The sequence below is a fragment of the Leptodactylus fuscus genome, chromosome 8, assembly GCF_031893055.1.
Source record: "Leptodactylus fuscus isolate aLepFus1 chromosome 8, aLepFus1.hap2, whole genome shotgun sequence".
NCBI classification, from domain to species: Eukaryota; Metazoa; Chordata; class Amphibia; order Anura; family Leptodactylidae; genus Leptodactylus; species Leptodactylus fuscus.
Window position 1 is genome coordinate 49,421,328 of NC_134272.1, and position 72,089 is coordinate 49,493,416.

Below are 72,089 nucleotides of genomic sequence, written 5' to 3' on the forward strand. Positions count from 1 at the left end.
TATGATCACTCACCTAGCCAAACCACTACTCTATTTTGACCTCAAAACAGCTGTGTGCAGTAGTATCTTTCTTCCTTTTGGAAGAAATGTTCTGGTTTAGCATTTATCTAATTCAATGTCACTAGGTTTCTTAGAAAACCAGGCATTGATCTATAGGGAGCTACCTTTTAAAACATGGCACTAGAGCAAATTTTCCTTTTTCCATAAAGGAAAACTTTTTTGCATATTCCTTTCCGAGTTCATCCCAAAGGTTTGCCAGAATCATATCTACCTTAAAAAAAAAAAAAAAAAAAAAATAGATAAAATGATTAGGATGATTGGGGACACCATAGTTTCATCCAATAGTCATCAATAAACATGATGACTTAACTCAACAAATTGTTAGACACACTACAAACTACAAAGTCCACAAACTAAAGTATTTAATTCTTCTCTATGGCTCAGGCTGAACAATGGGCAGTTGTTCTTGGATAGGTGAATGTTATATAAACATCCCATTGTAATACCTGATTCTTTTCGCTTTTAGAATCTTCCTTCTGGCAGAGCTGCTGATACAACTGAAATCCATGGAAAAGTAAGCATTGGACCTGTGAGAATATTAGGTATGTTTTATGCCTCATACTATCTATGTTAAATAATATAATACATTTGTGGAATATCTACTGTATATCCATTTTTAAAGTATATGGAAAGTTTAGATCATCTTATCCATCCTCCAGTTCTCTTTTTAGTGCTGGAGTTCAGAGTTGGATATGCGGGGCTATAGCACCCAGCTCATGTACAATTGATAAATATTGGCAATTTTTGTTCAGCTAAAATCCAAGTCTTTACTTAATTAACCAACACAAACAAATTAAGGAATCCAGATGTTGGGCGATATCCATTTTTAACATTTACTATTGTTGAATCATTTACAAAGAGCTGAGAACATAAAGATGTTGTCAAGCATAAGAGACAAGTCCTCACTTAGTACACAGTACGAAATTTAGTTGCTCGCAACAGCGACCATTTACAAGCACATAGTAGTCTACTATCATTTAGGACAGCGTTTTCCAACCAAAGTTCTTTGAGCCCTGACAGGGGTTTCCAGAAAACGACATTACAAAACATGTTAGTTTTACAATAGGAAAGGCAAACTGTTTGAAGATGCATTGGAAAGCATTAAACATATCTGATGCAAAGTATAACACAGGATAAGAATTATACAAGCTTTACCTGTCCCTACTAAGCTTCTTATAAGCAGTAGGGAATTCTCAGGAGTGGAGCAATGTTCAGGGGCTCAACAAGGACCCTGCGGTAATAAAGCTGAGACTGATTAAGAGGGTTGTCAGGTTTGGATAACACCTCAAAACAAAACAAGGACCCAAAAATGAGCTGATTGACAGATATTTCTGCTGATCGGACACCTGAGGATTATTGATGGTGGTAACTACTGGCGAGTTCACATTTACAGGAGAAATTCAACATAACACTGAAATAAATGTGACATCTGTGTAATGTGCGGACAAGTCAGATTATTCAAAGTATGATCGGAAAAAATAATAATGAAGTTATAAAGTGGCTTTTAATCTAAGCTTAGCACACAATAATGGTAACATATAAATACCCTAGGGTGGCAGTCATCTATACTCACACTTACTTACCTCCCCTTAGTAGTCACCTATGTATCTCTAAACAAAATATTCTATTATACATTCTCTGTGTGAGAACATGTCTTTCCATTACACTAATATACCCTGTTCTGTATTTTATATGGCTTTCCTTCTACAATACATCATACAATATCATCTACAGATTGTAAAACTGAATATACTCCTGATGTATACCAATAACAGAGATTGTTGGGGCATTTAATGTTCGTTATGCCTTGAATATGGTGTAAGTTATACCAAAATTTGGTGCATTTCTGGCACAAAATGTAGATTCTGGTTTTGAGCAGTTTTTTCACACTAGTCCAACAAGGAAACAGACTTAGGCCAGGTTCACATCTGCGTCCCGGCCTCCGTTATGCAGGTTTCTGTTTTCTGCCCAAAATTGCCCAAAAACCTGCAGTCATTCTTCAAACCCATTCATTTGAATGGGTTTGGAAAGTGTCCGGCCATGAGTGCCGGTGAGCGTTTTGTGCTCTCTGCAACAAAACCGTTATTTTTTTAACCGGACACAAAATCAGACTTGCAGGACTTTGTGTTCAAAGTCAGAACACAAAACGCTCCCCGGACGGACATTGTTTGTTGGGTTTCCATCTTCAGTCTGCAGAAGACGGAAACTCGACAGATGGAGATCGGGCGCAGATGTGAATGAGCCCTTACCTGAAAGGGGGGGGCTTAGAAGAAAGTGATGTGACTGGACATCCAACATCTTGTGCTAAAATTGTGCCACAATTTAATTTTCAACCAAAATTATCGGCACAAAGTAGATGCGCTTTCAGATTGTTTGTTTAACATTTACAATGTCCAAAGTGTTAGGATATCAATTAAAACCATCTTATGCTATATCTGACTTTTTTTTTCTGCAGATGCTGAACCAGACAGTGTCGGTAAGTTTCTTCTTTTACTTCAAAGGAAAACATAGAAATGAAGAATAAAAGGGGGTGAATTTGCCAACAATATTTGCCAGTCTTTAAGGCTTTAAGTGACAAGCCTAAAAGAAATCGGGCAGAGAACACAGGGGTTAATTTCCTCCTCTTTTCTTCCATTTTAAGATGCCTGATGGGGTGGTGGGGTAACCAAGAGAGGTATTCTAACAGACTTTGTCAGATATAGTGGAAAGAGGAATCGAGGAAGGTTGTGGCAGTGGTTGTGGGGGGTTCCTACTGTACCAATTGTCTTACCACAGCCACAGCGAAGTGGGAAATGGTGTATCTCCTAGACCACACATACAAGAATTTTTTAGGTTTTTATTCAATATTTTTGGAAATGTGAGCCAGAGGAAAGAAAGAGATTAAAGTGGTCCTCCATAGCAAAATATGGTTTTTGTACCATCACCCTGACTACAAAGAAAGTATCCTAAATAGAAGATCCTATCAAAGGTGTTATCCAGCGCTATGAGTCTGAGCTCCATTCCCTCTTCTCAGGAAGTGATATCATGTCTGTTGTTAACATATTAGTCATTTGACTAACGGATATGATGTCCCTTTCTGAGAAGTGGATGTAAAGCTCAGTATCCAACTCCCGGGAAATCCCTTTCACAAATAAACAGGACTTAAAAAAAAAAAAAATATATATATTATTTTTTACTTTTTAACTGGAGAAGGATTTTATTTTTATGACATTTTTATGTTTAGTGATCTTTTAATTCTTAATATTTCTTAGTTTTCTTGAGTATAGAAATATTGTCTGCTTGTGTACCATATTACTTAGAATTAATTCTGATATTTTATTTTCAGGTAAACCTACTGGTTTTGGCATCCTCACAATGATAGGACTCCTGTTAATAAACAAGATATTTCTGTAAAAAAGTCAAAACTTTTATTTCCATAACTTTTTGTCAATGAAACCGTGAAGCTACAAATAATACAACATAATTACAAAGTGGAATTTAAAATCACAATGTAGATGTAATAAATTTGGATGTTTTCGCACCTCTTTGAGTTGTTTCCTTACCTCTGTGTGGAATGATGTTATATATACAGTAGTAATACCTGGCAAACTGTATCTCACATTAAAATATACTGATAGCATTAGAGGATATATACACTTTTGCTAAAATTTTGTATTGCTTCACTGTACAATAAAAATGCGAAAAATTTGCAAATAGTATTGATTAAAGGGGTCGTCTGGTTTCATCAAATATATGTTATTGTTTGTATAATGAAAAGTTACATACAATTTTCTAGATTTCTTCTTGCGGTCATTCATTGTTTACTTTACTTCATTGCCACTCAGTCCATGGTCATGTGATCTATAGACCTGGTCATGTGATGGACACACAGGTGCACAGCTAGTTATAGTCACATCACAGTCATCAGATCAGACATCTGTTTTGTAACAAGCTGTGCACTTGTGTGTTCATCACTTGACCATATGGTGAACAGTCTGTGTTTTACATTACCTGCAAAGTGAATGAGATTATGACTAATCCCATCCACACATTGCAGAAAAAAATCTGCAGTGCGGAGGTGTAGCTAAGGGTTTGGCACGGGGAGGACAAACATATCCAATACTGATTTTATCATTTTACAGTGACCTTATAGTGGTATACACCGGCTCTACCCAGAGCTCTGCAGTAAAGTAAATAAATTACAGGAAAAATCTTCTGACTTACGGGTGGTATCTCTGACTGTAATCTTCCAGTGGTGTAAGTATTGCTGTAGCTGCGACACAGGGCCCATGTCCTTAGAGGGCAATTGCGCTTCTGCTATTTTTTTTTTTTTTTCCAATAGGCCAGGTAATGGGCCCTATTTACTTAACAATCCCTGTTCCTGCTCATGGCCACCTCAGCTTCCCTCTTGCCCACCAGGTCGCTCCATGCTTCTCATATCATGTCACTGGGGTACCCCAGAGGGAAGAAGGGGAAGTGGAGGCAGCCCTAAGCAGGAGCAGGTATTGGTAAGTAAGGCCGTGGGCCTGCAGAAAGAGTATTTGTTGAACGAACCCCAACATATACTGCTGTTATTAATCTCTGCGGTCTTTTCAGACCCCAGAATATAATGATGAGAGCTGGTGACCAAACATAAAAACCAGTGTTACTCACATCTCCTAGGCTCCAGTGCTGATCTCCATGCTGTTTTTGGGCCTATGTAGTGACGTCACAAAGGTCTCATGGGTCAGTCCGGTGTGGCATTAATGACACCGGTGTAAGCCACATTTGTGACGTCATTGAAGAGGACTGAAATCAGCAGGGTGTCGCGGCGTAGAACACTGTTGGGGTCACGATGGGACATAATGGTGTGTGTAAGGACCAGTATGATAAATGATACTGCGTAGAACAGCCATTCTGGACATTATACTGTCTGGAGGGTGCTATGGAACGTTATACTGTGTGCAAGGGCCACTATGGGGCATAATACTGTGTATAGGGGCTGCTATAGAACATTATACTATGTGGAGGATCCACTATATGAGATTATACTGTGTGGAGGGGACACTATGTGATATTATACTGTGTGCAGGGGCTTCTATGGGACATAATTATGTTTAGAGGGGCCACTATGGGACATAATACCGTATGGAGGGGTTGCTATGGGACATAATACTGTGTGCAGGGGCCACTATGGGGCATAATACTGTGTATAGGGGCTGCTATAGAACATTATACTATGTGGAGGATCCACTATATGAGATTATACTGTGTGGAGGGGACACTATGTGATATTATACTGTGTGCAGGGGCCGCTATGGGACATTATATTTTGTGCAGGGGCTGCTATAGGATGTTATACTGTTAGAAGGGGCTGCTATGGGACATTATGTTGTGTGGAGGCCACTTTGTGACATTATATTGTATGTAAATGGGGTGTTATGCTTTCTGGGGGCCAGGAAAGGGTGCGCTATGCAATGAAGGTGGGGGCACTTTATCCAGCTGCAACCTGTCTCTGTAAAATTTGCAACACAGAAATATTTGGCTCCTCATTTTAACAGACACCTGATTCACATTTTCCTTGCCTATACAATGTTCCCATCCAGCTGTTACCCCAATTATAAAATACATGATACAAAAATTCACTGTAAACGAATGATACCCATATATATATATATATATATATATATATATATATATATATATATATATATATATATATATATAAAGTTAACAATGCCCAGGCGAGTTGGGGTATTCCCAACTCGCCTGTTCACCACCTTGCAGGCTGTCTGCTCTGTTCACTTCCTGTTTTTCTCCATAAATTAGTGGGTGGGGTTTCACTTGCTATCTTACAAACAAAGCCAGCTCTGCTATCTCTCTTCATAGCAGTACATGTTTGCATTCAGTAATGAGGGATGGTTTTAAATAAATTGGCACAGTATCACTGTAAATATGCACAATATGAAGCTGATGTAGCAGAGCTGGATTTGTTAGGTGAAGAGAATCCCAAACTTACATGCTTCCGGACCAATATACTCACTTTTAGGTCTGTGTTTAATGGACTCCCTGTCTCAGCCCTTATCAGCAAAATTAAATTAGCAGACTGATAACTGGAAGGGTCAGAGATAAAAAGCTCAGAAATACAAGCACTGAGCACTCAGCTTCCCCTCCCTCCTGAGAGCAGGGAGCTATGTCACTTGTCCTGGGCATAGAGGTAAGACCATCTCCAGGTCCGTGGTTATGGAAATGCAGTGTAAACAATGAAGTGAAGAATCTCAGATGGCGGCCAAACAAAGCAGTTTTGCTTAAGCAATGTATTTAGGAAAAGTCTTAAATCCACATAAGCTAGCAGTATAGATAGGATCATTGAGATGGAACAACCCCTTTAAGTAATACCTCCTGTGTGCCCCTTTAAAGGGATTGTTTGGGATCAGAAATAGTAATGCAGGTTTATAAATAAAAGATGAACTGACACTTACCTACAAACTCACCTCTGTTCTTGCACAGGACCTATTATTACCTTCACTGCACTATTTGTATATGGAGTGCCTGCAGTAGTGATGTCAAATTGATGAAACTGCTGTAGCCAATCACTGATCTCAACAGCAGAAGTATACAGTGTGTTAATTAATAAATCTCCAGTATACCCCCTGTGAGAAGGTGACAGGCAGAGTGCTGGAATCACACTATATCTCCCTCAGGTTTTTAACTTATGTGTGGTCCAGGGTGTGTCTTGAGTAGGCCTCAGCTCCAGGTGTGAATCCTTGGCTCATTACTGGGCCAGAAAAGGCTGCAGATTCTGCATTCCAGGGCAGATCCCGGGAGTGAAAAGAGGTGTGTGGGCAGTGGCGTAACTAGGAATGGCGGGGCCCCGTGGCGAACTTTTGACATGGGGCCCCCCCTCCCCAAACCGATGCCGAAGACCTCGACTGACCCCCTCCTCTGCACTCTATTATGTCCCTTAGTAAGCCCTGCACACAGTATTATCCCCAATAGTGTCCCCTGCACACACAGTATTAACCCCTATAGTGTCCCCTGCACACACAGTATTAACCCCTATAGTGTCCCCTGCACACACAGTATTAACCCCTATAGTGTCCCCTGCACACACAGTATTAACCCCTATAGTGTCCCCTGCACACACAGTATTAACCCCTATAGTGTCCCCTGCACACACAGTATTATTAACCCCTATAGTGTCCAATGCACACACAGTATTAACCCCTATAGTGTCCCCTGCACACACAGTATTATTAACCCCTATAGTGTCCAATGCACACACAGTATTAACCCCTATAGTATCCAATGAACACAGTATTATTAACCCCTATAGTGTCCAATGTACACACAGTATTAACCCCTATAGTGTCCAATGTACACACAGTATTATCCCCCATAGTGTCCCCATATGTCCCACTGTGGACACCTATAAACATTTATTATACTCTGGGGTCTGAAAAGACCCCAGAGTATAATAATCGGAGACCCGGGGGATTAAAAGAACAGAGACAGTTGCTTACCTGTTCCTGTCGGCTGTCCTGTCCGCTCTTGTCCAGCTTTAATGACGTCAGACGTCACATGACCCGGGAAGCTGGCCTGGGTCATGTGACGTCAGAGACGTCAGACACAAATGACGGAGGCCTGGCAGGATCGCGGAGAGGTAAGTAACACTGTTTTTTATGTTACCTTACCCCTCCCGGTGCGCCGATCATTATACTCGGGGGTCTGCAAAGACCCCCGAGTATAATGATAGCCTCTGTGGGCCCCGCGGTGTCACTTGCCGATCCCGGCCCAGCCAGGATCGGCAAGTGAATGGGGCCCGTAACGGACTTTAAAAAAAAAAAAAAAAAACGCAGCGGTAGCGGCTGTCACCGGGCCCCCTAATGGACCGGGCCCTGTGGCAGCTGCTACTGCTGCTACCATGGTAGTTACGCCCCTGTGTGTGGGTCTGTCCAGTAACCATGAATCCGGTGAGACAAAGTTGTGCTTGTTTTGTTGATGTGGTTGGTAGAAAGCCACACGTATAGTTATGTTAACATTTCTGTTTAATTAGTTGCTCAGACAAGCAGGATTTTGTTTTAGTTTTGCCTGAAGTTAAGGCTGTATTTTGTTTTACTCATTTGAGCCTGAAGTGAAAGTTTATTTATTTTCCTATTTTTCTAAATAGACCTATTTTCTGCATATTTTGTGTCCCTGTCTTGACTGTTTGGCTCCGCATCACTGCTTCTAACAGGCTACCTTCCCCACACCCCTTAAAGGGGTTACCAAGGAAATACAGAACTGGTGTAGGTGAAAAATAGTAAAAAAAAAACCATACATTTCCCCAGCACTTCAGTGTTCCCTGTTGCTGTCCGGTCTAGCCCAGGGGCTTGTTCTGGTGGAAATCCTTGCTGCACTTTACTGTTGAGGCCAGAAGACAGAGCGCTGGACACTGCGAGGAGGCTCAAAATAGATATGAGTATGAATTTTTTTCCTCCACCTGTTATACTCTGGGGTTGAAGAGAATACAGAGTATAATAATGTTACTTTCATTTTTACATAGCTTCAACTGTGCCTTAGAGAGCTGGAAATTGGAAAATAGGATTCTAGGAGCCCTAAGGCCTCAGGTTCTGGACCAAAAACTGGGTAGCCGCGACTGAATGCCGATGCATCCAGTCGGGTACGCTGCTCTGAAATGGGCCTGAAGAATGAGCATGTCGCTTCTTTTTTTCTGGGAAAAGCACTGTTCTCTTAATGACATCCTGGAGAACAGATTTGCATATTTTTCCCATAATCCCCCAGTGGATCAGAAATGGCTTGTAAGTCTCCATTCTTCTGTGAAGGTGCACACTCTCCCTAAGAAGTGTTATTATCCCCTGATCCTATACTATATGTGAACAATCTAAATTAAAATATAACTTTGTCACACTTAGCGCTTCAGTTTTTTGGTTTTTTTTGCATAACTTTATTAAAACCAGAAAAGAAAAAAGAGAAGGCGGCACAGCTTTGTGACAGAAATCCTGTATAGATCGTGGTAGTACAATTCCCTTTTGTGTTTCACTCTATGTACAGCAAAAATGCCGAATTTATGGATGGTTGTAGGCGGTGCACCCAAAAAATCCCAGAGAAACAAGTATATAAACGTATATCAAAAAGAAGAAAAATGGGGATGGGCACTCACCAATCAGTAGACGAACGATCTTCTGTAAAATAAGTCCTTTATTGGGTACATAAATAAAATTCAGAGAGGGAGTGACAGCATATTGGCAGAAAAAATGGCAACAGCCGTTTCGCGTCTAAACTGACGCTTTTTCAAGCCTAGAATGCAAACCTGCATACCTGCAAACCTTGCATTCTAGGCTTGAAAAAGTGTCAGTTTAGACGCGAAACGGCTGTTGCCATTTTTTCTGCCAATATGCTGTCACTCCCTCTCTGAATTTTATTTATGTACCCAATAAAGGACTTATTTTACAAAAGATCGTTCGTCTACTGATTGGTGAGTGCCCATCCCCATTTTTCTTCTTTTTGATATACGTTTATTAAAACCAGTACAGACATTTTCATACCACGTTTTAAAGCCTTAGACTTGTGTTTTTCAAACATCCACATCAATCAATAAGTAAAACTGTAAATATTTTATTGACAGAATAATTTAAAAATACCCCTGATGAACCCTGCTTTGACGGGTGAAACGCGCGCCGGGTGTGGTAGAGACACTTATAGGTATTCTCTGACTTTTTTGGACTTTGTAGTTACATTATGTTATGGTTTTTAGTATTTGTATGCCTTTATAATTGTTAATTCTGATTTACTGCCTTTTGCTCTTATATTATTATGGACTTACTATTCATGAACTAACTACAGGACTTTATTTCCCTTATATACATTATGTCTTATCATTTGGAATTTGCATTCACTATAGCGCCACTTACTGTTTGGTGTTGAATTGGTGTATTACGGACATAATTGCTCTTTCCCCCTATGTATTTTATTATGTGTGTGTATTTTTAAATTATTATGTCAATAAAATATTTGCACTTTAAGGGTGCATTCACACTGAGTAAACGCTAGCTTATTCTGAACGTAAAACACGTTCAGAATAAGCGGCGTCTAAAGCAGCTCCATTCATTTCTATGGGAGCGGGGATACGAGCGCTCCCCATAGAAATGAATGGGCTGCTTCTTTCACTCCGTGCAGTCCCATTGAAGTGAATGGGGAGTGCCGGCGTATACGGCAAGCTCTGCTCATGCCGGAGCGTACACGCCGGCACTCCCCATTCACTTCAATGGGACTGCACGGAGTGAAAGAAGCAGCCCATTCATTTCTATGGGGAGCGCTCGTATCCCCGCTCCCATAGAAATGAATGGAGCTGCTTTAGACGCCGCTTATTCTGAACGTGTTTTACGTTCAGAATAAGCTAGCGTTTACTCAGTGTGAATGCACCCTAAGGGTGCATGCAGACTACGTAACGCCGGGCGTGTATGAGAGCCGTACACGCCGGCATTACGGCAGACTGCCGAACACTTCCCATTCACTTCAATGGGAGCGCTCGTAACAGCGGCGTTTACGAGCGCTCCCATTGAAGTGAATGGGAAGTGTTCGGCAGCCCTGCTGTAACGCCGGCGTGTACGGCTCTCATACACGCCCGGCGTTACGTAGTCTGCATGCACCCTTACTTATTGATTGATGTGGATGTTTGTTTTTTGAGCTCTTGATCCTCCATGTCTGCCATTTGCCTAGCTTTATTGCGATTAATCGTTTTTTTCAAAGTGACATACAATTTTATGTGAATAACACCAACAAAAACAGTTTTCAACACCGGTATTCATGGTTGTGCTACCATGCCTCTACATAAATCAGGCACACCTTCCACTTGGCCATATCTGGGCCATGCGCTGAAATCGGTTTTTGCAACTTTTTATGTCTGAAAGCTGGTGTAGAAATTATCTATCATTTAGAATTGTTTCCATTGGTAATCAGAACATAGAGTTTATAGATTATTATAGATTGCAATATAGTTTGATGTATATGTATTCCAGTTGAATTATCTTGAGTACTAAATATACAGGTATGCAAGCAATTGATGTTACAGTAAGAAAGATTTCCTGTTGAAAGGTAAGTAACCAACTTAAAATGTAAAAATCAAGGTTCCAGTTAGGGAAAAAAGAACAGTTGCCAAGTTCATCACCATAGAGTATGCACCTAAAATAAAATAATAAAAAACGTTATAAGATACTATAAAGATTATATACAGCTAGAACCTCCCTCCATCTGTCTGTATACTACTGTAAGTATTATTTAAACCCAGGAACTTTAGGTACGGCAGTTTATCTTATGTACTGTATATAACTATACATACATTAGTACAGTCATCAAACACTAGTCAGATACCAGATTTCCCTCATCTACTCAGTCTACCCCAGACCACTATGATGACTTCTCCAGCCATGAACACAAGCTTCTTATACTGCTACTATTCCTGAGAAGGCTCAGACCCTTCTACATAATGATGTAAAATAGCTCTACCCCTTTGTGCACCACATGTAATAGTGTCCCCAAAATTAATTATTCCTCCACTGTGCTCACCACAAAATAATATCCTATTTTTTTCCTACATAGTAAAAAAAACCCCCTTCTTTGCACATAATAGTCATAGTGCTTTTTTGAGCCATAGTACAATAATTATCCTTTTTACACCTTAGTGTCCCTCATAGATAATAGTGCCTCCATTTTGTCCCCCAGAAGCAATATTTTCCTTTTAGTGTCCCCGCACAACAGATCCCTCTACACTGTGCCCACCCTCTGATATTTTCTAGTTATAACGGTTAGTATTTTGATCAAGTGCTTGTTTAGACAATGCCACAGTATGTGAATCATGAGTCCATGCTCTCTGGCTCCTCCACTTTGGTGAATCAGAGAACCAGAAGCAGGATTTGAGACGCGCAGTGGTTACTCCAGCCGGTAATGGGCCCTACTTACTTACCGATCCTGGCAGGGACCGGGATCGGTAAGTGACGCCGCGGGCCCCACAAGCACTATTATACTTGGGGGTCTTTTTGGAACCTCAAGTATAACGATCGGAGGCCCGGGAGAGGTAATGGAACATAAAAACATTGTTACATACCTCTCCGCGATCTGGGCATGCTTTGGGCCTACTTGCGTGACGTCACATGACCTGGGACCTGTGTCCATATGCGTCGCGACGCAGGCCCCCTGGTCACATGACGTCCCGGAAGATGGATGACAGCGGCGGAGAATGCAGCGGATCTGGGAGATAGGTAAGTTACAGTAGTTTTTTATGTTTGTATCCCCCCTCGGTCTCCGATTATTATACTCTGGGGTCTGAAAAGACCCCAGAGCATAATAACTGTTCATCAGTGTCCACTATGTGGAATACTACTGTGTGTAGGGGCCAATATGATGCATAATACTGTGTGCAGGGACCACTATAGGGCATAATACTGTTTGCAGGGGCCACTATGGGGTATAATACTGTGTGCAGGGGCCACTATGGGGTATAATACTGTGTGCAGGGGCCACTATGGGGCATAATACTGTGTGCAGGGGCCACTATGGGGCATGATACTGTGTGCAGGGGCCACTATGGGGCATTATAGTGTGCACAGAAATGCGGGGGCAGTTGGTCGAGGTCTTTGGCATCGGAGGGGGGGGGGCGGTTTGGTGTCCATGTAAAAAGTTCACCACGGGGCCCCGCCATTCCTAGTTACGCCACTGGAGCCGCACTCGCTGCTGTATACTACGGCCATTCTTTGTAAAAAATCACTTGGTTAAAGAATAGAACCTCACTAAATTGATATGCACAGACCTATACATTCTGGACGCCATGGGGTGCTATTAAAAAGCAGACTATTGTGATGATATTTCCACATGGAAGCATTGTTATAATAACAATACTTGACAAAGTTACTCTAAAATGTATATTCAGATAGCCCTTTGTATAGATGCCTTTTATGTTTTATGCCTTTTCTATGGCAACTATTTCTCCAATGTTATCAATAACATTTTTATATATAAGGCTCAAGGACTTACCTTCTGCATTGCTGGAATAGCTTATAGAGGCATCACCTGTAATACATAGAAACAATATTAGTGATCCTTAATCCAGAACCTAGTGATCCTTAATCCTTAATCACTGATTTTGAGAACAATTGGGTCCCAGTAATGAATTTAACTTCCAAGGTTACAATTGATAATGAGGCCAAAAACTAACCCAGAGGCAACTAGATATGACTAAGGGTTGAGGAAGAGGAGCATTAAAAATTTCATTTCAGTAGAGGGGTGACTTCATATATGTTGTCATCTAAATTATGTTGATATGACCATTCATGTAGAAAGCCTTAAAAGAGATTTCTAGATTTTGTTGGCCTATCCTAAGGAAAGATTATCAATATGAAATTGGTGCGGGCCCAATACACAGCACCTCCACTGATCAGCTGATTGGGCCTCAGGCATCACATGGGCCACGCTGAAGTCATAATACTTGCATTAAAGCGTCACAATGTTGTCTTGCCCCATGTGACAGCCAGGGCCCAATCACAGGTCTCAGAAATGCCACAGATCACCCAGGAGGCTGGAAGTGGCCCCTGAAGTAGTGCTGGATGCTGAGAGATTGCCTAGAAGAGGTGATGGAAGGTAATTGCATTTCCAGTTTGTGAAAAATAAGTTTTATCTGAAAGGAATATTTGGACCGAACCACAAAATGAAGCAAATCTTCAGAGGTTTGCCCATCTCTAACAACTTGTGACTAGCCTATACTATATAGCATACTATGTTTTTAAGGCATGAAAATGCACAATGCACCATGCTCATCATGCGTCACACATATTTTGCATTGTGGCAGACAAACAGGGTCTGAATTCTGGCATTTCAGGTGCACAAAGACCCTGCCCAGCACACTCCGCCAAGGATGTAAAGCTGCTCCCCTCTGTATTCCTTTGTACTGTATACCCTTATAGTTCTATATGATCATGTAAAGCATGTCCAAAGTGAGTCCAGTAAAATCACTATTTATGTCACATGGATATGTCTCAGCTCCTGCTCTACTGTATATACACAAAGCTACATTCCCGATTTTATACTCCTGTCCCACAGTAGTCCCAGACGGCTTATCGCATGTCCAGCTCTGCCCCTGAATTGTTTTGCTTATTAACAAACTTTCCCCAGATCACTGCCTGCTCTTATGACAGATAAAAGGCTGTAACTGTGAACTGTGATAGGAGCGGTGTTGATCGGGGGAAAGCATGACTACTGTAATCAGAAAGACCTGTGTGACGTCAGACGTCACGTGACTAGGTAGGCGTGTCTTAGTATCCCATGCAGTGCAAGAAGAGATGGAGAGATGTGTGGTCTAAGGTACAACCTTGGGGGGATGAGAGATGCAGGGTGGATCGTGTATATGATGGGGAGATGTGGAGTTCAGGGTGTACTATAGGGTGCAGGGTGTTCTGTGTATGGGGGAGATGTGAGATGCAGGTTGTACTATGTGTGTGGGGGAGAAATGTGGCATGCAGGCTGTGCTGTGTGTGATGGGGAGATGTGAGATGCAGGGTGTACTGTGTGTGTGGGGGAGAAATGTTAGATGCAGGGTTTACTGTGTGTGAGGGGGATATGTGGGGTTCATGGTGTACTGTGGGAGGATGTGGGTTGCAAGGTGTACTGTGGGGGGAGAGATGTGGGTTACAGGGTGTACTGTGGGGAGGATGTAGGGTGCAAGGTTGACCGTGGGGGGAGAGGTGTGGAGTCCAGAGTGTACTGTGGGGGGAGATGTGTTGGGTGCATGGGTGTACTGTGTGTGTGTGGGGGGGTGAAATGTGGGGTGCATGGGTGTACTGTGGGGGAGAGATGTGGGGTGCATGTGTGTACTGTGGGGTGCTTGGTTGTACTGTGAGGGGAGAGATGTTGCATGCAGGGTGTACCCAACAAGAAATTGGTGGGGTCAATTTAGAAGTGGGTGGAACTAAATTTACCACAGCCCACCCACATTTCCCTCTTTCTGTCCTTTAAAAGTTGGGAGGTATGATAGCAACAGTTCATCATCAATGACAAACATTTGCAAGGAACTTTTCTAACCCAAGGGACTCAAAGTGCATTGTAACTAGGAGAGTTAGTGGCTGCCATAGCGCTCATCTCCAACAACCATAAAAGTTACTTGTTTTTATGGGAAGCCAATTTACCTATCAGTATAGGAGAACATACAAAGTTTAGGCAGATTGGAATCCATGACCCCCAACACTGCAAGGCAAAAGTACTAAGCACTGGGCCACCATGCAGTTTATTACATTGATGTCTCTGCTCCTGCTCTCCTCTACTTCTCTATATACATATATAATGACACTAAACGGCACTGTTCCTGCTCTACTCCTATACATACACATATCCGCACACTAACCATCACTATTTATCAGGTTAGTGTTCTCCCAAGGACAGGTCTGATGCCTGCGGTGACATGCCTCCATGCCCTGTATTCCCTCTTGGTTTAGCAGTTACTAGAGACAGATCAGTCTTCACAATACGATGTGGGAGGCCAATAAATAACCATTCTTATAGTCACTGAATGGTATAAGTTTGTTGATGTGACGATTTAAATCAAAAAAGTTAAATAATATAAAAAATATATATACAAACCCTCTATATATATAGGACCAATATACAAACTGGCATCAGTTGTCGCACTGTCACTGGCGCTCAGAGCCCTCACTCCAGTGCAAGTCTGAAAGAGAAAAGATTTGAGACAAGTGTAAAGGGTTTAACAATTACAAATTTTACCTATGAAGGCATAGACTTAGAATCCCTTCAGTAAAACACTAGGCACTGTAGTAATGTACTTGTAGTTTTGCATATCACACATTCAATGTAATTGGTGTAATAAACAACCAGACTGTGGCTGTCAGAGAAGGAGCTGCTCTAAAGCTGGCCATACACATTAGACTTTAGACTGCCATCGCTTGTTTGAAGTGAACTGTGGTTGGTTGGTGGTACAGCCAAAAGTTTGAAACGTATGAACAGCCACGAACCTTTCAATGAGCGTTCGACTATCCCAGACATTTAGTAAAATGAATAGATGAAAGTCATTCAATGCTTATGGCGTGCTGGAAACAGCAAATGACGGTCACTTTGTGGATGTGATAGTAGTACAAACACTTGTGCATAATACAAAAATCTCCCACAGGTCTGTCAGTCTAGCAAATACACATCAGATCACAGCAGAACACAATCCAACACAACAGGTTTTCGTTCTGACCAATTTTAGTTGGTCATACACATGGTCATACACAAGCTGGTCATACACATTAGATTTCAGACTTCAGAAGTGACAGATTTTAGACTGTCTGCTGTTGGTTGGTTGTGCCATGTCAACCATCAACCAAAGTTGGTCAGAACTAGAGATGGGCGAACCTATGAAGATATGTTTCGTCCCTGGTTTGGGTTTGTTTTCGGTTACCTTCTAACGGCATCTGGTGATGTCTGGTGCTCTCCTGTGACGTCATATGCCCGGGGTCACCACTGATTGGGCTGCCATGATGCACAGCATGCCCAAGTCACTGTTGAAGCCTGTTATTGGGCCCCGTGCACATAACGTCACAGAAGAGTGCCAGGCATCACTGAGAAGGCAGAGAAAGAGCGCTGGACGCCACAAGGAGGCCCAAGAGAGATAACGGAAGGCGAGTTAAAAATATTTTGATTTATGTCATCTCCTTTGGACCTCCACCTATTATACTCTGGGGTCTGAAGAGGTCTGAAACTATAATAATTTAAATATTTTTTTTTTCATCCAACCAAGATCTGTCATGCTGGATCTTTTCTGCTATTTGTCTGTTGTGATCTGTTTTGTATGGGCTAGACTGATTGACCTATGAAACTTGGTCTGTGTGTTTGCCGGTTTTACCAGCCTGAACATCGTGTTGGGAGATAGACTCCTAACATAATAGTTATCTATACTGTTATGAGTCAGAATATCCAGCGACGTACTTATCCGTACAATTATAATTACAGGACAGTATGTCGCTGGAAGGCAGGAAGTGTGCCATTGAATATTGCCTTTATTGGGCAGGGCCAAATTCCAAATTCCAAGAGTAGATTTTAACAAATTCTGCATCAAATTCTGCTTCCAAGTCTGCATCAAATTCCACACCAATGGAAATAGTGTATTTTCTACCTTCATTTCAATAGGAATGTTCAGGCAGAATCCACCTGAAGAACAAATCAGTCACTGCCTTCCATTGAAATGAACTGGAGGCAGATTTCGGCTAAGGCCCCATGTGGCATCCCGCAGTAAAAAAGCACTGCGGAAAAACCACAGCGGCAACTCATCGCGGTTCTTCGCAGCGCTTTTGACAGAAAGTTTGCAGAGGTTTCTTCATGAACTTCAGAGTACTTCATGATCTACTTTCGTCTCCGCATGACTTCTGCGGATACTGCTCGGAAAACACACGGACCCCAATATAGTCTATGGGGTTCATGTGCTTTCATTGCTCACCACTTGTCAATGCGTTCAGTATTCCTTTCAGGGGGTCCCCAAGCAGACAGCCTGAATGGAATAATGAACACAGATGTGAACCAGGCCTTACAGAAACAAAGAGCATTTCTGGCTGCTGTGGAAACCCGTCACAAAAAACACAGGATTTTTCAGTCCCAGAAAAGTGAATGAGATTTCATCTAAGCACCCCCCAAAAAAGGAGACTGTGGATGCAGGATATCAAATATGCACGTGCTTTTAAAAAACACAGCTTTTAAATTTTACATCCGAAAATGCTGAGATAACCCTATAGATTTATATGGGGATAGACAAAAATGAAAAACACAGTAAAAAGCAGTGAAAAACAAAAGTGGTTTTCCTTTTTTTTTTTTCTGTAGCATTTTCTTTTGCTGTGTTTTATTAAGTGTGGACTTAGGTACTTGGGCAGCAAGAGAAGAGCTCTAAAGGCTGAACTCCGCCCCCAGTGCACCAACTGCCTCATTTGAATAAAATTTCACAGTTTTTTTTCTCAAAGGTATGTTGTTTATCACTATAGTGTGAACCGTAATGTGCGCTAGTGGTTGTTGAATATGCTTGGGGGAGGGGATACACTTCCTTTAAAGAAGAACTTTCATGTTCTCGGGCACATGCGATTTTATATACTGGTAGAAAGCCGACAGTGCGTTGAATGCAGCACACTGTTGGCTTTCCCATTATGTCCCCCAGCCTGTAGATATCGGTGCTGTTACTGATGTCTCTTCACTGTCAGAACGATGTTCCTGACAGTCTAGCTGGGCTGTGAGGATCATTCCCCCCTAACAGTACTGTCCATAGCTCTGTACTGTCAGAGGGGGCGTTTCTTACCACCCAGCCATGACTCTATGCTGTGATTTATAAAAAGCAAGTGTTTTTCAAAATGCAGCTTTTCTGCTCAATTTTTTTTTCTGAAAGAATCTCATTTACTTTATAGGTAGTGTAAAAAGCTGTTTTTTTCACAACATGGGCATTTTTTACAGCATTCTGTTTGCTATTTATTAAGACTAAACTTACAGGAGTGCAAGTGGTACTACAAATATGGATGCCACAGTACAGATACACAACTTTCAAATTCTTTACATATCCAAAAAGCCGAACAGAAAATTGCGCTTGCGATGACACTCCATTTTGTATCACGTTAATGCTGGAGTCTTGCATACTTGGGCAGCTGAAAAAAAAAATCAAAGTGAAGCTGGAGTCATTCAGCTATCAGTAATCAGATATGAAAAGTCAAAGATATATATGCAGGGTTGGACTGGTCCCTCAGAATACCAGGGAATGTTTTATAATATGCAGGATGTATATGTAAAGGAAAGGAATAGAGTAAGACAAGTGGAGGAGAGGGTTAGGCCGAAGCCCCAGGTTGAGAAAATGCAGATTTTGCTGCAGTTTTTTGCGCCAAAGTCAAGGGTGGATGTAACAGAACGGAATTCTCTAAGAGCTTCCTTTTATATTTTCCATTCCTCTTCAAGTCACTCCTGACTTTGGCTCAAAAAAACAAAGTAAAATCTGCAACAAAAAACGCTGTGTGTCTGCAAGGTAGGGCCTGAAGCCTTCATGGCATAAAAGCAGCAGTTTGGCCACAGCGTTTTACAGTCCTTGTGAAATGGATGGGATTCTAGAGAATCCCATCCCCACATTGCAGAAAAATACTCCCCATGGAAATGCTTTTCCGATACGATTTTTTTTCCACAGCGCTTTTTCTCTGCAGCCCGCTACGTGAGCTCTTAGCCTTAAAGGGTTTTTTCAACCTTGGCCAATCATGACCGAGATTGAAATAGCTGGCTGCATATCCTGACCAGGACTCATGGAAATAGTAGAGCGGCACTACTAGAGATGAGCGATCCTCTCAGGATTCATTTTGGTTTTTGGTGGCTCAGGTCCAAGATTAGTTTCAAGTCAAACATGCTTGATCCAAACCACCAAACCTTAAAATTAAATTGGCTTAAAACATAGTATAGAATATTCTCAGGGCTCCTATCTATCCAATTTCTAACCCTCTAAAGCAAACACAGCCGAAGTTATGTCAATGTGAAAGGGAAAATCTAAGGAGACCCTAGAGTGTAATAGGTGGAAGCCCAGGGAAAGTGAAATAAAAAAAAAAAAATTATACTATATTATCAAGGGTCTGACGTGCCCATGTGACTAGTGGAGACCCAATCACATGCTTCAGAAGAAGGCATCAAATATGGAAGAATAGGTTTTTTTTCACTTCCCCTGGGCCTACACCTATTATATTTTGGGTATGAAGAGACCCCAGACTATAATGTGGTGACCATTTTAGTTCCCCCAAGACAAATCTCCATTTGTTCAATTTTTGTAGAAAATCAATTCAGAATATTCGGGTAGCACTAGAGGCACTACTCTGTGCTGGTTCTATAACCCAAGGAGAAGTATATGACTAGATAAAAGAATGGCCCAATACATTTCTATCAGCCTATACATGTGGCTGTAATATTTGCAACCATATGTCTGTGCCATACACAAGTACTGTACATATACTGTGCCATATACTATTCTTGGCTGAATTTGTGGAGTCCATGTTTGAAATGTTTTTACAGATTGCGGATCAGTATTTATGGACAGTAAAAACTACTTTGTGTGCATAAGGCCTTAAGCTGCAGGTACACAACTGGAATTTTATACATAATTATGGATCTGCAATAGCGGATAAAAATTATGAAGCGTATCCTATATTTGGCCATATCTGTGGCACAGACAATTTTAGTGGATGTATACAAGTCATATCGCAGATCTATGATTGGAGATGACATACTGACATGTTTTTATGTGACTGCTGATCAGTATTTTTCGAACAAGAAAACCGCTATGGTCATGTGCATGTAGCCTTAATCCAGGGGTGAACCTGCCTTCTTCGCCACCCGAGGCGGACGACAGAAAGCCGCCCCCCCCCCCGGAGGGGGCGGAGTGGAGGGGGCAGAGCGGAGCGAAGGGGGTGGGGCGGAGCGGCGTTAACAGGCAGAGAGCAGGCATGGAGAGCACCTGCTCTCTGCCTGAGCGTGAGGGGAGGCCGCTGGAGCAGCGCTGCTCCAGCAGCCTCCCCAATCCACCGCGTGGTGACGCTAAGCCAGTCCAGGACAGCTTGTCCTGGACTGGCTTAGGTAAGCAAAAATGCCGCCCTCCCTGGGGCCCTGGCATAGCGCCGCCTGAAGAGGTCGCTTCAGGTCGCCTCATGGGAGGTGCAGCGCTGCCTTAACCTGAACTTCTGTAACTGGGTAAACTATGCAGCCTGATATCTTATCACAGAAGAAAAAAATAAATCAATAAAAGTCAGAGGGAAAAACATTGTTTAATGACATTTCATTGTTTTTTGTTGTTTTCTGTGATAAGATATGCTTCTGTCATCTGTGATAAGACTGCAGAAGTTCAGGTTAATTCTGCTACCTCTATATACTGTATACCTGTCCTAGATACATACCTGTTCTTAATGATGTCATATCTTGTTGAGGAGTTTATAGAGGGTGCAGCATAGCAGTTTGTCATCTGCACTGCATACTTAGAAATTTCTGGTGTTTTCAGAAGAATTCCAATATACAAGTTGGTTTTGGATGTCAGTGTAACTTCCGATCCCGTATAAGGTGTTGTGTAGCTCGAGTCTTGATAGAGAGCCATAGATACTTGTAGTTGTCCTGTGTTTTCTATAACCACAGTTGTTGTGCTGTAATGGTATATAAAGCATGTGTTATACAATATTTTATTGATAATAAAATAGCTTAAAGTCCTTGGGCTCCACAATCCCCACCTAGTGTGCCATGTGTCATTTATAAACGGATGTTTTTTGCTTCTTTTTTTTATTAGCGGAGGGGTTATTGAGTCCCTACACATGGGTGTTACCTCCGTATTGTTATTTTTTATATGGCTGAGGTTTAGAGATGAGCGAACACTAAAATGTTCGAGGTTCGAAATTCGATTCGAACAGCCGCTCACTGTTCGAGTGTTCGAATGGGTTTCGAACCCCATTATAGTCTATGGGGAACATAAACTCGTTAAGGGGGAAACCCAAATTCGTGTCTGGAGGGTCACCAAGTCCACTATGACACCCCAGGAAATGATACCAACACCCTGGAATGACACTGGGACAGCAGGGGAAGCATGTCTGGGGGCATAAAAGTCACTTTATTTCATGGAAATCCCTGTCAGTTTGCGATTTTCGCAAGCTAACTTTTCCCCATAGAAATGCATTGGCCAGTGCTGATTGGCCAGAGTACGGAACTCGACCAATCAGCGCTGGCTCTGCTGGAGGAGGCGGAGTCTAAGATCGCTCCACACCAGTCTCCATTCAGGTCCAACCTTAGACTCCGCCTCCTCCGGCAGAGCCAGCGCTGATTGGCCGAAGGCTGGCCAATGCATTCCTATGCTAATGCAGAGACTTAGCAGTGCTGAGTCAGTTTTGCTCAACTACACATCTGATGCACACTCGGCACTGCTACATCAGATGTAGCAATCTGATGTAGCAGAGCCGAGGGTGCACTAGAACCCCTGTGCAAACTCAGTTCACGCTAATAGAATGCATTGGCCAGCGCTGATTGGCCAGAGTACGGAATTCGGCCAATCAGCGCTGGCCAATGCATTCTATTAGCCCGATGAAGTAGAGCTGAATGTGTGTGCTAAGCATACACATTCAGCACTGCTTCATCACGCCAATACAATGCATTAGCCAGTGCTGATTGGCCAGAGTACGGAATTCGGCCAATCAGCGCTGGCTCTGCTGGAGGAGGCGGAGTCTAAGGTCGGACCTGAATGGAGACTGGTGTGGAGCGATCTTAGACTCCGCCTCCTCCAGCAGAGCCAGCGCTGATTGGCCGAATTCCGTACTCTGGCCAATCAGCGCTGGCCAATGCATTCTATTAGCCCGATGAAGTAGAGCTGAATGTGTGTGCTTAGCACACACATTCAGCTCTACTTCATCGGGCTAATAGAATGCATTGGCCAATCAGCGCTGGCCAATGCATTCTATTAGCTTGATGAAGCAGAGTGTGCACAAGGGTTCAAGCGCACCCTCGGCTCTGATGTAGCAGAGCTGAGGGTGCACAAGGGTTCAAGTGCACCCTCGGCTCTCCTACATCAGAGCCGAGGGTGCGCTTGAACCCTTGTGCAGCCTCGGCTCTGCTACATCAGAGCCGAGGGTGCGCTTGAACCCTTGTGCACACTCTGCTTCATCAAGCTAATAGAATGCATTGGCCAGCACTGATTGGCCAGAGTACGGAATTCGGCCAATCAGCGCTGGCCAATGCATCCCTATGGGAAAAAGTTTATCTCACAAAAATCACAATTACACACCCGATAGAGCCCCAAAAAGTTATTTTTAATAACATTCCCCCCTAAATAAAGGTTATCCCTAGCTATCCCTGCCTGTACAGCTATCCCTGTCTCATAGTCACAAAGTTCACATTCTCATATGACCCGGATTTGAAATCCACTATTCGTCTAAAATGGAGGTCACCTGATTTCGGCAGCCAATGACTTTTTCCAATTTTTTTCAATGCCCCCGGTGTCGTAGTTCCTGTCCCACCTCCCCTGCGCTGTTATTGGTGCAAAAAAGGCGCCAGGGAAGGTGGGAGGGGAATCGAATTTTGGCGCACTTTAACACGCGGTGTTCGATTCGATTCGAACATGGCGAACACCCTGATATCCGATCGAACATGTGTTCGATAGAACACTGTTCGCTCATCTCTACTGAGGTTTATATGTTGTGACATCCTATATAAGGGATTAAACTTTAACATTACACAGTGAAAAAAACCTTTAGAAGGTTCAAGAAATATTAGATATTAGTGTAGACTGAAAAACAGATTCATGGATGGATGGATGGATGGATGGATAGATAGATAGATAGATAGATAGATAGATAGATAGATAGATAGATAGATAGAGTCCACCAGCATGTAGAACAAAGATGGAGATTATTTTATTAGCCCAAATGACACCAGAAATGCACCCCCTCCATTCATTTCAATGGGATCTCTGCAGATACCTCCAGTACAGCAGTCAGCTATCTCCAGCAGTCCCTTTGTAATGAATGGAGCAGGGGCTCATCTGTCCAACACCCGTTCAACTCAGTTGGGGGAACAAAACACCCCTGTTCTAGTGATTGCTATGGGCCCCAGTGGTCACACGTAAACTGATCCCTTATCCAGTGAAAAAAGGATAAGTTGCTAGGATGTGTATTAAGAGTCATCTATTATCATAGAATTGTATTCTACCATCCCAAGCCGGTAGTCTTACAAGGTAAGAAGTAAGATGTTATAATAAATATTCAGATTATATGAATTTTGTGTCTTACTTACTTTGTAAATGGATTCAGTGCTGTATCAAGGGAGAGCTGCATGTCTAGCGGATATACACAAGAAATATTAATAGCAAGTACATCCTCTCCACCAACTGAACCCAAGGATAGGAAAACTGTGTTTTTAAAGATAATATTTGTGCCATTGTTCTGTACAAAGAAAGCAATATTGCTGTTAGGTTTTTTTTTTTTTTTTTTATTAAAAGGAGGCTTAGCCGAACACATTATTTTGGATATGCTTGTGAGTTCAGCAAACCCCAGCATTCACCAAAACCTAAATTACAGATCTGTATTCATGGGGGCTCACAAGAGAAAAGGGGTTCATTTGGTCTCATCCCTGTAATGTTAACAAAAAAGAAGGGAAGTGTACTTGAGTTTTGACATGCAGAATCCAAAACCTCGGGTTGTGGGTGTTAGAGATGAGCGAACAGTGAAATATTCAATATTCGTTTCGAATAGCCCCTCAATATTCGACTATTCAAACGAATATCAAATTCCATTACAGTCTATGGGGAAAAAAGCTTTGTTTAAGGGGAAACCACTATTCGACTCAGGAGGGTCACCAAGTCCACTATGACATCCCAGGAAATGATGACAACACCTCTGGAATGTAATTGGGACAGCAGGGGAAGCATGTCTGGGGGCATCTAACATGCCCAAGTCACTGTATTTCACCACTAATAATGCGGGAGCTGACTTTTTCCCATAGGAATGCATTGACCAGCATTGATTGGAAGAATGCCATACAGAGTACAGCATTCGGCCAATCAATGCTGGTTCTGCCGGAGGAGGCGGAATCTAAGATCGGTCCACAGCAGTCTCCATCCTGGTCCGATCTCAGGTGTAGCCGAGTTGAGCGCACAGTTCTACTACATCTCAGGTATAGCAAAGTTGAGCGCACAGCGGGAGCAGATTTTTTCTCATAGGAATGCATTGACCGGCGTTGATTGGCTGAATGCCATACAGTGTACAACATTCGGCCAATCAACGCTGGTTCTGCTGGAGAAGGCGGAATCTACGATTGGTCCACAGCAGTCTCCATTATGGTCCCATCTCAGGTGTAGCTGAGATGAGTGCACAGCTCTACTACATCTCAGATGTAGCAGAGTTGAGCGCACAGCTCTGCTACATCTCAGGTATAGCAGAGTTGAGCGCACAACTCTACTACATCTACACCTGAGATCGGACCACAATGGAGACTGCTGTGGACCGATCTTAGACTCCGCCTCCTCATAGACGAGCCTCCGGAAGAACCAGCATTGATTGGCCAATGCTGTACACGCTGTACAATGCTGTAAATGCTCTATGGCATTCGGCCAATCAACGCTGGTCAATGCATTCCTATGAGAAAAAGGCAGCTCCCTCATAACGCAAGCTGACAGTGATCCCGACTAGCATATAATGGGCTGCCATGAGATGTGCTTGCTGGTGAAGTTTGAAAGTGATGAGACCTTGCCAGCCAGAGCTAAATGCGAGAGTAAGTTCAATGCAAACACATCTTGGCAGTGCACCATATGCTAGTCGGGATCGCTGGCAACTTGCATGTATTTCGGGCTGGCAAGGAAGGTATATAGAGCCCCAAAGATCTCTTTGAGTAAGATTCCTACCGGTTAATTTATCATATCAGGTATCAGGTATCCAGAACAGGTATCCAGAACAGAAATATACTAATACCAAATTTTAATATGATGAATTAAAAACTAAATTTTAAAAGGACTTCCAAAGGAGTGCGGACGTATTTTTCATCAACTTTTGGATCTTTTACTCCAGCGTCCAGTGGAGATTGGCCGTGCACCCTAGGAGTCGTTAGGATTACATATATGGTGAGCTACAGTCTTTCTTTTCTTTTTTGACTTTTGTAAGATTCCTACCTAAATAAAGCTAATCCCTAGCTAACCCTGCCAGTACATCTATCCCTGTCTAGTTCACAGTCTCATATAAACCGAATCTGAAATCCACTATTCGTATAAAGTGGAGGTCACCTGATTTAGCCAGCCAATTACTTTTTCCGATGCCTATGTTTTCCTACATCCTATCCCACCTCCCCTGCACAGTTATTGGTGTAAAAAAAAGCGCCAGGGAATGTGGGAGGGGAAACGAATTTTTACTACGTTTGCAGCATGGTATTCGATTGGAATATTGGAATATCTCGAACAGCCTGATATTCGATCAAATAGCTATTCAATTGAACGCTGTTCACTCATCTCTAGTAGGTGTCACCATAGGGAGAAATATAACACTTTTGACACAAGACAAACACAATGGCAAAACTAACATTATTTCATGTAACTTTACATACCACCAGCTCATTGCCACAGACATCCCTCTTCAGTATAGATATTACAGATACGGTATTTGTTGCGTTAAAATCAGAAAATCCTGTACAATGGCTATCTATTAGGTGTATTTTTTTAGCATCCATATTAAATTTTTCCAAATCACATTTCTGAAAGGAAGCTTTTATTTCCTGAGAACCACAAGTAAGCACTGGGCGGATGTCTTCTAAGGCTGCAAAAGAGAATGCTACATTGTTAGTAATGATGATGGCAATAACTGGACTTCTAAGGATTCATTTCTATACGATACCTGGGATTAGTTATGACATCCAGTATAACAGGAGTATTGGGGTTAATCTACAGTAGTTACAGGACATGTGACAAAGAATCGTATTATACTTAATAAATTATTGACCTTGACCATGCCAAGAGACGCCATGCCATGTGCTATATTCAAGACACACAAGCACAGTGGCATGTAGTGGCTTCTTTAGCCCTAGCACCTCTGACCTGTACACACTGCATTACTAAGGTATTACTGTATCTTTCTAAAGCATTTATAGTCCATAAAAGACAAAAATACTAGTTTGATAATAAATGATATAGCTCTATACAATTGCCACCCCTTACGATAAAATAACACTATTACTAGAGATGAGCGAACACTAAAATGTTCATTATAGTCTATGGGTGGAAAATGCTCGTTTCAGGGGTACGCAACATTCGATCAAATTCTACTTACCAAGTCCATGAGTGAGGGTCGAGCTGGATTCTTCTCCCTGCGCAGCGTCCCCGCGTCCTCTTCCGGCCTTGAATTCACTCTGCTAGGCATCGGGCCTGGGCAGAGCTGACTGCGCATGCCCACACTACAAGCGGACATACGCAGTCGGCTCTGCCCAGGCCCGATGCCTGGCAGAGTGAATTCAGAGCTGGAAGAGAACGCGGGACGCTGCAAGGAGAAGACTTCTAAAGGTAGGGGAAGAACCAGCGTTGATTGGCCGTCTGTATAGCATTCTGCCAATCAACACTGGTTCTGCATCGAATCTTAACTTCGAACAGCGAGTGGTACTCGATCGAGTACAAGTATTTCGAATACCGTAGTATTCGATCAAATACCTACTCGATCGAGTACTACTCGCTCATCTCTAACTATTACCAAGAACGAAGTGTACAGTGCCACGTATCCTATGATTCTCCAAGTGTCCCTGAACAATTTGTCATTTATTTATTTATTTTAATTCCGACCACCCATTGAAAAAAACATATGGCCCCTGAAATCCTATATGTAAACAAGCTCTGATTCTCCAAGTGGGCGGTGACCTTTTGTATTCCTCTGAGACCCATAAAGTTCACCTCCCATTTGGAGAATCAGAGCTACTTTACACACAAGTTCCCAAGAGACTTATCGTTTGAACGGTTGGACAGATTTTACAGAAATGACTTATTGTTTAGAAACAAAGCAAGAATTAAATATTATATGTCATTTAGCATTTTGTACATGGTGACAGGTCTTCTTTTATGTTCAGATTACAGAGGCCAATGAACTATCAAGGGCTTAATTCTGTGAACTGCCCAAAACCATGGACTGTATTTTTTCTGAAAAATAGCAACTGATGTGTCTGTCATACTTCTAACATTTTCTATTGCCATGCAATCATACTGTTGGTTAGCACATCACAAATAAATTTCATCCTTGCAACTTAAAAAATATTTGCCATATCATCTTTCTGACTATACAGTACCTGAAGGGCCAGCACCATCTATACAGTAACAGCCATAATGTCCATTAACTTCTTTACATTCTTCATTAGCATCGCATACACAAGAATCCAGGTTGGTGGTTGGATCTGAAAAATAAAGTAACAAAAAACTAACTTTTCCTACCCGGGAACTGTCAGCAAGGATATCACCTGCTGCTGCTATAGCCTATAATGTTATTATTTTATGCTAATGATCAGGCAGCACATGGCACTGACCACACCATCCTTCTTTAGCAGAAGTGCTTCCCCCCACAGATGCAGAACCAAACCAAGTTGTTTATTCTACTTCATGTTTTCACTTAGTGGCACCTTCCGAGGCAAGATGCTCAACTTGCCTCATGCCAGATCCCTCTCCTCATAATTTAAAAAAATACTATATACATATATATATATATATATATATATATATATATATATATATATACCACAACTCATTCAAAACAACATTATTTACAACCCTTTTAAGGAAATTTACATAATACTAGAATCTACCTTAATATATATTTAAGTAGTTTTTAAATTCTTACCTGTGCAATATCCAGAATAGTAGAAAGGGGGTTGACTGAATTTATATACATAAAATCCTCCAGGACAAGACTTAATCTTCACATTTGATGTCCAACGACAACAAATCCCAATATCAGCAGTACAAATTGTGCCGTCTGAAATTCCATCTGAAGGGTCTGGATGTTTTCCGTCCAACCACATGGGGCTTCTAGTGTAACAACTACCTACAGTGGGACAATAATCTGCCAGCTGGGTGCCACCACTGCCCATAAAACGATACCATCCATTTAGGTAATAGTCAGAACGTCCTTCATAGTAGTAATAGTAGTTGTAATAATATGATGTGCTTCTGGTGGGCTCATTTAGGATGGTGTAGTTGAAGCATGGATCAGAGCAGATATGGGACCCAGGGATCTTTATGCATTCTCTACCAAACCCACAAATATCATTTTTACACTCATCTATCTCACATGTATATCCATCTCCATAATATCCTTCTGGACAATAGCATGAATAGGATCCATAGTAATTGACACATACTGCTTGAGGGTCACAATTGTTTAGCCCGGGTTCTAAGCATTCATCTACATCAACACACATTGTACCGCTTACTGTGAAGCCACTGTTACAGGTACAATTGTATGAGCCAACAGTGTTAACACAGTAACCATAGGAGCTGCATGGATATGGCCATTGGTTACATTCGTCAACATCAGAACAGGAAAATCCATTGCCATTGAAGCCTTCTTTACAGACACAGGTGTAGTCAACCAAATCTTTTCTACAGTCAGCGTTTGGGTCACATTTTAAGCAAAATTCTGTAAAAAAGCAAACAAAACAAAAACATAAATATATAAACTATCTAGGAATTAGCAGTTACATTACACTTATATTTTATAACTTATAACTGAATAGAGAGTGAGGAGGTAAGACGACTGGTTTATTTCGGGATAATGAGAAGATAAAAGAGGAGTTGTTTTTTCTATAAACATCGCAACATGACACATATTTCTATACAATGTACATTTGGTAAAAATAAGTCTATCAAATTCTGTGTAGTTCTAAGTAAGCCATGTCCAAATAGCTAATGAATATGACATATAAGCTGTTAGCAATTATATATACTGTATATGTTATATATTGAAAGTACTGTACTGTGTTCAGAATCTCTCTTCTAGGGAAACTCATTGTTTCCTTAGGTGCTCCGTAGTAAATAAGTTATACAATCTTCTAACTTGCTAGGCAGCACTTGGAAGACTTTGGTCAGTTGCCTAATATCAGGCCTTACTGATGGACATGATCATGCAGGGCTTTCACCAGCATGGTCACCTTTGTCTGGTAATGAATAGAGATGAGCGAACAGCGTTCGATTGAGTAGATATTCGATTGAACATCAGGCTATTCGAGATTTTCGATTCGAATTGAATACCATGCGGAAAATGCATTAAAAATTCGTATCCCCTCCCGCCTTCACTGGCACTTTTTTTGCACCAATAACTGTGTAGGGGAGGTGGGACAGGAACTACGACAACATAGGCATTGAAAAAAAATAGGAAAAAGCCATTGGCTGCCGAAATTAGGTGACCTCGGATTTATAAGAATAGTGTCAGCCATGTTCATGTTATTTGTGGCTTGGAGAGATAGGGAAAGACATCTACTGAGGGCTAGAGAGGGATTAGCTTCTGCTAGGCAGGAAATCTGAAGAACAACAACAGCTCTTTTCAGAGCTATAATGCAGGGAGAGGAAATATACAGCTTGGTGTATCTCCCAAAGAAACCGAAGTTGTATACAGCAAATCTGTGTATAGTATATAAATAGAGATGAGCGAACACTAAAATGTTCGAGGTTCGAAATTCGATTCGAACAGCCGCTCAATGTTCGTGTGTTCGAACGGGTTTCGAACCCCATTATAGTCTATGGGGAACAGATACTTGTTAAGGGGGAAACCCAAATCCGTGTCTGGAGGGTCACCAAGTCCACTATGACAACCCAGGAAATGATGCCAACACCTCTGGAATGACACTGGGACAGCAGGGGAAGCATGTCTGGGGGCATCTAACACACCAAAGACCCTCTATTACCCCAACATCACTGCCTAACAACTACACACTTTCCACATTCAAAAAAACCTCTATCAAAGTGGGAAAATACCTGGAAACCTTCTTTACTCCCCAAATGGATGGACACAAACCCCAATTTAAGCTCAACAAACAGTAACAACCACCCCTTTAAATCACGTTCCCCATGACAACCACAAATGGAATAGGCAATGGGAATTCCAAAAGCCCTCACCCTTAACTGTCATTTTGAGTGTGTGTGTGTGTGTGTGTGTGTGATGTGGTAAGACCTTCCAAAATTCACTTTTCTAGCCCTTAACATGAGCCCTTCCAAACAAAGTTACAGGACCTTAAGCTGAGCTACCAGCAGAGATTGAGGCCCTTGGCATGAGTAGAGCCTTGCACCAGCAGTGTTTTTGGCACTTAGGGTGAGTTGAGCCTTGTACCAGCGTGTGTCCCTTAACATCAGGCGGGCCCTAAGTTCTGCGCTTTGCACAAAAGTTCCACATTAACTAGGCTGAATGGTACAAAGATTAGTAGGCCCGAGAACCAGGAACAGGTCTTGCAATGGCTGTCGGATAACGCTTAAAGCACATTGTCCACCAGCCAGGCAGCCTCTACCTCCTCTTACCCAACAGTCTTGTCCTCCTTCCACCCAAAATTCCCAATCTTCCCAGAACAATAACCCCAACTGTCCCTGCTCCCCAGAGCTGTTCTCCCTTCCTTTGACTGTACCGCAACCTGCCCCTCCATTTCGCGATTCCACGGACCTAACAGACGAGTATCTGTGTCCAGATGCTCAAACACTAGAGTCTCCTCCATTCCATCTCCGGTCGATTTGGTGGCGGATGACCAGCAACCCACCCTCATCGACGACGATGAGACACAGTTGCTGTCAGGGCAGCCAGTTGACATGCGCATTGTGCAGGAGGAGGAGGCGAGACAGGAGTTGGAAGAGGAGGTGGTGGACGACGAGGACACCGACCCCACCTGGACAAGGCAGATGTCAAGCTGGGAAAGTAGTGTGGATGTTGAGGCAGGTGCAGCACCAAAAAGGGTAGCTAGAGGCAGAGACATGTCCAGAGGCAGAGGTCAGCTGCTTTGCCGAAGCCAGGCCAGACCCGGAATGTCCGAAGATGTTCCCTTTTGTACCCAGCCCAGAAAAACTCCCCCATCGAGGGCACGTTTCTTGAAGGTGTAGAGTTTTTTCAAGGAATGCGCCGAGGACAGATATAGTGTCGTCTACACAATTTGCCTCTCGAAATCGAGTAGGGGCCCTGAGAAGAGCAACCTGTCCACCACTTCAATGCACCGTCATTTGGAATCCAAGCAATGGAATCAGTGGCAGGCAGCAACGGCAGGACAAACGTCGCCCGCCGTTCATGCCACTGCCTCTGCTCACAGTGCTGGCGATGCACTCCAGAGGACGAGCCAGGACATCACTTCATCTGCCTCCGCCACTTTGTTGACTTCTCCCTCATCCTCCCCTGTTTCTGTCTTATCTCCTTCTCCTGCACCATCAAAGGCACCATCAGGCGCTTCTTTACAACAACCCACCATCTCTCAGACATTGGAGCGCCGGCAGAAATACACCGCTAACCACCCACCCACGCAAGCCTAGAACGCCAACATCGCTAAACTGCTGGCCCAGGAGAAGTTGGCGTTCCGGCTTGTTGAAACTCCCGCCTTCCCGGACCTGATGGCAACTGTGGCACCTCACTATGCCGTCCCTAGCCGTCTCAACTTCTCCCGGTGTGGCGTCCCCGCCTTGCACCAGCACGTGTCACTCAACATCAGGTGGGCCCTTAGTTCCGTGCTTTGCTGCAAGGTCCACTTGACCACCGACACATGGACAAGCGCCTGTGGTCAGGGATGCTGCAGTGCTTATCTTTAATGACAGGCAGGGTGAATGTGGTGGAGTCTGTTCCCCGGGTGCAAACTGGGGTGGCCTATCTCCTCTCCCTGGCCAAAATTCATGGCAGGAGTAGACTGAAACCCTACGAAGCTGCAACCTCCACCCCAGCTACTAGCGGAAAACACTGTAACACTGGCATGGGGAGATGTCAGCAGGCCGTGCTGAAACTGATCAGCTTGGGGGACAGACAGCACAGTGCCTCCGAGGTCAGGGATGCCATCCTGGCTGAGATGGCATTTTTTTTTCCCTGCTACACCTGGGGCCTGGCATTTTTACGCCTGTGATAATGGCTGGAACCTGGTAGCGGCTCTGGAGCTTGCCAGCCTCCAACACGTTCCATGTTTGGCCCACGTCTAACCTAGTGGTGCAAAGTTTTTTAAAAACATACCCAAATGTACCGAAGCTACTGTTGAAAATGCGGCACTTGTGCGCCCACTTTTGCAAGTGCACAGGAGTCGCTGCTAGCCTAAAAACACTCTAGCAAGGCCTACATCTGTCCAAACACAGGCTGTTGTCCGTCATTCACACACGCTGAAACCCTACAATACCATATCTTGAGCAGGGTGTGTGAGCTGCACAGACCTTTGATGGAGTTCCATCTACAAAACCCAAGGGTTCCTCAAAGTCAGCAACCAAAGTTTCTGCACCATGAGTTTCCAGGGGTGGCAGAGTTATGGCTAGGGGCAGAGGCATGGATAGGGATGATGTCTAGGGGCAAAAGCAGTGTGGATGTGGAGGCAAGCTAAGCAGGAAAAACTGGGGGTACAAGCTAAGGCATGGACTGGGGTGATGTCTAGGGACAAAAGCAGTGTGGATGTGGAGGCAAGCTAAGCAGGAAAAACTGGGGGTACAAGCTAAGGCATGGACTGGGGTGATGTCTAGGGGCAAAAGCAGTGTGGATGTGGAGGCAAGCAAAGCAGGGAAAATGGTGGCTAGAGGCAAAGGGATGTCCATAGGCAGCAAGGGCAAAGATGCAAAACTCTCCCGTTTCAAGAATTTTCCTGACTTGTCTCCCCACAAAACATTCCTGGGAGGAGGGCTGAAACACCACCCTCCTCCGCTGTTAAATTGACCCCAGCTACGAGCTGGAAACGCTGCAACACTGGTGTGGGGAGACGTCAGCGGGCCGTGCTGAAGCTCATCAGCTTGGGGGCCAGACAGCACACTGCCTACAAAGTGAGTCATGCCATCCTCGATGAGACGGCAATGTGGTTTTTGCCACTGCACCTGGGCCCAGGCATGTTGTCATGTGTGATAATGGCCGTAACCTGGGATTGGCTCTGTAGCTTGGCAGCCTGCAACATATTCCATGCCTGGGCCACGTTTTTAACTCATTGCTGCTAATCTTTTGAAAAAGGTACCCCAATGTTCCTGAGCTACTGGTGAAAGTGTGGCGCTTGTGCGGATAGTTTTTAAAGTCTATAGTTGCCGCTGCTAGCCTCTATGCACTCCTACAACGCCTGTACCTGCTGGAACAACGGCTGTTGTGCGACGTCTCCACACTGCTGGCACTAAACATATCATGTGTTGAGCAGAGTGTGTGAGCAGCACAGACCTTTGATGTAGTTCCAACTCCAAAACCCTCGGGTTCGTCAAAGTCAACTCCCTCAGTTGCTCAACCATGAGTGGCCATGGGTGGCAGACTTATGTGAAATCCCATCCCATCCATTGCACTGGACACGAAACATTAGCATGCGCTCAGCACAACTTCGGATATGGCAGCTGCGTTAAGCATGGTGCAGGGTACAACACAGACCAGGCCCGAGCACCAGGAACAGGTGTTAGAAATACTGCAGCATCTGCCATTTCCTTCCAATTTTGGGGTTTTGGACCCGCCACCGACTTGTCTGGACCTAAGTGGGGATCATGAGACACAGTTGCCATCAAGGCAAGCTGTGGTCATGTGCGGTTTGCAGTAAGGGGGCAGTGCGCAATTGGAAGAGGAGTTGGTGGATGATGAGGCCACCGACCCCACATGGACAGGGGTGATGTCTAGGGGCTAAAGCAGTGTAGATGTAGAGGGAAGCTAAATCAACAAAAATCCTGGGTAGAAGCAAAGGCATAAACTGGGGTGATGTTTAGGGGCTAAAGCAGTGTAGATGTGGAGGGAAGCTAATTCAACAGAAAAAAAAGGGTAGAAGCAAAGGCATAAACTGGGGTGATGTTTAGGGGCTAAAGCAGTGTAGATGTGGAGGGAAGCTAATTCAACAAAAAAAAAGGGTAGAAGCAAAGGCATAAACTGGGGTGATGTTTAGGGGTGAAAGCAGTGTAGATGTGGAGGGAAGCTAAGCAGCAAAAACAGTGGGTAGAAGCAAAGGCATGCAAAACTCTACCCTGTTGGAAGACTTATTCCTAGGTCTGGAACACGTTAATGGCCCCCCTGGACAAATTACTGCCACTCAGGGGCCTAGTGTCACCAGGAGGGACAAGTATAGGCGCATGTTGTGGGAATACCTGGCCGACACCAGCTCTGTCCTCTCCGATCCCTCTGTGCTCTACAGCCTACACTTATTTTCTCATCTTTTTTTCTGAACTGCACATCTCTTGCCTGCTTCCTTTGGGATCTTAGAAATGGTGGTCCACTTCCACAGATGGTAACTTCAATAGACAGTGTAACGGGAGTAGCTGAGGGATCGCTGTCTTAACCACTTTTTGGCACAAAATTAACTTCCAAAGCCAAATATGGTGCAAGTATATGATGCAAGGACACCTACACACCTATCTCTGACACATTGGGGAGTTCACCCTCATGCGCCCTTTTGGCCTGCACCATCATGCGCCTCTTCCCAGCCACTCCACATTTCCCAAGCTTTTCATTGCAGGCAGAAGTACAACACAACCCACCCCCATGCCCAAGCCTTTAACAGCCTCATCGATAAACTGCTGGCCCTGGAGATGTTGGTGTTTGTTTATGCTTCTGGAGACCCAGGCCTTCCGTCAGCAGATGGCAGCTGGGGCACCTCCCTATGCTGGGCCTAGCCGTTACTACTTCTCTTGGTGTGCTGTCTCTGCCTTGCGCCTGCATGTGTCCCATAACATCAGTCGGGCCCAGAGCTCTGCGCTTTGCTGCAGAGCTCTGGGCCCGACACATGGACAAGCGCCTGTGGTCAGGGATGCTGCAGTGCTTATCTTTAATGACAGGCAGGGTGAATGTGGTGGAGTCTGTTCCCCGGGTGCAAACTGGGGTGGCCTATCTCCTCTCCCTGGCCAAAATTCATGGCAGGAGTAGACTGAAACCCTACGAAGCTGCAATCTCCACCCCAGCTACTAGCGGAAAACACTGTAACACTGGCATGGGGAGATGTCAGCAGGCGGTGCTGAAACTGATCAGCTTGGGGGACAGACAGCACAGTGCCTCCGAGGTCAGGGATGCCATCCTGGCTGAGATGGCATTTTTTTTCCCTGCTACACCTGGGGCCTGGCATTTTTGCGCCTGTGATAATGGCTGGAACCTGGTAGCAGATCTGGAGCTTGCCAGACTCAAACACGGTCCACGCATGGCCCACGTTTTCCAACTTGTTGGTGCCATGTTTCTTTGAAACCTACACCATTGTGCCTGATATACAGGTCAAAGTGGGGCCATTTTCGTAAGTGAGAACTAGCCTCTGCTAGGCAGAAAACATTCAGAGCACACTCCTCTCATCTTCGCACCGTTGGCTGGCGGAGGAAGACGAGGGGGTTGGAGTGGCATCTGATGTCCCTATCCCACACGAGGCTAGAGGGTGCACTTCAGTGCATCCCATTGCTTCACCACAAATGGTGTGAAGGGGAGTGGAAAATGGAGGAAATGGAGAGTGACCCTTACAGTTGGGGCCAGCAAAGGCATGCCAAGTAACACACTGGCACACATGGCTGACTTCATCTTGGGTTGCTTTTCAACACATATTTCACATCATGAAGAACAAATAATACTGGATTTTTACAAGCCTCGAACCCCGGTCTAGGTCTAATGTCTGTTCCTTTCTTATATTAGGGGAGAGGGAAAAAAAATTACTTCAGTGATACGTTTAGCGTACATAGACTGACTATTAATGTGTATCCCACTTAGTGTTGTTAGGGTTACACACCGTCACAACCTGGCTAAAGCTTCTATAGCTGTTAATAAAGTCAACATAACTTTACGGTATCCAAAAAGACAGCTGGTACCGACAGAGAGCAAGACAAATGTCACCCAAAGCTGTGAGCTCTGAACACCCACAGTGACTTTGGCGTCATCATCATTATTAGGGAGCGGGTGGTAATAAATAACTTGGCAGTGCCTAAAACCCAAAAAGCTTATACAACTATATTTACATTAAGATACACAAATGACACTTTTCAGTAGCATGTCATGAGACAAGCTGATAAGCTCTTCCTTTGTGCAGTGCTATTTGAAAGTTAAACGCTGCCTTTATTTTAATTCTGGAGAAGGTGCAGACATTAGATTTAGAACATGTTGTCTTCATTGTCCAAATCCTCTATATAGGTAACGTGTTTTTCGGGCCGAGCTGTCTGGGAACGAGCTGGTGCAGCACTGACAACCTGGGTGAATATGGCAAGAGCCTGAGATGTAGGGTGAATGAATCCCCAAATTATTTGTGGAATTCCCAGTGAGACAATGGCACTATCTACCAGTAGCAAAAATTGTGGGTGCACGTAACTCCAATATATTCTTTGAATTCCCAGTGAGACAATGGCACTGTATACCAGTAGTAAAAATTGTGGGTGCACGTAACCCCAATATATTCTTTGAATTCCCAGTCAGACAATGGCACTATATACCAGTAGCAAAAATTGTGGGTGCACATAACCCCAATATATTCTTTGAATTCCCAGTCAGACAATGGCACTGTATACCAGTAGTAAAAATTGTGGGTGCACATAACCCCAATATATTCTTTGAATTCCCAGTGAGACAATGGCACTGTATAGCAGTAGCAAAAATTGTGGGTGCACGTAACCCCCATATATTCTTTGAATTCCCAGTCAGACAATGGCACTATATACCAGTAGCAAAAATTGTGGGTGCACATAACCCCAATATATTCTTTGAATTACCAGTGAGACAATGGCACTGTATACCAGTAGTAAAAATTGTGGGTGCACATAACCCCAATATATTCTTTGAATTCCCAGTCAGACAATGGCACTGTATACCAGTAGTAAAAATTGTGGGTGCACATAACCCCAATATATTCTTTGAATTACCAGTGAGACAATGGCACTGTATACCAGTAGTAAAAATTGTGGGTGCACATAACCCCAATATATTCTTTGAATTCCCAGTGAGACAATGGCACTGTATAGCAGTAGCAAAAATTGTGGGTGCACGTAACCCCCATATATTCTTTGAATTCCCAGTCAGACAATGGCACTATATACCAGTAGCAAAAATTGTGGGTGCACATAACCCCAATATATTCTTTGAATTACCAGTGAGACAATGGCACTGTATACCAGTAGTAAAAATTGTGGGTGCACATAACCCCAATATATTCTTTGAATTCCCAGTCAGACAATGGCACTCTATACCAGTAGTAAAAATTGTGGGTGCACATAACCCCAATATATTCTTTGAATTACCAGTGAGACAATGGCACTGTATACCAGTAGTAAAAATTGTGGGTGCACATAACCCCAATATATTCTTTGAATTCCCAGTCAGACAATGGCACTATATACCAGTAGCAAAAATTGTGGGTGCACATAACCCCAATATATTCTTTGAATTCCCAGTAAGACAATGGCACTGTATACCAGTAGTAAAAATTGTGGGTGCACATAACCCCAATATATTCTTTGAATTCCCAGTGAGACAATGGCACTGTATAGCAGTAGCAAAAATTGTGGGTGCACGTAACCCCCATATATTCTTTGAATTCCCAGTGAGACAATGGCACTGTATACCAGTAGTAAAAATTGTGGGTGCACATAACCCCAATATATTCTTTGAATTCCCAGTGAGACAATGGCACTGTATAGCAGTAGCAAAAATTGTGGGTGCACGTAACCCCCATATATTCTTTGAATTCCCAGTCAGACAATGGCACTATATACCAGTAGCAAAAATTGTGGGTGCACATAACCCCAATATATTCTTTGAATTACCAGTGAGACAATGGCACTGTATACCAGTAGTAAAAATTGTGGGTGCACATAACCCCAATATATTCTTTGAATTCCCAGTGAGACAATGGCACTGTATAGCAGTAGCAAAAATTGTGGGTGCACGTAACCCCCATATATTCTTTGAATTTCCAGTGAGACAATGGCACTGTATACCAGTAGTAAAAATTGTGGGTGCACGTAACCCCCATATATTCTTTGAATTCCCAGTCAGACAATGGCACTATATACCAGTAGCAAAAATTGTGGGTGCACATAACCCCAATATATTCTTTGAATTACCAGTGAGACAATGGCACTGTATACCAGTAGTAAAAATTGTGGGTGCACATAACCCCAATATATTCTTTGAATTCCCAGTCAGACAATGGCACTATATACCAGTAGCAAAAATTGTGGGTGCACATAACCCCAATATATTCTTTGAATTCCCAGTGAGACAATGGCACTGTATACCAGTAGTAAAAATTGTGGGTGCACATAACCCCAATATATTCTTTGAATTCCCAGTGAGACAATGGCACTGTATAGCAGTAGCAAAAATTGTGGGTGCACGTAACCCCCATATATTCTTTGAATTCCCAGTGAGACAATGGCACTGTATACCAGTAGTAAAAATTGTGGGTGCACGTAACCCCAATATATTCTTTGAATTCCCAGTCAGACAATGGCACTATATACCAGTAGCAAAAATTGTGGGTGCACATAACCCCAATATATTCTTTGAATTCCCAGTGAGACAATGGCACTGTATACCAGTAGTAAAAATTGTGGGTGCACATAACCCCAATATATTCTTTGAATTCCCAGTGAGACAATGGCACTGTATAGCAGTAGCAAAAATTGTGGGTGCACGTAACCCCCATATATTCTTTGAATTCCCAGTCAGACAATGGCACTATATACCAGTAGCAAAAATTGTGGGTGCACATAACCCCAATATATTCTTTGAATTACCAGTGAGACAATGGCACTGTATACCAGTAGTAAAAATTGTGGGTGCACGTAACCCCCATATATTCTTTGAATTCCCAGTCAGACAATGGCACTATATACCAGTAGCAAAAATTGTGGGTGCACATAACCCCAATATATTCTTTGAATTACCAGTGAGACAATGGCACTGTATACCAGTAGTAAAAATTGTGGGTGCACATAACCCCAATATATTCTTTGAATTCCCAGTCAGACAATGGCACTGTATACCAGTAGTAAAAATTGTGGGTGCACATAACCCCAATATATTCTTTGAATTACCAGTGAGACAATGGCACTGTATACCAGTAGTAAAAATTGTGGGTGCACATAACCCCAATATATTCTTTGAATTCCCAGTCAGACAATGGCACTATATACCAGTAGCAAAAATTGTGGGTGCACATAACCCCCATATATTCTTTGAATTCCCAGTGAGACAATGGCACTGTATACCAGTAGTAAAAATTGTGGGTGCACGTAACCCCAATATATTCTTTGAATTCCCAGTCAGACAATGGCACTATATACCAGTAGCAAAAATTGTGGGTGCACATAACCCCAATATATTCTTTGAATTCCCAGTCAGACAATGGCACTGTATACCAGTAGTAAAAATTGTGGGTGCACATAACCCCAATATATTCTTTGAATTACCAGTGAGACAATGGCACTGTATACCAGTAGTAAAAATTGTGGGTGCACATAACCCCAATATATTCTTTGAATTCCCAGTCAGACAATGGCACTATATACCAGTAGCAAAAATTGTGGGTGCACGTAACCCCCATATATTCTTTGAATTCCCAGTGAGACAATGGCACTGTATACCAGTAGTAAAAATTGTGGGTGCACGTAACCCCAATATATTCTTTGAATTCCCAGTCAGACAATGGCACTATATACCAGTAGCAAAAATTGTGGGTGCACATAACCCCAATATATTCTTTGAATTCCCAGTCAGACAATGGCACTGTATACCAGTAGTAAAAATTGTGGGTGCACATAACCCCAATATATTCTTTGAATTACCAGTGAGACAATGGCACTGTATACCAGTAGTAAAAATTGTGGGTGCACATAACCCCAATATATTCTTTGAATTCCCAGTCAGACAATGGCACTATATACCAGTAGCAAAAATTGTGGGTGCACATAACCCCAATATATTCTTTGAATTCCCAGTGAGACAATGGCACTGTATACCAGTAGTAAAAATTGTGGGTGCACATAACCCCAATATATTCTTTGAATTCCCAGTCAGACAATGGCACTATATACCAGTAGCAAAAATTGTGGGTGCACATAACCCCAATATATTCTTTGAATTCCCAGTCAGACAATGGCACTATATACCAGTAGCAAAAATTGTGGGTGCACATAACCCCAATATATTCTTTGAATTCCCAGTCAGACAATGGCACTGTATACCAGTAGTAAAAATTGTGGGTGCACATAACCCCAATATATTCTTTGAATTACCAGTGAGACAATGGCACTGTATACCAGTAGTAAAAATTGTGGGTGCACATAACCCCAATATATTCTTTGAATTCCCAGTCAGACAATGGCACTATATACCAGTAGCAAAAATTGTGGGTGCACGTAACCCCCATATATTCTTTGAATTCCCAGTGAGACAATGGCACTGTATACCAGTAGTAAAAATTGTGGGTGCACGTAACCCCAATATATTCTTTGAATTCCCAGTCAGACAATGGCACTATATACCAGTAGCAAAAATTGTGGGTGCACATAACCCCAATATATTCTTTGAATTCCCAGTCAGACAATGGCACTGTATACCAGTAGTAAAAATTGTGGGTGCACATAACCCCAATATATTCTTTGAATTACCAGTGAGACAATGGCACTGTATACCAGTAGTAAAAATTGTGGGTGCACATAACCCCAATATATTCTTTGAATTCCCAGTCAGACAATGGCACTATATACCAGTAGCAAAAATTGTGGGTGCACATAACCCCAATATATTCTTTGAATTCCCAGTGAGACAATGGCACTGTATACCAGTAGTAAAAATTGTGGGTGCACATAACCCCAATATATTCTTTGAATTCCCAGTGAGACAATGGCACTGTATAGCAGTAGCAAAAATTGTGGGTGCACGTAACCCCCATATATTCTTTGAATTCCCAGTCAGACAATGGCACTATATACCAGTAGCAAAAATTGTGGGTGCACATAACCCCAATATATTCTTTGAATTACCAGTGAGACAATGGCACTGTATACCAGTAGTAAAAATTGTGGGTGCACGTAACCCCAATATATTCTTTGATTTCCCAGTCAGACAATGGCACTGTATAGCAGTAGCAAAAATTGTGGGTGCACGTAACCCCCATATATTCTTTGAATTCCCAGTCAGACAATGGCACTGTATACCAGTAGTAAAAACTGTGGGTGCACATAACCCCCATATATTCTTTGAATTCCCAGTCAGACAATGGCACTGTATAGCAGTAGCAAAAATTGTGGGTGCACGTAACCCCAATATATTCTTTGAATTCCCAGTCAGACAATGGCACTATATACCAGTAGCAAAAATTGTGGGTGTATATAGCCCCAATTCTATTGCTAGGGGACTTGCAGGGTATTTCTGAGGTGAAGGTGGGGGGGCACACCGTTGGAACGGTGATTTGGGGTGTATATATGGGGTATACGGGAATACACTGTCAGTGTGTTCCATTCAGGATCCTTGGAAAGCTGGGTTGCGGCGATTGAGCCCGTCAGTGCCACGTTACACTGACAAGCTTCTCCCTGGAATTGAAGTTATATGTAAGCCCAATATATTCTTTGAATTCCCAGTCAGACAATGGCACTATATGGCAGTAGCAAAAATAGTGGGTGTATATAGCCCCAATTCTATTGCTAGGGGACTTGCAGGGTATTTCTGGGGTGAAGGTGGGGGGCACACCGTTGGAACGGGTATCGGGGGTATATATCGGGTATACGGGAATACACTGACAGTGTATTCCATTCAGGATCCTGGGAAAGCTGGGTTGCGGCGATTGAGCCCGTCAGTGCCACGTTACACTGACAAGCTTCTCCCTGGAATTTAGCTCTTACAAGAGCTGTTGTGGTTGTCTTCTCCTTCCTATCCTAGCCTGTCCCTGCCTACCCAGAATCTAAGCCCTAGCTAACTGGACGGAAACCTCCGTCCTCGGTGAATTGCAAGCTCAGAATGACGCGAACCTGGGCGGCGCTGTTCTTTTAAATTAGAGGTCACATGTTTTCGGCAGCCAATGGGTTTTGCCTACTTTTCTCAACGTCACCGGTGTCGTAGTTCCTGTCCCACCTACCCTGCGCTGTTATTGGAGCAAAAAAGGCGCCAGGGAAGGTGGGAGGGGAATCGAGTAATGGCGCACTTTACCACGCGGTGTTCGATTCGATTCGAACATGCCGAACAGCCTAATATCCGATCGAACATGAGTTCGATAGAACACTGTTCGCTCATCTCTATATATAAATGCTGAATCCAGCTTTCCTGGTTGTATTCCACTCCCAAACGTGGTATACAGCTAAATAGATGCTGAATCCAGCTTTCCTGGTTGTAGTCTACTCCCAAACAAGTGGTATACAGCAAAACATACGCTTAATCCAGCTTTCCTGGTTTTATTCTACTCTCAAACAAGTGGTATACAGCAAAACATACACTTCATCCAGCTTTCCTCAGAGTATAGCCCATAAAATTTGCAGTTATATACATCTCAAAATGCATAAGGCTATTGCTAAAGGACGTGGACGAGGATGGGGATGAGACTGGGGGTGTGGAAATGCAGCTGGGGAGCAAGGTTGCATTAAATCTACAGCGCATCCCGTGTCTCCTCCTCTTGGGCAGCAGGCATTGTGCTTCTCCACAGTCCGCGGCTTAATGGACACATTAAGTAGGGTGCAGAGTACCACACTAACCAGGCCCAAGCACCAGCAAAGGGTGTTACAATGGCTGGCGGATGATACTTCCACCACATTCTCCACCAGCCAGTCAGCCTCTACCTCAACTCCTCCTCCTACACAACAGTCTGGTCCTCCTTCCTCCCAACATGTCCAATCTTCCCAGCAGAGTAATCCCACCTTTCCCACCTCCCAGGAGCTGTTTTTGGATCCTTTTACTGTCCCTCTCTCTGTCCCACCACTTCCTGAATCCCAGGAGCTACCAGACGAGTTTCTGCCCAAACACTGGAGCATTCGCCATCTCCTGTTGATTTTGTTGTTGTTGACCAGCAACCTGCCCTCAGTGACGATGACGAGACACAGTTGCCATCAGGGCAGCCTGTTGCCATGTGTGGTTTACAGGAGGAGGAGCCGAGAGAGTAATTGGAAGAGGAAGTGGTGGATGACGAGGACACTGACCCGACCTGGACCGGGGAAATGTCAAGCGGGGAAAGCAGTGTAGATGTGGAGGTAAGTGCAGCACCAAAGAGGGTGGCTAGAGGCAGAGGCATGTCCAGAGGCAGAGGACAGCTGATTCACCGAAGCCAGGCCACAGCCAGCAAGGCCCAAGATGTTCCCTATTCTAGCCAGCCTAGAAAAACTCCCCCATCGATGCCACGGTCTTCGATGGTGTGGAGATTTTTCAATGTATGCACGGAGGACAAATATAGTGCAGTTTGCACACTTTGCAACTCGAAACTGAGTAGGGGCTCTGAAATGAGCAACCTTACGACCACTGCCATGTGCCGTGATTTGGAATGCAAGCACTGGGCTCAGTGGGAGTGATCAAACGCAGGACAATCGTCGTCCGGTGTTGCCGTCATTGCCTCTCCCACTGTTGCCAGTGCTGGCGCTGCAGTCCAATCCACCAGCCAGGAAACCTCCACATCTGCCTCCGCCACTTTGGGGACTTCTCCCTCATCCTCCCCTTTTCCTGCCTCAGCTCCTTTTCCTGCACCATCATGCGCCTCTTCTCAGCAACCCACCATCTCCCAGATGTTTGAGCGCAGGCAAAAGTACAGCGCTACCCACCCACAATGACAAGCCTTAAACGGGCACATCTCGAAACTCCTGGGCTAGGAGATGTTGCTGTACCGGTTTGTGGAAACTCAGGCCTTCCATGACCTGATGGCAAGTGCGGCACCTTGCTATGCCGTCCCTAGCCATCACTACTTCTTCCGATGTGCCGTCCCCACCTTACACCAGCACGTGTCACATAACATCAGGTGGGCCCTAAGTTCTGCGCTTTGCATAAAGGTCCACTTGACCACCAATGTGTGGACAAGTGCATGCAGACAGGCACGCTACATTTCACTGACGGCACACTGGGTGAATGTAGTTGAGGCTGGGACTGGGTCACAAACTGGGGCGGTCTACCTCCACTCCCCGCACAACATTACTGGCAGGGGCTCTGAACTACCACCCTTTTCCTCCTCCGCCATTAAATTGACCCCAGATACCTGCTGGAAACGTTGCAGCACTGGCATGGGGAGATGTCAGCAGGCCGTGCTGAAGCTCATCAGCTTGGGGGACAGGCAGCACACATCCGAGGTGAGGGATGCCCTCCTCAATGAGACGGCAATATGGTTTGAGCCACTGCTCCTGGGCCCAGACATGGTCATGTGTGAACCTGATAGTGGCTCTGGAGCTTGCCAGCCTCCAACACGTTCCATGCCTGGCCCACGTCTTTAACTTAGTGGTGCAGCGTTTTTTGAAAACATACCCAAATTTACACGAGCTACTGGAGAAAGTGAGGCGCTTGTGCACCCACTTTCGCAAGTCTACAGTAGCCACTGCTTGCCTCAAAACACTCCAGCAATACTTACATCTGCCCGAACACCGGCTGTTGTGCGACATCCCCACGTGCTGGAACTCAACATATCATATGTTGAGCAGAGTGTGTGATCAGCAGAGACCTTTGATGGAGTACCATCTCCAAAACCCTAGGGTGCGACAAAGTCAGCTCCCTCAGTTTCTCAACCATGAGTGAGCATGGATGGGAGACCTATGTGAAATCCTACGGGTGTTTGAGGAGTCCACCAAGAAGGTCAGCTGTGACTACGCACTAGTGAGTGTAACCATCCCGCTCCTGTGTGTGATGCGAGAATCCCTTATTGCCATCAGGGATAATGCACACCACACTGAGGAGTCAGGGATAGGAACAGAACCATCACAGCAGGAGAGTAAGAACACACACCTGTCCGCTTCACAGCGTACAATGACGGAGGAAGAGGAGGAGGATGAAAACGTGGCAGTTGATATGATTGTCACACAGGAAGCTAGTGGGGAAGTTCATTGCGTCCCATTGCTGCAGCGTGGATGGGGCGAAAGGGAGGAGGAGGAAGAGGAGGAAATGGAGAGTGACCTTTCCACTGGGGGCAGCGAAGTCATGCCAAGTAACACTCTGGCACACATGGCTGACTTCATGTTGGGCTGATTTTCAAGTGCCAAACGCATTGTCAAAATAATGGAGAGCCACCAATACTAGATATTTGCAATCGTCGACCGCCGGTATAAAAATAACATATCGTCTTTCATTCCGGTAGAGGGGAGGGTCAATTGCATTAATGATTGCCACAAGCAACTGGTGCAGAATATAACGGAAATGTTTCCATCAACCCTCACTGGCGGCAGAGAGGAGAGTTCCTCCAAGAGGCGAACAAGTTCCACCCGGTCCACACCCACAAGGGGCACACTCTCTAAGATCTGGGACACGTTAATGGCACCCCCTCGCCAAACTACCGCCACTGAGGGGCCTAGTGTCACCAGGAGGGAAAAGTATAGGCGCATGTTGCGGGAGTACCTGGCCGACCACAGCCCTGTCCTCTCCGATCCCTCTGCGCCCTACACATATTGGGTGTCGAAGTTGGACCTGTGGCTTGAACTTGCGCTATACGCCTTGGAGGTGCTGTCCTGCCCTGCCGCCAGCGTGCTATCTGAAAGGGTCTTCAGCGCAGCCGGTGGCATCATCATGGATAAGTGCATCCGGCTGTCAGCTGACAGTGGTGACTGGCTGACTTTCATCAAAATGAACAGCCACTGGATAGACCCGTCATTTTCATGTCCTCCAGTGTCAAGCACCCCGACATGAAGTTTCATGTCTGTGCTCAACCTCTACAATTCCTCCTCATACTTCTCCACCATCAGTGTTGCACAATTCTGCTCCTACTAGGCTCAATCCACCCTGATTCCCCCAAACTCTGCTGGTTAGAGGCTGAATCCACCCTGATCCCCCCAAACTCTGCTGGTTAGAGGCTCAATTCACTCTGATTCCCCCAAACTCTGCTGGTTAGAGGCTCAATCCACCCTCATTCCCCCAAACTCTGCTGGTTAGAGGCTCAATCCACCCTCATAACCCCAAACTCTGCTGGTTAGAGGCAAAATCCACCCTGATTCCCCCAAACTCTGCTGGTTAGAGGCTAAATCCACCCTGATTCCCCCAAACTCTGCTGGTTAGAGGCTCAATCCACCCTCATTCCCCCAAACTCTGCTGGTTAGAGGCTCAATCCACCCTAATACCCCCAAACTCTGCTGGTTAGAGGCTCAATCCACCCTCATTCCCCCAAACTCTGCTGGTTAGAGGCTCAATCCACCCTAATACCCCCAAACTCTGCTGGTTAGAAGCTCCATTAAAAAAGGGGTCAAAGACTAAACTGGTTAGAGGCTCCGCTCAAAAAAAGGGCCAAAGTCTAAGCTGCTTAGAGGCTCCACTCCAAAAAGGGCCAAAGACTAAGCTGGTTAGAGGCTCCACTCAAAAAAAAGGGCCTACCATCCTGCTGGTGCAAGGCTCAACTCAATTAAAGGTGTAACGTTTAGATGTCTTGTTTCCAAAGCGAGGGTGAGTCCTTTCTGTAAGATCTGATGGGTGTTTCCAGCCCTGATTATCCTGGTTGATCTTGTACAGTAATGAAGTCAGCTCAGCATGAGGATCTTCTACATAAGGTTGCCCACACACACACACACTTACACAATAAGAGTTAAGGGTAGGTACTATTGGATTTCCCATTGCCTATTCCATCTTTGGTTGTCATGGGCAATGTGATTTAAAGGGGCACATTTAAAGGGGCACAAGGGGTTTCATTAGTGTAAAATTTGGGTTTCTGTCCATACAATTATGGAGGAAAGAAGGTTTCCAGGTATTTTTCCACTTTCCATAGAGGTTGTATGGAGTGTGGAAAGTGTGTAGTTGATGGTCTGTGATGTTGGGGTAAAACTGTGACTTGGGCGTGTTAGATGCCACCAGACATGCTTCCCCTGCTGTCCCAGTTGCATTCCAGAGGTGTTGGCATCATTTGCTAAGGTGTCATAGTGGACTTGGTGACCCTCCTTAGTCGAATAGTGGTTTCCCCTGAAACAAACTTTTTTTCCCCATAGACTATAATGGGAATCGATATTTGTTCAAATAGTCGAATATTGAGGGTCTATTTGAATCGAATATCGAATATTTCACCCTTCGCTCATCTCTAGTAATGAAGTGTTGGTTGTACTCATTGCTGATGTACCGAACCTCCACTTCTCCCTGCACTTTATAGAACAAGTCTGCTAGACTATAGTCCTAATCCATCTGCCAATTGAGGGAAGAGTGGCTGGTGAGCAATTACATTTTGGGTGAATATGTATCTTCTAGTCGTAACAACTCATACTTACCGGTTATGTTAAACGCGACACCTTCAAATGAAGAAAAGAAATGTCAAAATCGCATCAATATACCAGACATAACCCAAATATAGAAGGAGAATATTATTACACTTATGGTATTAGGAAATTCACATAATTAAAAGAACATGATAGATAGATAGATAGATAGATAGATAGATAGATAGATAGATAGATAGAGTATTGTAGATAGATAAGATAATAAGATAATCCTTTAATAGTTCCTCATGTGGGGAAATTTCAGTATGTTACAGCATCATGATAATAACGATACAGGATAATAAACAGTAAATATATTACAGAAGGAGACACACATAAGCTGAGAAAAACACTAGGAACCCATAGCAGCTATGAAGAAAAGAAATAAAGAAGACTCAGGATCATTTAGTTCTCTGTGTGGAGTGATCTTCACTTGGTCTGATGTTGATTATACATTCTGACCACGGTTGGGAGGAAGGGCCTCTGATAGCGCTTCTTCTCACACTTGGGGTGAAGCAGTTGGTCACTGACAGTACTGCCAAGTGCCGTCAAGGTCTCATACAGTACAGATAGATACTGTATTGTAGATAGAAAGATAGATAATGTATGGTAGATAGATACTGTAGATAAACATAAATACTGCATTGCGGATACATACTGTGTAGTTAGATAGATAGATAGATAGATAGATAGATAGATAGATAATGTATTGTAGATGGATACTGTAGAGACAGATAAATACTGCATTATGGATAGATACTGTATAGATAGATGGATACTGTATTGTAGAAAGATAGGTAGATAGATACTGTAGCCAGATAGATTTTTCTACTTACCTCCTGCACCTCCTGGGGAAAAAATGAATACAGACAAGTGAATTAGAAGTATAATTACCGACCCCATCCCCATGAACAGCTTTGATCACTACTATACTATCATTTTCCAGGTTTATATTTAGAATCATTAATATATAGATCACATTTCCCTCCATTAACATCTAGATACTTTTAGTGTATATTTTATTTTTTAAAGTAAATAAATATATGGATTTATATTAAGTACATTACAAAAATGTTTGATGTTCTTAAAGGGGTTACACCACAAAACATATTTATCCTTGATCCATATGATTAAAGGTCTGACTGCTGAGACCCCCATGATTCTGAGAACAAGGATCCTTTACACCTGCTGAATAGAGATGAGCGAACAGCGTTCGATCGAGTACATGTTCGATCGGATATCAGGCTTTTCGAGATGTTCGATTCCAGTTGAATACCAGGTGGCAAACTCATTAAAATTTTGATTTCCCTCCCACCTCCCCTGGCGCTTTTTTTGCACCAATAACTGCGCAGTGGAGGTGGGATAAGAACTACGACAACGGAGGCATCGGAAAAAAATCATAAAAAGTAATTGACTGGCTAAATCAGGTGACCTCCAATTTATACAAATAGTGAATTTAACATCCGGTTCATATGAGACTGAACTATGTGACTGTGAGACAGGGATAGATGTACAGGCAGGGTTAGCTAGGGATTACCTTTATTTAGGTGGGAATGTTACTCACACAGCTCTTTGGGGCTCTATCTGGTCGGGATCCCTGTCAGCTTGTGATATTTGCAAGCTGACTTTTTCCCATAGGAATGCATTGACCAGCGTTGATTGGCCAAATGCCATACAGAGTACAGCATTCGGCCAATCAATGCTGGTCAATGCATTCCTATGCCGAGATGTAGCAGTGCTGGTCATGCACTCAGCTCGGCTACACCGGAGATGCATACAAGCTGAGCACACAGCCAGCACTGCTACACCGGAGATGAAGCAGAGCTGGCCGTGCGCTTAGCTCGACTACTCCGGAGATCAGCTCAGCGCACGGCCAGGAGATGTATCAGAGCTGAGTGTGCGCTGAATCCTGCTGCACACTCAGTTCTGCTGAGATGCAGCAGAGCTGAGTGTGCAGCAGTGTTGACATCTCTGGTGTAGCAGTGCTGGCCGTGCGCTCAGCTCGGCTGCATCTCGGCATAGGAATGCATTGACCAGCGTTGATTGGCCGAATGCCATACAGAGTACAGCATTCGGCCAATCAACGCTGCTTCTGCCGGAGGAGGCAGAGTCTAAGATCGTCCACAGCAGTCTCCATTCTGGTCCAATCTTGGACTCTGCCTCCTCACAGACGAGCCTCCGGCAGAACCAGTGTTGATTGGCCGAATGCCGTACTCTGTATGGCATTCGGCCAATCAACGCTGGTCAATGCATTCCTATGGGAAAAAGTCAGCTCCTGCATATCGCAAGTTGACAGGGATCCCGACATAATACAGTGACTTGGGAATGTTAGACGCCCCCAGACAAACTTCCCCTGCTGTCCCAGTTGCATTCCAGGGTGTTGGCATCATTTCCTGGGGTGTCATAGTGGACTTGGTGACGCTCCTGAGTCAAATAGTGGTTTCCCCCTTAACGAGTATTTTTTCCCCATAGACTATAATGGGGTTCGATATTCGATCGAACAGTCGAGTATTGAGCGGCTACTTGAATCGAACTTCGAACATTTCACTGTTCGCTCATCTCTACTGATGAACATTCAGTCAATGTGAATGTCAGTGTGACTGGTAGTGGCCTGTGTTCCCCTGCATTGTAATGGGCGTGCTGGAGACAAGCGAAGTACGGCACTCAGGCAAATACCGCGCTCCCATTGAATTGAATGTTATATATATATATATATATATATATACCTTTATACCCTTCAATCCGTATGGAATAAGAATCTGTTGCATTGATGTAAAATGTCCAAATCCCAATGCTGGGATTTTCCAAGTATAATGCAGCGCCCCAAGATTCTGAGAAAAAGGCTGTAAGAGTTTCCTCAGCACCTAAAAAACATAGTTTAACTCTTTATACCTAGATGCAATTGATTGTATATCCCTTTATATATGTCAAAACCGAGGATTCTCAGTAGTGTGATATGTAAGTTAGCCAATAACATCCAGATTCTTTTCATTTGTGGCCCGGGTTAAAAAGAAAAACTCAGTCCATGCAATCAACATTAACATTTAGTTTAGAGATCTTTAAATATATGTTGGAAAACATTAGGTTCCCTTCTTTCTGCAGTTCTGACCAATAGGGATCCTGGCTGTCTACTTGCAATAAAAATATATTACATCTCTTTATGACATATGAGTATCAAAATTTTTATAGGTTAGAAGGTATAGTGGAAGGAAACAGTAGATCTTATTGCCAGAAAACCCGCTCAAGGAATTGAGATGCAAATGTTATCTAAATTGAAAGTCACATTTAGAAGAAGAGGCCCATGTCCCATTACGGGGCATCTACAAGACTTGAAGGGTTTTTCTGAACTAACTGATAAACACACTGGTGGCCCCAGGAGAAGAGGGGTTTAAACTAAAAAAAGAAGCCATATCCACCTTCCCTGGCACAACGTTCCCCGAGCACAATCCCGATTCCTGGATTTTAAGTGGTGAGGCTCAGAGGTTACATTTGTTCGTACAGCACTTGATCAGCAGTAATTTCATCCACATAATACCATTAAGACCAGTGATTGAATCACAGAAGTCATTGATGCCTCCCACTACCAGTCTGGATGAAACTGGATGTTGAGGGAGTGGGGGGACATTCTGGTGGTGGGCCCGAGATAGGTGAATATGCCTTCATTTTTTATTTTATACCTCCTGTGAGAAGGTAACAGGCAGAGTTTTGGAGGTACGGTATATCTACCCCAGATTCTTGACATATGAGTGGTCCAGTGCAGATCTTGAATAAGCTGCAGCCCAGGTGTGGGTCATAGGCTCATTACTGGGCCATAAAAGGCTGCAGAGCCTGCACTTCAGGGCAGATCCTGGGAGGAGATGAAGTGACTGCATCTGTCTTGAAACCCTGAGACTCTGGTGAGACAATACTGTACTACTGTTTTGGTTGATTCATGTGTCTGGTAGTAAGCCATACATACTGTTAGTATTTTCTGTTTAGTTAGTGCTCAGACGAGCAGGTTTTCTTATGCCATTTTTGCCTGAATTTAAGGCTGTATTATATTTTGCTTATCCTGTGCCTGACGTAAAGGCTTATGTATTTTGCTGTTTTTAAATAAACCGGTTTTCCTGCAAGATTTGTGTCCCTGTCTCTGACTGGTTGGGTCCACTCCACTGCTTCTACCAAACTACCTTCCCCACACTCCCCAGCTACCAGTATGTTTTCCAATTAGCCTGGAAATTTCTTTTAATGCCTTTTTTAAAATAATTTCTCATAACTAAGCTTATCCTTATTAGTTTTTTTCTTTCAATACACAACAGTATTCTGCTTTAGAAGCAGCTGATTGACGCCACAAGGTGTTGTATATTCTGTAGTCTAATATAACTACAGTATACTCAGATCCTTCTCTATCAGTAACTTTGTAAATGTTGTGTTCATTATCATTATTCTTTTAGAGATGAGCGAGTAGTATTCAATGGAATACCTCCCCTGCATAGTAATATGTGTAATCAATCGATTACCAAGGGGTTAAACACATTATATTTTAGCTGCGTTTAACCCCTTGGTAATCGACCGATTACACCTATTACTATATGCAGTTCCTAAATTACAATACAATACAATACAATATCAGTTCTTACCATATGGGTTATAAAAAACCAGTGAGTTGCTTGAGCCTGATACTGATATGACGAGTGAACTAAAATATGACGGCACTGAGAAGGTAGCACCAGAATTCGAATCAGTTCTGTTACTATCTGTAGAAAATAGGCGAGTTGTGCTGTTAATGGGAATTTTCAGAAAGAAGTTGAGCAGGTCTGCTATCTGTAAAAGGAGATAGAGAGTTTAGAGCTGCTACTTCGGCACCACAAATATCTGCATCTCCCAAATAGTTAAAAATCCTAAATGATCTTTTATCAATCATGCTCTGAGCAAAAAGTTTAAAATTACATATAACTAATCTCAATGAAAATTTTGTCTGACAATGAGAAGATAGGAAAGATGATGAGGAAGCAGTAGGTAGGCATTCTGTGAAGGCCGCTTACCTAATGGTATACAGATACAGCAAACATATCAGGACTCTAAGGGTAAGTTTGCACAGACATTTTTGGTCAGGATTTTGAGGCCGCATCTGCTTCAAAATCCTGACCAAAAAGACGGCTCCCGTTGAAACCAATGGGAGCTGCTCAGGAGTTTTTTCCAGTAGCCGTTTCTTCCGGCTCTGGGAAAAAAGAAGCAAGGTGCTCATTCTTCAGGCCAATTTGTCTCACAATTCATCCGGACTAGGCCCATTCACTGGATTTCAGTCGCGGCGACCTGGCATTTGGTCGGGGAACCTGAGGTGGCCTCCGCCTCAGGTACCGGACCAAAAATCTCTGTGTGAACTTACCCTTAAGGTTCCGTTCACATGGAGGAATTTGCCGCAGATTTGGAGGTGGATTGCGCCCCTGAATCTGGAGCAGATTCCTCCTAAATCCACTTCCCATTGTTTTCAAAGGGAGGCACAGATCACAGCAGGTGCAGAGAAAAGAAGTGTCCTGCTGGATCTTGCCGCGGATTCCACCCGTGAGGTCCACGGCTCGAGACTTCCTCCTGATTAGATCCATTCAGGCCTAATTAGAAGCAGGATGCCGCAACAGAATGCTGATGCACTGCATTGGTATCCCGTCATGGCTAGCCGCTGAAAAAAGCCAGCGGCAGAACTTGAAGGGGAATTTCCTCTTCCTTTTCCACTGTGTGAACTGACCCTAACAAGTCAGATTTATATTGACCAATCAAAAAGATGTCTGAAAGACTTTTTACAGATTGGCCTAACAACTCTATCTTAGAGATGGGCGAACCATCATATAATATATAGTACAGTATTATAGCTGGAGGCCCAGAGGAAGGGGGAAAAAAAATCCCACTGACCTTCCCTTACCTCTCTTGGGCTTCCTTGCAGAGTTTAGCATTCTCCAGGTGACATAATGTGCCCAAGGTCACTGAGACCTGTGATGGACGTTATGATGCCCAACATGCCCATATCACTGGCCTCATAGGCCTCAGTGATGACCTCGGGCGCATGACATCTATAAAGACGTAGTGAAAGGTGCTGCGAAGTGATCCAAAAAGTAAAAGGAAGTTTGTAGGTATGTTTTTTTTAAAATTTTTACATCTCCTCTGAGCCTCCATCTCTTATAATCTGTTATAGTCTTTTCAGACCCCAGAGTATAATAATGTCACTTGCACATTGACATAACTTCAGTTGTGTTTGCCTTGGTCCAGTTTCAGGAATTTGAAGCTGAAATTTTTGCATGTTCAAATTTCGTGTCAAAACTCACATCAATTTCCAAACCTGCCAGGCTGTATTTTCTGACTCCCATGAACTTCAATGAGTTATCAGGTGGAATCTGCTTGAGGATCGATTATTATTATCTGCTTGAAGATACTTATTTTTCTCCCAGCTGAAAAAATTTGCTAGAGGAAAAATCTGCCATGACTCCCACTGAAATTAATGGAGGCTGGTTTCAGGTGGAATTTGGAGTTTCTGGGCCACAAGCTACCTGTGATGGTATGGTGATGCAGTTCAGCGACATTCAGTCACAGCTTTCAGCTGATGATTAGGCCCAGATGAATGGGCCTCACCAGCAAGGAATTGTGAGCTATGGAATCTGCGGCTGAATCAGCTGCGGCATACGTGGCAAGATCGAGCAGTGTCCTGCTGTCATATCTGTCTCCTAGGTCCTGGGGAACGCCCAGGGTGCCTGGTGAGCCTCATTTACTTATAAAATTTCTTCATTATTACAAGAAACCGTGGGTCATTTGCAATACTAGAGGCACCACCTGAATAGCCTTTTTAAAGGCTATTCAGACATGTTTAGCTAAAAAAAGAGTTTTCTGAATGACAGAATCCCTTTAAAACCTCAGACACCTGTCTGATGTAGAATTAAAACATGGATGCTGTGTATTAAAAGTTACATATACGAAAGTTTCTTATTAATGTGGCATGTTCCATTGTGTGCCATATTAAAGAGGCTCTATCAGTGGGAAAAGTCATTTTTAACTAATCACATCCTTGCATAGGCATTAGAAAGGCTATTCCACACCTACCTTTAGTATGTAAATCGCCTCAGTGGTTTTTGAATAAGTCCATTTTTATCCATATGCTAATTAGACTGTTGCACGATACATCGTGCACTACTCTCCTATTGTTCCTATGGGAGACTGCTGCTGCTGACTCAGCTTCCTGTTTGCACACACACATAGGAGATAATAGCAGAGACGAGTGCTGCTGGGAACTTCCTGTGCTGGCTGGAAGCTCATTAGCATATGAATAAAAACAGACTTATTCAGAAACCACTGAGGCAATCTGCATACTAAAGGTAGGTGTGGAATAGCCTTTCTAATGCCTTTGCAAGGATGTGATTAGTTAAAAATGAATTTTCCCAATGATAGGGCCCCTTTAAAGAGGTGTTGACCTAGAAGGGAGTATATGCTATCTATAGGAACCTACAAAACTACTTCATTCTTTCTCACTCTGGTACTTACTGTAGAAGTTGGATTGTAAATTTGAAAGACGTGGCCGTAACTGCGGGCAGCAATATCTTTAAAAATCTGGAAATCAAGGTTATATTTATCTCCACAATAACCAGCAAAAAGAAAAACCTGTGAAGAGAGGAAAAAAAAGCAGCAACAGGGTTATAAATCTGGAAGCCATCGTGATATATACTTCCAAAATAACTAGCAAAAAGAAAGGCCTATGAAGAGAAAAAAGCAAAACTAGTTTATGTGACAGTAATACAGAGAGCTACCTGCAATCACTATTTGTATTGCAGGATCTGTTCACACCAGTGTGATGCTGCAGGATTACTTGACTTTATAGGTTATTAACCCCTTAGCAACCCAATGCGTAATAGTACGTCTTGAGTTGCATGAGGATGTATGGAGAGAGCTACTTTGCTGTTTACTGCAATACAGTAGAATTGCAGTGAATAGTATCATACCTCCTTTTAAAAGTAAAAGAAGAAAAAAAAGTTTTTAAAAGTATAAAAAATACAAAAGTTCAAATCACCCCCCTTTCCCTAGATCAGAAAATAAAGAAAAGCAAACATAAACATATTAGGTATCCCCGTGCTCCAAAATGCCCGAACTATTAAAATATTAAAATATTTATCCCATACTGCGAACGTTGTATCAAAATAGCCAAATAGCATTTTTTTAAACACTTTTCCTCCTATAAAAAATGGAATAATAAATGATCAAACTATCACATCTTCCCCCACATGGTAACAATAAAAACAGAAGCTTGGCCCGCATAAAAAAAACGCCTTACCCAGCCCCATAGATGTAAGTATGAAAAAGTTACATGGCGACACAATTTTTTTTTCTATTTTGCAAAGTTTTTCATTTTTTAAAAGGTATCAAAACATGACAAATACTATATAAATTTGGTATCGCTGTGTTCATACTGACACGCAGATTACAGGTAACATGTCATTTTTTACCAAACAGTGAACGCTGTAAAAATTAAACCTATATGAAATTGGCGCAAATGTATTTTTCCTCATTCTGATTTTTTTTTCCCCAGCTTCCCTGTACATTGCACAGCACAATGAATGGCGCAATTACAAAGTAAAATTTGTTTTGCAAACAATAAACCAACATGTGACTCTGTGAACTGAAAAATGAAAAAGTTAGGGATTGAGATGTGAGGAGGGAAAAACGAAAATGCGAAAACAAAAAATGGCCGGGTGCTTAAGGGGTTAAAGGGATTGTCTAGTTTCAGATGAATATTAAGGAAGAAATATTATTATTTGTAATATAAAAAACCTCTACAATTTTCCAATATTCTTTGGGTATCAACTCCTCACCGTAAAGAATAAAATATAACTTTTAATTCATATTTGTAAAAAGGACAACAAAAATTCCAAGTAACAAAAAAGAAGACAAAATGAGTTAGCTTATGCATTTCAGGGTACTCAAGCTATGAGTAAGGGGTTAAATGTGCTTACCCTGAAACGTGTAAGCTAACTCATTTTGTCTTCTTCTTTGTTACTTGTAATTTTTGTTGTCCTTTTTACAAATATGAATTAAAAGTTATATTTTATTTTTTATGATGCTGGAATTTTATGCTAATTATGCTATGCCCACTTTATGTTAAAAACCATGGTCGCAATTTCCAAAGCTGGCACATGATTTGTGCGGACACCGTGAGGAAAACACACTAACCCCATTATAATCTATGGGGTCCGTGTGGTTTCTTTGCTAACTGTTTTTGAATGCTTTTGGTATTCTGTTCAGGGGCCCCCAAGCGTACTCACCGAACGGAATACCGAACACAGATGCCTTATTAACAGAGGCCTTATTAACATAGAAGAAAATATATGAAGAGGTTTCTGCTAATAAGGAAAAAAGTAGACTAAATAATACTATTAATAAAAATATAATAAGAATAATATTCATGAGAGTGGTGATATAGTAGCTAGGACATTCTTACAGCACTTCTGTATGCCTTACCCTAACTTGCAAAGAATCTATTAGTGAAAATATTCTGCTGACTGTTTCAGTGTCATTAAAATCCTTGGCAGATGCGTCTGTTACTAACACCACGAATGAACCAAATGGGCTGACTTCCAGGGCTTTCAGTAATCCCACCATTGAGTATTCCGGGCAATCGCCACCATCATGAGCATGGAGAGAATAAAGGTCATTGAAAAACTCTGTAGATGAGCAGGTAACATAAAGGGGTCCGACACCTGAAGAAAGAAATCATAATGTGAAAGTATATTACCCAGATTGTTGGAAGTGAAATTAACCCTGCAATTTCACTGTTATAAGTCAGGGACAGAGAATTGTCAATTGTTTCTTCTTCATCACAGACCTATTTAAGCATTTCTCAGTATGAGAATTCCAACTAAGAACTCGCAATATCTTAAGCAAACCGCAAAAATGGAATATAATATACTTTTGTGTCCATCAAAAAACCAAACTGGAACGGATATATATATATATATATATATATATATATATACATACACACTACAGTATATATTACACTATATATTTACACTGATGTAAACAGTTGGCCATCCGTTTGGGATCTGTTAAACATATGTGTATATGATAGGACTGGAGAGGGTAGCACACATCCTACTAAGCTAGTGACAGAGATCCCTGAAACACGTTCTCAATACCATCAGGCTCCCCTAGACTTACAGGAAATATTATTATATATATAAAAAAAAAAAGTTAAAACTTGAGAGTCTTCAGTAGTTGATACCTTTTTTAATGGCCAACTAATAATGATGACAGGTTACAAGTTTTGAAACTCTTGGCTTCTTCCTCAGGAATATACCTGAGGAAGAAGCCAAGAGCTTCAAAAGCTTGTAACTTGACATCATTATTAGTTAGCCATTAAAAAGGTATCAACTACTGAAGACTCTCAAGTTTTTTGTGTTTTTATTATATTTCATACCCAATGGCTAACACATTACAAAAACAAATGTTTTCCTTATAGAAGATATTATTGTCAGTGAGAAAATCACCCCTGTAAGGTAAGGGACCTTGCCCATAGCATGAGTGCATAGTATATAGCTTGCAGCTGGCGTATTTGTGCCAGTAAACTGGCGTAAATGATATTATAGAAAGCGCAAATCCCACTCTACTTTTGCTTCTATGGAAGTGTTGTGGAAGGCACAAAAATGCCAGTTGCAACAATTTCACTGCAACTTGTATTTAACAAGCTGCATACCAGAGGTCTGTGACTTTTCTACAACAGAAATCTAGTGTAGACTCCATAATAAATGTGCCCTGATGTGTGCCAGAGGTATCTTCGGACACATACATGAACATACACGCTAACTATTGTGTGAGCAGAGCCTTACTCTTCATGAGTTATAAAATTAAATAATTGTCTTACTTGGATCATTAAAGTCCATCAGTGTGTATTGTCGGGTCACATTAGCAGATGACGCTGCCAGACGAGTAGAAAATATCTGGGCAATCTCTTGAAACTGATACAAATAGTAAGACATTGAACCAGTCGTATCCATGACCAAAGTGAATGATGGGAAATCTAGAAATACAGAGTTAAGCATTTTTTAAAGCAATACAAGAAATGAGTAGGGTTGAGCGATCGGGATCGGAAAAGATCGGATCCCGATCAGCGATCGAGTACATTTCACTATCGTGATCGGATTCCGATCCCGCCTTAAAAAGATCTGGAACGGAATTCCAATCCCGATCGCTCATCTTACCTGCATAGAAGTGCTGCCACTGCCACTCCCCGTTGTTCTTGGTCCAGTCCTCTCTCATTCACAGGCCTGCAGAGTGCCGTGCTCGCACCTGCCTCCCAGGCTAGTGTTACATATGCTCTGGAGAAGGCAGGGCATGTGGCTTAGGAGAGTGTGGGTGGGTACTGGGAGGGGAGACGTGAGTGATGCACCCGCCCACACTCTCCTAAGCCACAACAAGCCCTGCCTACTCCCAGCATCAGTAACACTAGTCTGGGAGGCGGAGGTGTGCACGGCTCTCTGCAGGCCTGTGAATGATAGAGGACCGGACCGAGAACAATGGGCAGTGGCAGCGCTTCTATGCAGGTAAGTGTGGGGGGACTAAGTAACTAGGGGATTTTTTAATCACTACACGGCGTAGAGTCCAAAATGTGAAGCCTTCAATTTTTGGATTCCACGCTGTGTAGTGAACAGGATCATTTTTAAAATTCGAGTTTCGATCATTAAAAAAAATCCCATTGACTTTTATTAGGATCAGGATTGGGATTGGGATCAGGATCGGGTGTGGATGGAAAATGATTGGAAATAAGATTTTAAAAACGATCCTGAAATCTCAAGATCCGATCAACCCTAGAAATGAGACCTAAAAGTAATCGTTTGATGCTTAAATTGTATCGGAATTTCTGTACTTCATCCCTTTCTATGAGTAGAAAAACTGGACTGCAAGCCATCCACTGAGAGCTAAATCCATTGGGCCTTAGCTTGTTAGGCTAGCTTCACATGGAGGAATCTGCTATGGATGTGTGAGCAGAATCTGTCCCCAGTCTGCCTTCCATTGCTTCCAGTAGGAGGCAGAGATCGGATAAGGACAGAAAAATATTAATCTAGGTTTAATCAGCAGAGTAAAGCCACAATGGAATGTCCATGCCCTGTATTGGCAATCTGATGCAGAAATACCACGGCTGAGGATGCCATGTTAACTTGGCCTAATTTCTGAGTTTTTAGAAATCACAGTATGTCAATTATACCTAAGGAGATGCTAGTGTCTCCCATATAGGTATAATAGAAGCACAAAATCTGCAGACGAAATCTCTGCGGACTTTCTGTGAAAAAAGCTACGCAAAAAAACGTGATCTTTTCTGCAGCGCTTTTTTTGCTATGAGTCTGAATCCAGCATACCAACCCAGCCCTGCAAATGGATATCTTAGGGTTACCTGAATCAAACAGTGTTTTCTCTTTGTAAATAGCTGTTTCCATTGCTGAGATATTGCTGTATTTGGTCAATGTGCAAATGAACTCTTTGTTGCAACAAGAGCATTGGACTTGTGCATGGCTCCAAACAGGGCCATTTTAACACAATGGTAGGTCCTGTGCAAAGGTTTTATAAGTGCCCTCATGTCCCTCCACACTGTCATGCCACCTCAGGTTGCCCCCACAGTTTCATGTCATCCAGAGGTTGGCCCCAAAGTGTCATGTCACCCCCAGGGTGCTCCCACAGTATCATGGCCCCCCCACCCATCAGGTTGCCTGCATACTGTCATGTCCCCAAGGTCACCCCCACAGTGTCATGCCATCCCCCACCAGGTTTCCTCCACAGTTTCATGTCCCCAACAAATTGTTCCCTCAGTGTCATGTTCCTCCTACACATTGCCCCTACATTTTCATGTCACCCTCCAGATTATCCCCCAGATTCATGTCCCCCCCCACCGGTTCCCCCTCATAAGGTCAAGTGTCCTTCCCAAGTTGCCCCCATACTGTCACATCCCCCTTAGTCGGCCCACGCAGTATCATATTCCCCCATTGCCCAGATTGCCCCCATAGTATCATGTGTCCCCACACCTCAGGTTGTCCCCACAGTTTTATGTCCCCCCCTATCCTTCTGGTTTCCCCCACAGTACCATGTCCCTCCACACTGTCATGTCCCACTCAGGATGCTCTGACAGTTTCATGACTCCCTGAGGTTGCCCCAACAGTGTCATTGTCCTCCCAGGTTGCTCCCACAATATCATGGCCCCCCCATCCCCAGGTTGACTCCATAGTGTCATGTCCCCCCAGGTTGCCCCCACAGTGTCATGCCACCCCAGGTTTCTCCCACAGTTTCATGTCCCCATTAAGTTGCTCCCTCAGTGTCATGTTCCCCCACCAGATTATCCCAACAGTTTAATGTCCCCAACTGTGTATATCAAAGAGAAAAACAAACCATTATACTCACCTTTCCCCATTCCCCCGTTCACTCCTTTCTCTGGTCCCGGAGTCTTTAGGGAGTAACAGGTGCCATGAAAGTGGTGTCACTACATCGGGCCTCCTGCTCCCAGGACACCGGGAGTAAAGACAGCAGCTGGATGGTGAATCAGGGAGCAGACGACTTCCTACTTCATCGCTAGCTTCAACACATCAGTGACCTCCAGACGCCAATGAGTTGGTGCAGCAATGATCTGGACAGCAGGACAGCAAATGCAGGACTATTTTGCTGTCCAAAAGGGGCCCCTGCAACCATAGGTACACTGTTGACCCTATAGTTAAAGCAGCCCTGGCTCCAAAGAATCTATTTGCTTTTTTTTTTTTTTTTTTTTTTTTTTTACAAAAACAGCTATATTTTGGCAATGGAAGAACACAATGGGAAAAAGCTATTTGATTTAGGTGACCCTAACCTATGTATCTGCAGGTTTGATATCTTCAGTCCTGGTGATATGTTGAGTTCTTTTACCTATTACCCAGTTTTATCAGTTTCTAGAAAATCTTGCTCTCAGGGGAAATATGAAAAGGCATTAATGGATATGGACCTAATTTATATCCAGGTAATATTACCCACACATTGTGACATATGCTGTATATCATGATTTATAGTGTATATTCTGTTTCATTCTTGCAATCATTGAGCATGGACATGTAAGACATTGGTGATCAAGTATTTTTACTACACATTTTTCTTTATCTACACATATCTCATATTAACATATATAATATCCCGTACCTGCAGCACTGCAAGAGACATTATAAGAGCTGCCATTGTCAATATAGTAATAACCTGAAAAGAAAAGGAAACCATGTAAAGTGATCAATTCAAGTAAAGATAGCTAAACACTCAGTAGTGTGCATAGAAGAGATTTTTTTCATCAAAGTATTCAGAGAGGCATACATTTTTAAAATTTTTCCATCAATGTTGCCTTGTTTTTTTTGTTAATGTTTTTTTTTATTTTTTTTAACAGAAGTTTTTTTCTGGACAAAAAAATCTAAGGTCTGTTAATGCTATAAATGGGTTAATAAGTGCATCCAAACACTTTTAACAGTGTTTTGATTGATTTCTGGGTTTCTTTGGGAGCGCCTGGCATCTAATGCAATTGTTTACAGGTGTAGGTTCCTGCTGCCTTAGCTAATGCAATGCATTATGGTAGTTGTAGGCTCTCACACTATCTCTCCCTCTCACGCCTCCCCCCTCCGTCTCTAACACCTCCTCCCTGTCTCCCTAGCTACTCATCCACTACTAGCCCTTCCCAATTAATTCAGCCTACCCCCCCAACCTCATTATACTTACCTGTCTTCTTCCTGTCCAGACTTCCTCCTCTTCTTTGACTCTGCCAGTGCCTGCGCAGCAGTTCAGGCACTGTGCTGTAGCCGACTGCATGTTACAGTTCTGAATATATATATATATATATATATATATATATATATATATATATAATTATTTCGACAGAACCTCTTGACTGCGGTAGTGGCTGCAGTCGAGGTCCACAAGCCCCAGAAGGACGGCCGTCTGCCTGAGTGAAGCAGCAGTATGTTCGCGCGGCTCAAGTGTGAACACGGACCAACGCACGTACACCAGTTAGCTTCACTGGGTGAAGGCGTGCGTGCAGCTCCACGGTGAACCGGCTGCAAAGGAGGAGTGCCCCAGTTGACTTCACTGGGCAGGTGTTTTGTGTAGCTTTAATGGGAATAAACTGCAAAGAGGCTTACACCAGTTGGCTTCACTGGGAAAGTGTTTTTTGTGCAGCTTGAATGTGAACAGGTGGCAACACGGTTTCACCAGAAACTTCCTGGGGAACTGCACCTGCATATAGGCTGCAATCAAGGCTGCCAAGGGTTAATGTCACCCCTGGTCAGAATCACAATGGGCTCCACAACAGCTTTGGAGCTATAATAATACTGGACAGACCCCACAGGCTATAATAGTTCCCTACCATGAGTACCCAGGAATCCTACACTAGAATACCTGCACTGGTAACCTGGCATTGACAGGAACCTAGCCCTAAATCTCTCTGTCTCAACATAATAGTCAAAGTGTGAGCACCCGGCAGGCGTCAACTCACACCATATAAAGGCAAGTCCCCGCCCACAGGGCAGTGGCCATAACCTCACTTGGCATGCCCAGTATGGGTGGAAAGGGACTTAGCCTCAGAACGTCTCCAAAAAGTCTGAGCATGCTCAGTAGGGCGAAAATGAGACAGCCTCAGAGCGTCTCCAAAAAGTCAGAGCATGCTCAGTAGGCTGTAAATGAGACTTAGCCTCAGAGCGTTTCCAAAAAGTCCGAGCATGCTCAGTAGGCAAAATGCTGGACTTAGACTCCACAACCCTCACCGTCCAATGCCAAGGGCGAGAACTGGATTGACCCGCAGGTGGCGCTGTGCGCCGGAAGGAAAACCTGCAGGACCCCATCCTAACATTGCGCAGGCGTGGGCGGCTTCTTCGGGCTCCCGTACTTGCACAATAGAGATAGAGCAAAGCTGGGACTCTGGCTCTTTTGCGCATGCACAGGCAGACATCACAGAAGGAGGAGGAGCCATTCCTTGCAGAAGGTCTTTAAGGAAGAAAGGTAAGTATAATGGGGTGGAAGTGGGGGAGTATTGGTGATGCTCCATTTTCAGAAACAGGGAAATGGATCATCACCAGATAATCAGAAAATGGGTAACTATACATTTTTACTGAATTATGTACTTTAGAAAGTCGGCGGGGGAAGGGTGTGTAGGAATTTCTATTTATCCCTTAAATTTTTCAGTGACACGTTTGGGTACATACCGTATATTATGTACTGGAAATATTATATTAACTTATTATGGGGAAATGTTAAAAAAAAACAGCAACTTGTAAATTTCTACTATTTCTTCATTTTTTTTAAGTGTTCACTCTGTAGTATAAATGTGTATGTGATAACTTTATTATGTGATATGTTTCAGTTTTTCTACTTTTGCACAATAAAAAAGTATTAAAATTATTTTTTTTCAGTGTCACAATATTCTGAAAGCAATAACTTCATTTTCCTGGTGACAAAGCTGTACTAGGGTCAAGCTTTAGTTTTCATTGGTATAATTATGGGCTACATCTGACATTTTGAACACCTTTAATTCCCATTTTAGAGGGGAGATGAACAAAGAGGCAACAATTCTGCACATCAGTATATTTATAGCAATTCCTACTTTTTTTTTATTGTTTTTGTGTTAGAAATCTCAATGTGTATTATCATACTTTTCTTAAAGTATGTAGTGTACTTAAGGATGCCATACCTACAGGTCAAGCTCTGGTTTGGTCTGTAGCCAATCGGAGCTCTGAGACACTGAGCCAATCAAAGTGCTGCCTTATTGTCCAATCTTGACCTGAGGCTATCTTAACTTTGCATTGAAACTAGTCAGATGTCTGCTATTATTGTGTAGTTTGGGTTCTCAGAACTTATCTTGTTATTTGTTGTTTTTCTGATTACTAATTTTTGCTTGCTTTCCTGGTTATCAGATTTCTTACTGATTTGGCGTTATCCCTGAACTACTGGACTCATCTCTGGTGTGGACAATGTTGTTCTTTTGCTATCAATTTGGATACTCCTGTGTTTCCTGATTTTAACTTAGCTTGTCTGTTTTACTCTTTGTTGTTGATTAGCTGGTCTGGTCTTTAGTCTGCAAGTGCATCTATTTCCTGGCATGGGGATTGAGGGACAGACCCCTAGGGATTAGAGATGAGCCAGTACTGTTCGGATCAGCCGATCCGAACAGCACGCTTGCATAGAAATGAATGGACGTAGCCGGCACGCGGGGGGTTAAGCGGCCGGCCGACGCCAAAGCGGAAGTACCAGGTGCATCCATTCATTTCTATGGAGCATGCTGTTTGGATCGGCTGATCCGAACAGTACTCGCTCATCTCTACTAGGGATATCTAGGGTCTGTTAGCCCATGTGTTATCCTGATTGCTGCTGCATGACCGTCAGAGCGGTGAGATTGAACCATTTTTTTCAACTATATATATTCTCAAACTACATATGGTCATGTGAACTGCTGCATGCTTTTTCCAAGTCTGTACTGGTGGGATTATATGGTTGTCTATTTGTATTGTTTTGTCCAATTGAAAAGGTTGTGGTGGCGGAGTATCAGCTGACTAATTTTAATATGTAAGGGGGGTATACTCCCTTACAATTTTTTAGGGGTAAAGATTAAAGGTTATGTTTTATAGTTTGTGCATCAGTGCTTGAATTATTATTATGAATTTTCTGATTTAGAAAGAGTAGCTGCTTACTTATTACGAAAATCAGCTATCTATGTGAATAAGCCAGTGCTCTACTGAAGGTTCATACTAAGCTTGAAAAAGCACCTGAGAGGTACAAAACGATCATCGCTGCTGTTTTTCATCTCTGAATGCCTCTCTCCCGCTGTTGCTTTTAATGAAGTGGAATAATGTCTGAGAAGTTTTAATGATGCCTTAGGTGAGGTGAGTGCCCCCATTATTTCTATTTTTGCTGTATATTTTATAATAATATTATATTTATAACACACTATTTATACCACATTGTACATGGCGTAGAAAAATATAACAAATGTCAAACAATTAACTTTGGGTACCACAAAATGATTCCTGAAGACATCCCAACCTGTAGAATAATAGTAGTATATTAACAATATATTAACCACTTCAGTACCGGGCCAATTTGTGGTCCAGGACCAGACACATTTTAGGTTTATTTTGTATGTGCGGTTTTGAGGGCTGTAACATTTTTCTCGTATGTCTCAGTCAACTAATTTTTGCGTCTTTTTTCAGAAACACATAGGGCTTTATTTTTATGTTGTTTTTATTTTCAAATGTGTTTTATTTTTTTTTTATATCCAGGAAAATATAAACATAATAGGAGGGAAATTGTGTCTGGTTTTCAATTTATTATTTATTTTTTTTATTTAATAACACAAAGTGTCACTGAAAAACTTTATAATATAGTTTTTCCTCTCCATTACGGTAATTTTTATTTTGCATGGTGTCATCGGGGGTGGGGCTATAACCTTTAATAATGACGTTTTATTAGCGTATTATTAATTTTTATTATTATTATTTTATTTACATTTTTTTAAAAACTTTTTTATTATAAATATTTTTTTTTTCAGATTGTGTACCCATAAGGTCATAAGAGACCTTTGGGGACATCTGATCACTTTTTTTTGTACTGGAGGCTGATTTCTCCTATAACTGGGGCTGCTACATTTAGCCTCAGATACAGGAGAAATCCAACCTCCTGCATGCTGTATACACAGCTTACTGAGCTGATCTAGGTCCTGTAGGACCCAGCAGCTCTTGTAAGACTCTGCTCCCGGTGGATTACGTAACCGCCTGGTCAGAGGGCGGCTGAATTATGGCAGCGTCCATAGCTGTGTATACAGCGCTCATTAAGCCTGTATACACAGTGATTGAGAAGGCAGGGGAGGTAATAAATCCTCCCTGCCATCTCTCTGGGAGCTCCGGCTGAAGGTACAGCCGGCTCCCAGCTTCAGTAGCTGCACGATCTCCGTGCAGCTACTGTGTTCTGACTGGACGTACCGGTACGTCCTGCCAGAACTAGGCAACCACTTCCCAGACGTATATATTCTATGGGCGGTCCGGAAGTGGTTAAAAAATGTACACAAAAAATACAATGGCAGCAGAAACCTATTAAATTATGGTTATTAATACTTTGTTGTCCTTCTGATTTATTGGCCACCATGTTTACCATTAAAGAAATCACATTAGGCTAGTTAGTAGAAATTCATGACAACATTCAAGTCAGCATCTCTAGTATGTTTGGTGCTGTAAGTTTGATATTTACAATATTGGCATTACATAAAAATAGCATAGTTAGATAAAAAAGAGAGATAATGGATTTCATCAATTGCTCATATTAGGATACATACCATTTGTATATGAATCGAATGGATATGAAGTGGTTATTGGAAGAGGAGTAGTTGTGGTTTCTGTAATCCATCCTGAAGTATATGGGCATACTATAAGAAGTAGGCCTATAATGTGATGCATCATGAAGTCTCTCATTTGTGGCAGTCTTATGTAAAAGAGGTGGCAGTATTTATATGTGTTGCTACACCTATTAATTCACTAAAACTTACTGACCCACATAATTACGTGACATGAGGAAGAAATCCAAAAAATGTCAAATATGTGATACGTGATGTGTCAGCACTGGAGGAATTTTAGATATTTTTCTTGTTACTCTGCATTGCCGATAGGACTAAATAAAAATAATTCAATGTACTTGAATTACCAAAACAGTCATAATTGCAATAGCGATAGAATTAAGAAATATGTGCCTAAAATATATGACCTTTTCTATAATTCCATGTAAGAAATCACTAAACATCAAGCAGTGTATAAATAAAAACACTTTATTGTACATGAACAGTACCCCCATTCAGGGCAGAAACACTACAAACAGCAACAAAGGGGGTTCACAACACTTACTGGTGTCTAGAGTCTTATAGACTGTGCATTCTCTACTAGGAATTCTGGCAAATGATCTTGCAAATAAGTTCTTTTTGGAAAAAGGAAAAGGGTTCTATGGGGTTCTATAGCTTTGTATATACAGAAGAATAGGGAGTAGTTGATGCCGTGTCACCAACGCTGGTAATACATCAACCAATATATTAAACTGGATATACATAGACATGTTCGAATCCAAGTTAAATAAATTAAACATGAGCATGGCTCTGGGTTCAGATGCATTATATTCACGAGTAGAGATGAGTGAGTAGTATTCGAAATACTTGTACTCGATAGAGTACCACTCGCTATTCGAATGGAAAGGTTCGATGCAGAACCAGCATTGATTGGCCGAATACTATACAGTCGGCCAATCAACGCTGGTTCTTCTCCTACCTTTAGAAGTCTTCTCCGTGTAGCTTCCCCGTGGCGTCTTCCGGCTCTGAATTCACTCTGCCAGGTATCGGGCCTGGGCAGAGTCGACTACGCATGCCCGCTTGTAGTGCGACATGAGCAGTCGGCTCTGCCCAGGCCCGATGCCTGGCAGAGTGAATTCAGAGCCGGAAGATGTCGCAGGGACGCTGCACGGAGAAGACTTCTCGGAGGATCCAGCCCGACCCTCACTCGTGGACTTGGTAAGTATAATTTGATCGAATGTTGCCTACCCCTGAAACGAGCATTTTCCCTCCATAGACTCCATAGGGATTCTCTACTGACTGGTGACTAAGAAAAGGCTCTTAAGTGACTATATACTGGAGTTTGTGACTGTACATATTATAAGTGACAGACAGCATGGTATTACTAAGGACAGAAGTTGTCACACTAACCTGATTTGTTTTTATGAAGAGGTGAGTAGAAGTCTGAAGAGAGGCAAGGCTGTTGACATAGTGTTAATAAACTTTGCAAAGGTGTTCAACACTGTCCCTCATAAAAATTAAAGGATCGTATCCAGAGAGTTGTGGTCATTGACTGCTTCTCAGGCTGGTCCTGTTATAAGTGGTGTACACAAGGGTCCAGTGCTGCTTCCTCAGTTATAAGTTGTGTACAAAGAAAAAAAGGAGGAAGGTGCCTCACAGCCAAAACTTGTATAGAAATAAGGGAATAAGAAAAATACACTGCTATAAGTAGTGTATACAAGAGTTCAATACTAGTTCCTCTGTTATAAGTGGTGTACCCCAAGGTTCAGTGCTACTTCCTCTGTTATAAGTTGTGTACAAAGAAAAAAGGAGAAAGGTGCCTCACAGCCAAAATTTGTATAGAAATAACGGAATAAGATAAGATACACAGGGACCGATGCGCGAAAAATGCAAAAAGCCTCCCAGTCCAGGCCAGATGAACAAATACAAGAGAAGGTATTTCAGCACTCGGAAAATATAGTTTTTAGTAAAACATAACTTTTAATGAAAAAAACACACTTATGACATGTAATCACGAGTGACACAAAACACGACTGGTTGCCTACGCATTTCGGGGGCCGGAGCCCCTTCCTCATGGCAGTACTGAACAAGACTGAATACAAGGTATACATACACACTTCCATTCCGTGTCAACCAATCAGCATAAACATGAAACACCTGAACATAAATAGAACTCCCATAAAAGACAAAACATAAAACATAAATATACTTGCACATAATCACAGAAAAGAATACACACATGTATACAATGTAATAAAGTCTCCTTTGCATGAAATAACAAGCAAGAAAAAGCAAGAAAAAATGGGATCCTGATAAGAATGAACTCCCCAAATACACCTGTGACGGGGGAACGGAGGAAAAAAAAATACAGAAAAATACATATGTCAAAGAAAATGTAATTAAACATAACAATGTAAAAAACATAGTAAAAAAGCGTATTATGGAAAAGAGAAACTTACTGAAATGATGTTCAAAAGTGTGTTCGGCTGTTTCTAAGGATATGAGGTCACGTGGCCGAAGCCACGCCGCTAAATGTCATGCGATCGATGTTGCTATGAATGAAGCAGTGTGTGAATGTCTAACTAATAGAAGTCCAAACACGTGACACACACACCACATATGTGTCTGGAATAACAAACAGAAAGGGTGCGGTCACGTGACGGGAGGCACGCCTTCAGTATCATAGGATTAGTATAGTTATAAACAGAATAATAAATAGGCGTGTATTTAAGAAAGTGGATACTAGCATGCGCTATGTCCACGCAAATACAAACTGGAACAGAGAAATGAATAAATAGGAGGAAAAATGAAATGAAAAGAAAAAACAAATGATTACATGAACCAAAAGTTACAACTCCCCTATCAAATAATAAAACAGACTAAGGTAGTGGAGTGGAATAATATAATGAAAAAGAGAAAACTGAAGCAGAACTTTATATTACTGGATTTTATACTTAGTAGAAATGTGATAGATCCGTCTTATAATTAAGACCAGCTGGAAAATGAGTGGCTAACTCTAGGATCCAAAAAAACCTCTCTTTTTAAAAGTTTCTTCCTCCAGTCCCCCCCCCCCCTCCGAGGTGGTTTGCTCACCTGTTCGATCGCACAAAAGCAGAAAAAATCTGTCTTTCCTTGATGTTGTTGGATAAGCTGTTTTGAAGCCCCAGATATGTTGACTGTATCAACTTTTGCGCAATCAGCAATATGCTCCGAAATTCTAGTTTTTAGAGCACGGATGGTACAGCCTACATAATAAAGTTCACATACACTACACCATATTAAGTATACAACGTAGCTTGACTTGCAATTCATGAAGATTTTTATTTTGTATTTCTTGTGGGTGTTTTTATTTTCAAAAAAAGTGGGTTTTATGTCATAACTGCAGATTTCGCAGAGGGGAGCACCACATTTTAAAAAGCCTTGAAAGTCAAACCATGTGCTTTTTGGTGTATGTGTGTTGTTTGAAAAGAGGCTGGGGGAAAGAATGTTACCCAAAGATTTCCCTTTGTATGTTACAAATTTACATCCTTCTGTATTAATATTCGTTAGGGTGTCTTCCTGATAAAGGATAGGTAAGTATTTGCGAATAATGTGAGGGATCTCTTTGATATTATTGCTGAAATTTGTGCTGAAATAAACTCCTTTGAAGTCATCATTATGTCTGGGTTTGGGAAAAAAGCAGCCCATTCATTTCAATGGGGAGCGCACGTATGCCGGCTCTCATAGGAATGAATAGGATCTGCTTTGTACGTGCTGATTCTGAACGTGTTTTAACGTTCAGAATCAGTCAGCGTATACTCAGTGTGAAGGCACCCTTAGGGATGTAGGATGTAGGATGTAACGTGCAGCGTGATCTGGCACGTATACGGCGTTTGAGAGTTTGCGTGCCGTAAAAGCTCCCATTGATTTCAATGGGAGTTAGGATCGTATACGCTGCAAAATCACGGCCGCAAAATAACGCGACGTATACGATCCTAACTCCCATTGAAATCAATGGGAGCTTTTACAGCGCGCAAACTCTCACACGCCGTATACGTGCCAGATCACACTGCACGTTACATCGTGTGAAGGCACCCTTAGGGTGCATTCACACTGAGTAAACACTAGCTTATTCTGAACGTAAAACACGTTCAGAATAAGCGGCGTCTAAAGCAGCTCCATTCATTTCTATGGGAGCGGGGATACGAGCGCTCCCCATAGAAATGAATGGGCTGCTTCTTTCACTCCGTGCAGTCCCATTGAGGTGAATGGGGAGTGCCGGCGTGTACGCTCCGGCATGAGCAGAGCTTGCCGTATACGCCGGCACTCCCCATTCACTTCAATGGGACTGCACGGAGTGAAAGAAGCAGCCCATTCATTTCTATGGGGAGCGCTCGTATCCCCGCTCCCATAGAAATGAATGGAGCTGCTTTAGACGCCGCTTATTCTGAACGTGTTTTACGTTCAGAATAAGCTAGCATTTACTCAGTGTGAATGCACCCTTAGGGTGCATGCACACTACGTAACGCCGGGCGTGTATGAGAGCCGTACACGCCGGCATTACAGCAGACTGCCGAACACTTCCCATTCACTTCAATGGGAGCGCTCGTAACAGCGGCGTTTACGAGCGCTCCCATTGAAGTGAATGGGAAGTGTTCGGCAGCCCTGCTGTAACGCCGGCGTGTACGGCTCTCATACACGCCCGGCGTTACGTAGTGTGCATACACCCTTAGAGTGTGAAGGGTGATTGCTGGAGGCATGCAACACTGTGTTGCCGGATTAGCGTTT

The 72,089-nt window shown here is 42.9% G+C and overlaps 1 protein-coding gene across 1 annotated transcript; it reads right to left on the minus strand.

Moving 5' to 3' along the window:
- Positions 1 to 11,128: 11,128 nt before the first annotated feature.
- Positions 11,129 to 59,275, minus strand: LOC142216790 (uromodulin-like). Its single transcript, XM_075284821.1, has 17 exons — positions 59,218 to 59,275; positions 58,881 to 59,036; positions 57,479 to 57,717; positions 55,511 to 55,627; positions 52,624 to 52,807; positions 50,731 to 50,868; positions 48,841 to 48,852; positions 48,017 to 48,037; positions 28,383 to 29,180; positions 27,838 to 27,942; positions 26,119 to 26,327; positions 23,821 to 23,969; positions 20,952 to 21,191; positions 18,527 to 18,680; positions 15,646 to 15,730; positions 13,051 to 13,086; positions 11,129 to 11,202 (listed from the first exon to the last, which is right to left on the minus strand). The coding sequence occupies exons 1-17, from the start codon at positions 59,273 to 59,275 to the stop codon at positions 11,129 to 11,131; spliced, it is 2,775 nt and encodes a 924-aa protein (XP_075140922.1).
- Between the last annotated feature and the right edge of the window lie 12,814 nt (positions 59,276 to 72,089).

Coding starts and splice junctions, on each gene's coding strand:
- LOC142216790 (XM_075284821.1), bottom strand. CDS start 59,275: ATGAGAGAGGACTGGACCAAGAACAACGGGGAGTGGCAGTGGCAGCAC. Junction 55,628..57,478: donor TAGATTCTTTGCAAGTTAGG/GTAAGGCATACA, acceptor CTCTCTTCACAG/GTTTTTCTTTTTGCTGGTTA. Junction 26,328..27,837: donor AGATGGTGCTGGCCCTTCAG/GTACTGTATAGT, acceptor TCTCTTTTGCAG/CCTTAGAAGACATCCGCCCA.